General features: G+C 32.8%; 6 protein-coding genes across 13 annotated transcripts; all 6 read right to left on the minus strand.

The window, feature by feature from the left end:
- Positions 1-658: 658 nt before the first annotated feature.
- On the minus strand, positions 659-3,694 carry LOC11412430 (ATP-dependent 6-phosphofructokinase 4, chloroplastic). 4 transcript variants are annotated; one of them, XR_003010913.2, is made up of 6 exons: positions 3,412-3,694; positions 2,850-3,195; positions 2,584-2,744; positions 2,163-2,417; positions 2,018-2,069; positions 659-1,848 (listed from the first exon to the last, which is right to left on the minus strand). XR_003010913.2 is itself a non-coding variant. In XM_024780889.2 (5 exons), the coding sequence occupies exons 2-5, from the start codon at positions 3,183-3,185 to the stop codon at positions 2,379-2,381; spliced, it is 276 nt and encodes a 91-aa protein (XP_024636657.1). In that variant the 5' UTR covers positions 3,186-3,195; positions 3,412-3,690; the 3' UTR covers positions 2,017-2,378. The 4 variants fall into 4 exon arrangements, 1 of the variants encoding a protein (XP_024636657.1); XR_003010912.2 differs by having other exon boundaries at positions 2,018-2,417; positions 2,850-3,049; positions 3,159-3,195; positions 3,412-3,691; XR_003010911.2 differs by having other exon boundaries at positions 2,018-2,417; positions 3,412-3,692.
- A 4,815-nt stretch (positions 3,695-8,509) lies between these two features.
- Positions 8,510-13,102, minus strand: LOC11415926 (protein NAR1). Of its 2 annotated transcripts, none has more exons than XM_039833835.1 (12): positions 12,630-12,677; positions 12,435-12,556; positions 12,274-12,344; positions 11,880-12,033; positions 11,608-11,794; positions 10,812-10,938; positions 10,463-10,643; positions 10,319-10,368; positions 10,058-10,229; positions 9,378-9,504; positions 9,200-9,291; positions 8,510-9,101 (listed from the first exon to the last, which is right to left on the minus strand). In XM_039833835.1, the coding sequence occupies exons 2-12, from the start codon at positions 12,552-12,554 to the stop codon at positions 8,946-8,948; spliced, it is 1,437 nt and encodes a 478-aa protein (XP_039689769.1). In that variant the 5' UTR covers positions 12,555-12,556; positions 12,630-12,677; the 3' UTR covers positions 8,510-8,945. The 2 variants fall into 2 exon arrangements, with proteins under 2 accessions (XP_039689769.1, XP_003606579.2); XM_003606531.4 differs by lacking the exon at positions 12,630-12,677 and adding an exon at positions 12,943-13,102 and having other exon boundaries at positions 8,575-9,101.
- A 4,111-nt stretch (positions 13,103-17,213) lies between these two features.
- On the minus strand, positions 17,214-25,142 carry LOC11408743 (E3 UFM1-protein ligase 1 homolog). 2 transcript variants are annotated; one of them, XM_039833065.1, is made up of 20 exons: positions 24,791-25,141; positions 23,908-24,219; positions 23,553-23,819; positions 23,358-23,405; positions 23,139-23,204; positions 22,905-23,008; positions 22,670-22,763; positions 22,538-22,594; positions 21,512-21,953; positions 21,274-21,428; positions 21,083-21,148; positions 20,934-21,002; positions 20,759-20,851; positions 20,347-20,412; positions 20,106-20,152; positions 19,948-20,011; positions 19,093-19,170; positions 18,949-19,011; positions 18,064-18,156; positions 17,214-17,601 (listed from the first exon to the last, which is right to left on the minus strand). In XM_039833065.1, the coding sequence occupies exons 1-20, from the start codon at positions 24,962-24,964 to the stop codon at positions 17,500-17,502; spliced, it is 2,460 nt and encodes an 819-aa protein (XP_039688999.1). In that variant the 5' UTR covers positions 24,965-25,141; the 3' UTR covers positions 17,214-17,499. The 2 variants fall into 2 exon arrangements, 1 of the variants encoding a protein (XP_039688999.1); XR_005645711.1 differs by lacking the exons at positions 17,214-17,601; positions 18,064-18,156; positions 19,948-20,011 and having other exon boundaries at positions 18,944-19,011; positions 24,791-25,142.
- An 895-nt stretch (positions 25,143-26,037) lies between these two features.
- Positions 26,038-30,001, minus strand: LOC11407624 (ankyrin repeat-containing protein At5g02620). 3 transcript variants are annotated; one of them, XM_024782604.2, is made up of 6 exons: positions 29,798-30,001; positions 29,538-29,621; positions 29,336-29,383; positions 28,774-29,194; positions 27,805-28,214; positions 26,038-26,955 (listed from the first exon to the last, which is right to left on the minus strand). In XM_024782604.2, exons 4-6 carry the CDS (start codon positions 29,126-29,128, stop codon positions 26,080-26,082), a joined length of 1,641 nt encoding a protein of 546 aa, XP_024638372.1. In that variant the 5' UTR covers positions 29,129-29,194; positions 29,336-29,383; positions 29,538-29,621; positions 29,798-30,001; the 3' UTR covers positions 26,038-26,079. The 3 variants fall into 3 exon arrangements, with proteins under 3 accessions (XP_024638372.1, XP_003606581.1, XP_024638373.1); XM_003606533.4 differs by having other exon boundaries at positions 28,774-29,197; positions 29,798-30,000; XM_024782605.2 differs by lacking the exon at positions 29,336-29,383 and having other exon boundaries at positions 28,774-29,197.
- A 14,875-nt stretch (positions 30,002-44,876) lies between these two features.
- On the minus strand, positions 44,877-48,930 carry LOC11408745 (nudix hydrolase 9). Its single transcript, XM_003606535.4, has 9 exons — positions 48,771-48,930; positions 48,619-48,693; positions 48,489-48,545; positions 48,302-48,384; positions 47,661-47,719; positions 46,458-46,606; positions 46,116-46,253; positions 45,691-45,849; positions 44,877-45,188 (listed from the first exon to the last, which is right to left on the minus strand). The coding sequence occupies exons 1-9, from the start codon at positions 48,864-48,866 to the stop codon at positions 45,093-45,095; spliced, it is 912 nt and encodes a 303-aa protein (XP_003606583.2). The 5' UTR covers positions 48,867-48,930; the 3' UTR covers positions 44,877-45,092.
- An 18,660-nt stretch (positions 48,931-67,590) lies between these two features.
- On the minus strand, positions 67,591-69,584 carry LOC11410175 (3-ketoacyl-CoA synthase 12). The gene has a single exon (XM_003606538.4). The coding sequence runs from the start codon at positions 69,447-69,449 to the stop codon at positions 68,031-68,033; it is 1,419 nt and encodes a 472-aa protein (XP_003606586.1). The 5' UTR covers positions 69,450-69,584; the 3' UTR covers positions 67,591-68,030.
- Between the last annotated feature and the right edge of the window lie 1,576 nt (positions 69,585-71,160).

Below are 71,160 nucleotides of genomic sequence, written 5' to 3' on the forward strand. Positions count from 1 at the left end.
AAAGCTTAGTATTAGACAAAGTATAAAAGATAACTTCTGACGTCTTGGTAAAAATGGGGAAGCTTGCATTTATAGGGTAACGCTTATGGTAGTGCTGCTGCACCTTACAATTTAACCAACACCTCTCATGACGTGAACTCTACCAATTCAATATCAAAGATATCTTCTACCAAACTCAAAATTTGTACCGTATTAAAAAAATAATGATTAAACCCTCATTGATTGGTTCAATTGGTGTAAAAAGTAACCAGTAAGTAGATTGAGAGGGTAAATAAAATAAAATGAGCAGGCCTGAATGTGGCACAGTAAAAGATAGCTTGTGGAAAAGGGTTAAGTAAGATGTGAGTTATACTTTAAAGGCTAGACACGTTTAATGTATATCAGTGCATGTAATTATGCATAACTTGTAAGGTGAAATTTAATGGACAGATGAAATATTGACAATGTATAAAAAGATCATGATGATCATAAAAGAAACACACATTCAGCTATGTAGTTATATATTTACCATAAATTCTTGTGTTATAGTATATAGGACAGCTTGGTAGTGTGTTAGGTGAAAAAATTTTGAAGGACCTATTTGGACAATATCTCCTATTATATAGAGCGATTAGATAAGGTCTAACAATACAATGCAAAGTTAATTATGAGAATACCATAGCAAAAGAGGTCGAAACCAACATGTTAATGGTAAATGACATTAATCTCGCCAAATTATTTTTTACAGCACATTTTCGACAACTTCGAATAGCAAAACTTATAGCAGCATTCAAACTTCTGCTATAATGATGCCGACAACATAAAACCAAACGGAACACATTTCGAATCATGGAAGTTAGTCCTTTACATTGAAGTTACATGTACTTCTTATTCTGTTTAACTGGAATAATCTCTTGTGATAATAAGGACCTATTATGAGAGAAAACCACCATTACATACGTGATTGTGTCATCCACTCGGAAGAAAAAGGGACAATAAAACCTGTCTGGAATAGATGTACTTCATAATGACTAATCTGTCAAGCAAGCTGAATAACAACATAAGCTACATATATACAGTTAATTCTTTCATTATGCAAAATACTTGGATACTTGGCTGGCATGATATTATGCTGATGACATTCAAAAAAATCTATGCCATCAACAAAATCAAATAGTTTAGGATCGGACAGCAAAAAAACAACACAGTGATGAAACAAATACAACAGAGAAATAAAGCTCATATCTTAAGTTGCAGGAAACGAAAACATTAGCATCAATAAAAGAGCTAATTCTCAGCAACCACATATGCATTTACTAATTACCTGCCCTTTCAACAGTCAGGTATATTCATTGTCTTGCAAATAGAACAACAAACCTCAGATAGGAATGAGTGAGTCACTGATGAACCCTAAACAACACAGTCATGAAACATAAAAGTAACCAAATTCTACCATCAATGTTCATTAAGTACATCAAACACCAGTGGATCCTAAACAAAAAGGAGTCACTGATCTCCAGACAAAACAGTGTGAATTTGCGATAAAATGAGAACAGAATTGAAGAGATGAGGGAGATCAAGATTTGACCTGAAAGACAAACATGACGTCTGCGTTGACATGTTGGATTTCAAGAATATGTTGTAGCTGAACAAATTGGATTTCTTTTGCTTAATCGCGTCGTATCAGTCACATTTCTTACAGATTGAATAAACTCTCTATTAAGTCAGTCTTCAATTCAGTGAACGTCGTAAAGTAATGACACAAAATGAAGCTTTGTTTTATATAACTTTCAATTCCAATAACCGTGTAGAAGCATCGAGTGTGGTTCTGTTGTGTGTAATGTCCTTCAGGAACCTCTCTGTGTTTTCCTGTTAATAAAGATAGGGTCCTGAATATATTGAATTCAAAGAATATGCTTGCTACTGCTCATGAATTTGAAGACTTTGATTTCAATTAGTTTTCGGCATAAAACTTCAATCTTTAAAAAGCTACATGAACAAAATAAAAAAGTAGATTAGAGTAGAGTAGAGTAAGTACCTGAAGATGATTACGATGAATGTTCTGAAACACATTTAGACACATGTAAAGCCTATGTGAAAGTCAAAATATCATCTCAGAATCCACAACAAAATAAAACAAATGGTCCTTGTCTATAGATGAGAGTAAGAGTAAAAATTGATACATCACTCAACAATAGATCCCATATAAGAGTGTGAGAGCTGCTGATCCAAGATGACATTGGCTGTGTTCATCGGTTCTGATTCAACGATCAAGTAAAATAATTTTAGGTAAAATTGTAAAACGATTTTGTAGGCCATCGCGTCCACCAGATCTGCGTCATTTTGCAGCTATTATTGACAACTGCAGGTTACCATAACAGAACCAAATTCGTCCCTAATTACTGACAAAAGATCCCAGCTGCCCTCCTCGTTTGGTCCTGTTGCATTCATGTTCAGTTTGTATCAGCCCATAGGTGGATAATCCAAACACATTGTAAATGATCAATTTGGTCCAGTTCAATTTTCTGTCCTTAACCGACAAAATCATGAATAGTTGTAATGTTATCTATTAGAACCAACAAATATCATAAGCAATCAACTCACATATAAGGTATATAAGTTTGTCTTCTGTTGACACGACGACTTGTATAGTTGGTGTCCGATGTAACCAGCCATTGCTCCATGAACAACACTTACAGTAAGAAGTGTGTAGTACACACCGCCAGAAGCATTACTTGGAACAACTCGGATGATGTAGGTTGGATCTGTAACACATAAAAGAGAAGGAAATATTCTATAAATTATTGATTCTCCTTTGAATGTTCTTGCACGCATGCGTTTTTTTCCTTCAAATTTTAATTCTTACAAACCTATATATTTGAAAGTTATGGCCAGCTCCTTCACTTTTGTGAAATGATCCTGTAAGATCAGAAATGCTTAAAGTAAGTGGCAAAAATATCATTAAATTCAACTATGCAACAATGATATAGCTCGTTCTATAAAAAAATCAAATTTGCCATTTTGCTCGTTCGTTCATTTCCTCCATATTTCAACTTTGTTCAAGCATTGACTTCACATTCAAGAAGAAAACAGTATCGTCAGCAAAATCATTTAATCATTTAAAAGAAGTGAGGGTAGACATAGAATTCTAAAGAATCCTGATAGTGAAATAAACATACCTGCAAACCCAAAGTCCACATTTCCATCAACAAAAATCTGTAAATTGTAAAATAAAGAAACAAATCAGTTGTAAAAACCAAATTTGTGGATAAATAAAAAAACTCAGATCCTTTTCTCAGGAAGTTCACCCACTAAACCCCAAATTGATTGAGATTTTTAGGGATTCAAGTAAAGAGCATGAGATTTGAAAGTTTATAGAAAAAAGGAAGAAGAAGGAGAAATGAAAAGAAAAAGGAAAAAAAGAGGAAAAACCAGATTTTGTTTGGTGTTGCTGCCTTGATGTGTGCTTATTATATTACTGGAGCCGTGTGTAGAATATAGTATCATCATGGATCATGAGATGAGGAGGACGGTGGTAACTGGTGATGGAGAAGGACGAGGGTGATGGTGGTGCGGTGGGCTGTTGGCGGTTTTGGAGAGGAAGAAGGGTTTGAGAGTAGAGAGAAGACAGAGAAGGAGTGAGAGAGTGAGGAGTAAAAGGAGGTTTGGTATGTGTAATTGTGCTTTGACTTTGAAATATTGGTCAAAATATTTGGTCTGTACTTTCAGATTACTTGTTTGAAAATCTTATCAAAGATGGCATCGGGCAGTGCAACATGGTTGACAAAATGAAAGGGCAATACAGTAATTTACACCATGAACCACCTAGGGTTTTCCCGCCCAAGGACTTGCAATACAAAATTTAGGGCTAATAAAATAAAATGCAGCATGGTACTTCATTAATATTTTTACTAGACTTTCGACCCATGCTAATATAAAATGCAGCATGATATTTCATTAATAATATTATTATTATATTACTAGACTTTTCGACTATAATAGAAATTAATAAGTTATATTATATATTTTCATTGGTGTTAAAAAAGCCATAAAAAAAATTACCTATGTTGTTTGACACCTCTTATTTAACACTCCATCTGAATATTAAAAGCTGAGGAAGGTGGATATTCTAAAAGTCTGAAAATAAGCAGGTTTTGTTTTGATTTTCAATGCGGAAGTCGTTCCATCATTTCTAAAAGAATGCATTTAATGTGGCATGAGAATAGGAAGAGACGCAACAATAGGCAGCCAAAATTTGAATTTTAAATTGCATATTTGAAGAGAGAATTTTTGTTCAAAAGAATAGGAGCGATTTAGAAGTGATCTAATTATCTGAAAGCAATTTGTTTTGTTCAAAAAAAAATAGGAGGGATTTGTTTTGTTCAAAAAATTAGGGCAAACATTAGCATCCGGGTTAACTTTAATAAATAAAAGATATGAGATTGTTTTGTTCAAAAAATAGGAGGGATTTTTTTTTTTTTTTTTATGTTTATCTGTTTAGTTGCAAACGATTTTAAAAAAAAAATAGGAGATTACTGCAATTTGATATTCTAAACAGGGGTAATACAGTAAAAGTAAACACTGAATTTAGGTTAAAATTAGGGCAAACATTAGCATCCGTGTTAACTTTAATAAATAAAAGATATTTTAAACAGGGCTAATACAGTAAAAGCAAGCACTGAATTTAGGTTAAAATAAGGGCAAACATTAGAATCCGGGTTAACTTTAATAAATAATAAAAGATATGAGATTGTTTTGTTCAAAAAAATAGGAGGAATTTGTTTTTATTTTTATTTTTATGTTTATCAGTTTAGTAGGAAACAATTTTTTTAAAAAAATAGGAGATTTCTGCAATTTAATATTTTGAACAGGGGTAATACAGTAAAAGCAAACACTGAATTTAAGTTAAAATTAGGGCAAACATTAGCATCCGGGTTAACTTTAATAAATAAAAAATATAAGTTGTTTTACAATACAAATGCATGATTAATGATTATTTGTATCATTTATCATTTACTCCCTTTTTCCTTTCTTTTAACCTTTTTTTCTCATTAATAAGAGATAATTTTGTAAAACACTTTATCTAGTTACATCTTTAAAACATCCGTTTACATCCAAAATCTTAATAATATTTATTAATATTACGGAAATACCCTTTCCCCATATGTAAACTCATGGGACGTAAACTAGATTCATGTATGTAATTTTTCACAATTTGCAAAATGTCTAAGCAAATTGATTTAACGTATGTAAAGTTTATGAGATTAAAAAACTGTACCACGTGAACTCAATTTGAGAAATACTCAAATGAATACATTGAAAACAATTTAATTGTTGGCAAGTGGATAATATCAAAATTAACAACATTTTATTTTATTTTTTTGTCAAAAATTAACAACATTTCTTAATATGTGTAATAATATATCAAAATGACTTATAATAAAATTCGGAGGAAATACTTTTCTTAACTTAAAAGGAATTTTTGAAATAATGATATTAAAAAGAGCAGTTAGTTATTATTCATTGCGTAAAAAAAAAAGTTTGCTATTCATTTAGCAAAATCACACTTTCTTTAATTTATATATTCAAGTTTGTTATTCGGACTCCCTCCTCTCCATCAATCTTATCTCTAGTAATACCTCGCAGTTTCACATCTATGATGTTCTTATTCAGGATATTAAGGACCTATTAGCTATCCGAAGTTTCTTTATCTATCATATTCTTAGAGAAGAAAACCAATGTGCAAATTTCTTGGTTAAACTCAGGACCTGCTTCCCCTCTTCAGGACGGACGCTATGGGATCCCTCTTCATGGAGTGCAGATCTGCTCCATTTATGCAGCTGTCCATTTACCTGGTTCTCTTCACTGATGGATGACACGTGGCAACTAAAAATCAGATGGCTAGGATTAAACACATCAATTGATGAAAGTCATAGAGAATCAATTCCATCCCTGACCTCCAATCACAGCAACTACTCCTCTTCTCCATTCTCCATCGCTGACCCCAACCATATCCAACTATTTCTCTTCTCTCCACCTGTGATTCTCTCTATTCCTTCTCCGTTTCGTCTCGTCGGAATATGTTCAAATTAATGGCAAGGTTCTTCTTTTTATTCATATTGTTCTTGTCCATCATCATTATTATTTGCGATTTCCTCTTTCAATATAATTGATTTGAACAGCCATGATTTGGGTGTGGTCGGAGTGGGGAGGGAGGTAGTCGTGAGATAGGTGGCGGCGGAGGAGTAAAAGAGATGAAAAATTCGTGGAGAAGATGAAGGAGCAGTGGAATGTTGATTTTATTATTTTTAATCTCAACCGTTGATTTTTGATTCGCCACGTGTCACGCATTGGTGAATCGAACCGGAAAAATGGAGCATATAAGCACTGGAGCAGATCTGAACTCCTCTTCATGAGGCTCTTAGCTTCAGTTTATTTTTTCTTTCTTTCTTTTTGTTTTTTGCTTTTTGTTATTTGATTAGCTTTGTAAAAAAAAAAAAGAATAAGTATGCAATAAATTATGAGGTGGACAAAATAGTTTTTATTTTTTTTTTATTTTTTTTACAATGACATAATAGTTTAGATGAAAATTAGAAGTAGGAGTTATTTCGTGACTACAAATCTTGAGTCATGAATATCCAATAATATATCAATTTTTTGACAAACTATATTAGTTTTACTAATATATCCAATTAATATATCAATATATAGTGATGAACATACCTACTCTTTGTTTTAAATTAAACGTCAATTTAACATTTTTATAAAGGAAGAATTGTAGTTAATGTTTTATATAAAAAAGAAATTAAGAGTTACACCTTTCGATTACTATTATAAGGAAATATCTACATTTTAGATTTATTCAGTTAATAATTTTTTTTAATGACAAAGATATATATAAATAAATAAATAAACAATACTGTACAAGATACACCAAAAGAGCCGCCAAAGGACGCTCTCGAAAACCACCTAGGAGCAAACCCCTGGGACAAACCCCCAAGAGACGCACCAAAACAAGAAAGGAAAAACAACACTAAGGAAACAAAAAAGAAAAACAACCACCACCCGGCACAGACGGCTACCGGAACAGAAACAGAGGAACAAAGAAGCACACCCGAAACCGGCCAGTAGGGAGGAGACAGAAGCCCCACCCAAACCCCCAAGCGAACCATGGGAAACCGCCGCCAAAACCCTACCGATGTCAACACAGGACGTGCTGCACCTCCCATTCATGATAAGTGCAGAAACTAGCACAACACTTAGCCATGAACCAATTCCAAACTAAGAGTTTCACTCTATCCACCACGGGCTCCTCACAGAGAGCACCACCAGAGAAAATAAGGTCGTTCCGAGACGTCCAAATGGTTTTTATTATAGACCACGTTCGATTAATAATTATTTTTATTTTCATCAACCTTCCACGCCCAATCAAAGTAACTAACTCTGGGGGATTGGTATTCTATCTATCTTTAATTATTAAGTCTTTTTTTTTTTTTTTCATTCTAAATTTACGTATAATATACTCGTTTCATTCATAATTATTAGACAACTTACAAAAGAATTGTTTGGAAGAACTTTAGTTCAATTACTCATGAAAACAACTATTGGTTCTGAACTCCGGATAACTCTAACAAAACTGTTAGTATTCATTTTTTTTTATTAGGGAATACTGTTAGTATTCATATTATATTATTTGTTGACGGAATAATAATTTGATTTCATCCATAGTTAGATAGATAATCATACTAACACTGTAACACATGCTCCAATAGCGACATATATTAATATTCCACACACATAGCAAATATTTATTGAAAAAAACAATTTTCAACTTTTTGATAAATAATTTCCAACCATTATGATTAACAGTGACACTCTTTTAAGAATTGTTGTTTTTCTTCTTATAATGATAGGAGTTTCTCTATAAAATGGAGATACTTTTATGAAACAAATTTGTGTCGAAAAATCATGCTTTCGTTGATTGATGCATTTAATGTTAATATGTAAGTTAAGTTAAAGATTTTAAAGTATCTTAAAGGGATTCGTCAATATACCAATTTGCATCTAGTTGACGTAAATTGACGGAGACAAGTCAAACCAAACTGATGGGAGCAAATCAAACCTAAAACTTTAGGTTTAAATCATCATCCTCATCATTTTCATCTTCTTCATGTTAGTCCCAAACCAAACTGATGGGAGCAAATCAAACCTAAAACTTTAGGTTTAAATCATCATCCTCATCATTTTCATCTTCTTCATGTTAGTCCCAGACACAAGATCCAAAGAGTACCATTTGAGTTATGTAGCAATTATCAGTCCTTTTTCATAATCAAGTTTATCAACTTGAACTTTATTCATCTGTTGTGATTCGATTTAGCCAACAATCTAAATTGATCAAATTCTAATAGACTCATGAATGGACGAACTCTAGCCCATAAATGCAATTTATGTCAAAATAACTTTTTCTCTTTTAAAAGCATTTTTTTTTTTTTTAAGATTTACCTTCTTGCACACACAACATAGATGTTCATAGGCTATGGACTGATGATCCAGTTAAATTTGAAAATTGTTGCATTCAAATGAGAAGTGTTATACCATCACATAATCATATAACATAAGATGATAATATAGAATAACATAAAAAAAAAAAAAAACTAAATTATAAAATCAGTTACATGTACCACTTGCCTAACACAAAAGCTATGAAATGTGATAAATATATTTTAACCAAAATAAATCTCTTGATTTGCCTTCGGGGCCCGAGAAAGATGCAACTCAGTGGCCATTAACATATAAGAAATATGTGACACTGAGGCACACGATAAACAATATGAAAAGCGATTTTTCTGTTTCCGACCAGTGTACTTGGTGTATGGCGGAACAACATTCCTCTTCTCCCACGCTCCTTCATCCTTTTTATCCATTCCGTTCCCTTTCCACTCTTATTATATTTCTGTTTCAACTCCTCACCAATTATGTAACTCAGAAGTGATGCTTTTCTGAACAGGATGATATTGTGTATGCATGTAACTCCTAGCTTTCTCAGAACCGGGCTGCCCGAGCCACTTGTCATATAAACCTTTAATAATGGGATTGTCGAATGGTTCTTCTATTGCCAAAACCTATCATATACGGAAACATAATCATTTCTGGTTCAAGATTATAAACCTCTGAAAAGAGAAAAAACTTGACAAACTAGGTCATCTACAATAATACTCACATTTTCCATGTAAACTGATTCTAATAACTGACTCAGTTCTTTAGCGGATTGACCTGAAATTGGTTTGATTTGACCTGCCCCATTTAAGCAACCTGCTTCGAGGAACATTGTGAAAAAGATAAAACACTAAAAAAACAATAAAATTAATGCAACTCCAGAGAATTGAGAAATATAGTACCTGAAGGGCATGCCATGATTTCCAGGAAATGATAATCAGATTTCCCTACTTTTAATTTTGGTATATTTTTTTGCAAGTTCGAGAAACCATAACAGAGAGCAAATTTCAACACTGTTTCTCCATCAACCTGCACAGACAATGATTTAGAAACAGGTTTTCAACACTCTCAAATCTCAATAATAAATAATAAGAACTAACCCCAGTGTAAAAACCTGATTTTGGAATCAAAATCCTAAATAAAATACAAAACTAATAGAGCAATCTAAACGACAATATGTCATGACAAAGTTGAAATATTTAGTAGAACATATACCCTTAAATTTATCTTCATTACAACAAGCACAAATTGTAAGTGAGGGCCTGAGGGGAATAATCATGGACTAGTACTCGTGTCAGAATAATAAATCAAAAGAAATACAGGGATGAACTTTAAAACATATTGCCCCTGCAAACTTTTCTGAAAATTTAAGTCATTATGAAATGGTTTTTTATAGGTTGATAAAATCTTTAGAGTTATAATAGACCCCTTACTAAGGTGGATAGCAACCTTAATAACATACATGGTTCTTCAAATGGCCCTTCAGTTTGTTATTATGCATAGCATAAATACCATATCTTTATATAATTTCAAATGTCCTAGGATCTTGCAAGAATATATATTTAAGTTTGTAAGAACTTGCCTCCAAGGTAACTTCTTGATAATCTGAATTTTTAATGTTTCTAAAGTTCAAAGGACCGTCAATATGTCTTCCAAAAAGTGTTTTAGCAGCATATCGGAATATTGTTTCTGCGTAACCTCCAGAACTTCCACGGACGCCATAGAGGTGTCCTTCTTCGTTAATATTAGATAGTCTGCAAGCACCTCAGTGCATGAGAACATAATTGTTTGACTATGACAATTACAATAACTTAAGCAAAGGAAGCAATTGTAAGTTTCTTACAGTTTATCCAGAGGAGCCTCTTCTAAGCTTTTAAAATCAACTTCTTTTGACTGAAAGATTGAACCAAAACATGACTTAATACACATCATCAAGTAAAAGTACAAATCTCCAATAAAAATGAAGGTAAGCATAAAAATTTCTGACCTGAATCAATTCCAAAATCTCTCCAGTTGTTAATACGGAATCTACCTCCAAAACCCTGTTAACTTCACCTTCACGCCCTTCATCAAAATGGGACTCTAATTGGAAAACAAAGTCGTCCCTAGAAGCTTCAAGCTTTTTATCATAACAAGGCATCACAGTAACATGGTATACTTCTTCTGGCCTGTTGAAACAATTACTCAAGCTATCACTCTTGGAATTGCAGTATGCCAAATCTAACACAAGTTGTAAGGTATCATCAAAACATTAGGTGACACCCACAACTTCAGTGTAAATGCATGTGATTTGCGTTCCCCCCCTATCAAATTATTATTTAGAATTAAATCCAAACCTGAGTTCCATATCTTGGCATAGATAGCGCTTTATGATAGTTCCAATTGTTTGTTGGGGACTCTTCACTGATGAAATGTAAGGTAGAAGAACGGATCCATGACTCTTTTCAGCATAGCAAATCAAACCTGCATATAGATTTTCACGCCAATAACCAAGAGGTTAGTTTATCTCCTTATATACTCAGGACTCATCACTAAAGCCTATATTTCTGTGTATTTAAAAGAAAGTGAAATGCTAACGAGTGCCCCCAAGGCACTCTTTAAGGGAAATGTTAAGTTTTTATAAAAGTCTATGTATTCAATGCATTGGAAATTGAAATGTTTGACTTCTTTAAATAATAATTTCTTAATTTGGAATGCTCAAAGAGTGCCCCGGGGGCGCTCGTTAGCAAGACCCTAAAAGTAATTATGTTCCTTCATCCCATATTTACTCAAAAATGAAATTGCACAGATAAGTCACATCACAATAGAAACAAGGAGCCAGGTCTGTGAAAAGCATAGATCACAGTAAGTACAACATCGTGAATTCCAGTTTGATTTCCTAGTTCTAAATTCAGAATAATATATGTATATCACCCAATAGATCTTTGTACCTTCACCCAAGTTCAAGCACATGTCAAATATAACCCTTAGACATGTATTTGCTGGTAAGCTAATACCTTATGCAAAAAAAAATACACTACAGTGTTTTGTTCGTACATTTTGTATATTGGCGACTCATAATGCATGTGTCAAGTCATGTTTGGCCTTCAAAAACACAATTTTTCGAAAATATGATAAGTTGAATTTCCATACCTGGGCATGCTGATGAAATCATTGGCAGGCTTGACTTACTCCTCTCATCATCTACGAATTGATTTTTTCTATACCTCGAGACGAATTCCACACAAGATTCGACTAGGGTCAAGTCTCTACTGCAACTTGTATCAAATACAGCCCTCACACCCAAGGATTTGAAAAATCTTGTCAGCTTTTTGAAAACCTGAAATTCTTAGAAGTTTGAAATGAAGAAGCATATAAGAAAAAGTGTAAAAGAAATTTATGAGCGAGCAAGAGCAAAGTGTAACCTGAAGAGGAGAAATGCGAAAATGGGCTGCAATAGAAGCCCTTGACTGTGGAGAAACAGACACAATCACTGTCTTTCCTTCATTGATATTGGACAAAAACTCATCCAAACCTTGGTTATTCAGCAATACCGTCTCCGCTGATGTCACACATCCACTGCATTACAAAACAAACTTAGAAACTACGGTTTTTACATTATCAACTACATCATAGACTATTTTTTTTTTTTTAAAACTCAGTATCCGACTGAAGACAACCGTCCACTAGCAGGGGCCTAATTGATGCTAGAACAAAGCTCTACATGGATTGGCCCCACCCAAACATACTTAGTTATTAATGGAAAAAAGTAACTAACTTGACGGAAGCATAACAAAATAAAAGTGGAGGGGGAGTAACCTGCATGCCAAGCAATCCTTGAGCGAAATTTTAACAGGTTTGGACTTCACTTGTCTGTCAGCGACTTTGACCTTCAAATAACAAACAAGTTTCGTTGGGATTCACAAGCATGAAGTAAAATAAATTGATTTTGTTAAGTAACTACATATAAATAGTAATACCTCGACTTTATCGGGTTTCTTCAACCTTCTTTCCTTGAGGGAGACTGTGCATGCTTGTGAAGGCACAATGAAATCATTGACATCTCCAATTCGAAGCGCTGGAGAGAATTTCTCAGACATCTCTGAAAAGTGGTAAACAATTTCTTTACGTAATTTAACAATTAACAACACTGAAATTTTTGTCAATGTTAATACCTTGTGGTCATTTTATCAAATGGACATTCAACTTTAACAATAAAGATCAAAATTCAACAATAGAATTAGAAATCAACATTCACCTACCAGAGAAAGAAATTGGTAAACACTGAAATTAGTTTTCCAAAAATTGAAATTAGTTTTTTTGCATATAAGGAATTAAGTTTGATAATAGAAGCACCTAGTATATAGTTTTCTATGTTTTTGGTAATTAATTTTCCGTTAAAACTAGACTTAGTCAGGATGATGAAGAGTCACTAAACAAATAAGGATACATAAATTAGTTTTGCAATTTCGAAATGCAAATTATCACCTTGAACAAGTAACAAAGACAGTTCGAGGGCGGAGAGATTGAGTAACCAACGATGACAGTGATGAAATGCGACGGCGACTCTAACTGTCTCGAACCAGAGAAGGCGATGAGGGAGAGTGAGGGAACGTATTTCCCTTTTATTTATTTGCTCTCTGTTTTATTTTTAGTATTTTTTTTTTATCATAATCAATCAATTGTTTTATAAAAGAAGGTTTTTCCTCATTTATTTTCAAAGCCCGTTGAGCCAGGCTGAAGCGTGAGGGGGTGTGTTGGTAATTCCGCCTTCATTGCGGTCCGTCCCTAGTCGCCTAAATTGCGACCTTTGGTTAGCCTTCATTGCAACCTCCAACACCTTCATTGTGTTGGCTTTAAGGGGGTGAATTTAATCTCACATCGGATAGATATGACTCTTGAGAAGAGTTTATAAAGAGGAGGCATTCCTCACCTTACAAGCCGGTTTTGTAAGGATGAGTTAGGCCCCAAATTTCAACACTTCCAATAAATTTATGCTTCGTTGAATTGTTTAGGTATACTGTGTTTTTGACAATAATCTATTCCTGCTTTTTTGTTTGTATCTTCTCCATGCTATACACAGAAGTGGAAAGACATCAAAAAAGATTGGAATGCATTGCAACAAAATCCTTTTATCGTGTAGCTAAAAAAGTGAAACCAAATAAGACAAACCCTCTTGCTATTAATAATTACAACTTCTATGTCTCGATGTATAGCCTTTTCTTTATAAATTTAAAATGTTGTCATTTTTCTAACTAAAGTCAAAGTCTATCATCTAGCCTTTTATCCATAGGGTGGCGATAAAGGTGCATAGAACATTGCACCTTGATGTAGCCTTTAGATATAAGATGACAATGAAGTCATTGTTTTCTTATCTAGCTAACAAAATATTTTTGGGTTAATATGTTTTTATCCCCTGTAATTTGGGCGAGTTTCGATTTTCCCCCCTGTAAAAAAAAAAGTTTAGATTCCAACCCTGTAAAATAAGATTATTTGATTTTAGCCCCTGACCCATGTGACTGTGCATAATTGCTGACGTGGCGGGCTGAGTGGCATGCTGACTGTGCATATTTGATTATGTGGCGTGCTGACTGTATAATTTTTTTTTTTATTTATTTAAAAAAATATATAAAAATTAAAAAAAAATCAGGATTTTCTTTATTACGAAAAATATTTTCTGAAATATTTATTTTTCGAAAATTCCAAAATTTATAATTTACAAAAAAAAATATTTCAAAATTTTTTAAAATTATTTTCGAAAATTTGGAATATATATTTTTTGAAGTTTAAAACAGATTTTTTTTCGAAAAATAAGTTTTTAAAATTTTCTCAACAAAAAAAAAATCTGGATACAAATTTATTTAAAAATTTAGGAAAATTTAGATTTTTATTACGATGTGGTACAGATTTGAGAATATTTTTTAATATTTAAAAATTGAGGATAAAAAAAATCTGGAATTTTTTTTAATATTTAAATTTATTCTTATCTATTTGTTATATGTGTTATTTGTATTGAAATTTGTGGGCATTTTTGAAAAGAAACAGCCAACCCAAAAGCTGAAAGGGGTTGTTTTCTTTATATATATTTCCAAAAATATTATATATAAAAAATTCATACACTTACTATATTTTGAAACTTTCAAAAAATTAAAAAAAAATCCAAATTAAATTAAAATTTTAAAAATATTCGAAAAAAATAATATAAGCTAATTTTTGAATGTTTTGGTAAAAAAATTAATATTTTTATTTTTTGAAAAAAAATCCATTTTTTTTTTCGTTTTTTAAAAAAATTGTTTTTTTTTTCTTGATTTTAAATTTTTGAAAATTAATTTTCAGTTTTTTTTTATCTTTTTAAAAATAATTTATTAAACCATTACACACATGTCAAATTTAAAAAAAAATAAAAATAAAAATAATTACACAGTGGCGTGCCACATCAGCGTCTGAATGGGGTCAGGGGTGTTTTGTGGAGAATCTTCATATTACAAGGGTGTTTTGTGGAGAATCTTTATATTATAGGGTTGGAATCTAAACTTTTTTTTTTTACAAGGGGGAAAACCGGAACTCGCCCAAATTACAGGGGGTAAAGACATATTATCTCAATATTTTTTATTGTTGCTTAAGAATGCAACATAATATTTGGATAAACATTGAGATTTTTTTATAAAAGAAACTATGATACAAATGACATTTGTTGATTGCATTGATACCATCAATGGACAGAATTATCACACGACCTTGCATTTTGGTGCCAAGAGGGGCATTTTGGTAAAAAAATAACAATGACAAACCTAGGATTTTTCTAGGGTTTGCTTGCAACTTTTATTTGCATTTGTATATAAGATATTTTTTTTATTTTTTTATTTTATAAATTAATATTTTATTTGACATTAATATTTCAACAAACTTCGTTTATTTTCTAATACTTATCAGCAAACTTCATATATTTTTTAATACTTATGTAGCGTAGCATAAATATCTTAACAAATTACTCATTATTATATTTTAAAAAAGTTTCTAATCATCAATAGTATGTATCAATCAATAGTCTATCTTTTATTCTTTATTATTTATGAAAGTTAGTGACCAGCAAAAATTCAATTTTTTTTTTTCATGTAATCATTTGACAACTTAAAACATATTTTATCCTTTTGAGTATTTTGTAACAAAAAATCTGCTGCAAAGTAGAGATAAAATAATTGTCAAAAGATTAAATTGTTTTTTTCTTCAAAAAAGATTGAACAGTTGTAACAAAAAATTCTTTTATATAATTGTGTTAAACAAACTAATTTTTTTAATGATTTTATTACGACAAACAAACACGAAATAAATTATATATATTTTTTATAAAATATAAAAAAAAATCTCTAAATAATTGAATATCAAAATCATTTTGATTCTAATCCGTAACAAATAGGTTCTATGAGTCCGTTTCTTATAACTTTTTAAGAAGATCACTTTAAAGAGTGTTGTATATGTTTGTTATAGTTTTTTTTTTTTAAACTAGAACTAGAATCTACAAAAAAAAAAAAATCTAAAAACGGTTTCAAATGAAAAGATATTAAAAGTAGCTTTTCAAAAATATATTTTTTTAGAGGGGGGAGAAAATAAGTATCAAAAGATGAAGGTAATTTTATAACAAAAAATTCATTATATATTGTTGTAACCAAACAAATTAAATTATTTTTCAAAGAAATGATTTTTTTTTACGATAAATAAACACAAAATTGATTATGTTTGTTCATAAAGTATCTAAAAAGTAATCTCTATTGACAAAAATACCTTTTTAATCTATAAAAAGCAAGCCATATATTTAATTTACATTTTCTGAAAATAAGTTTATGATGTTCATATACTTTTATCTCACACTAGATCTATTTGATGCAATAGAACTACTTATGAGTTTTTTGTTAGGTAATCCAAAGAAAAATGATAATTACAATATGATTTATTTACAGGTACTTAAATATATGTGAACATTAATAAACTCCCTAAAAATATGCGACATGTGTCCTTTCTTCAAACGCAAGTAACAGGCAAAATTGCTATTTTGAATCTTAAGTCATCGAGTGGGACATTTCAAATTCAAAGGTCTTTTGTTGGTTCTTCAAAAAAAAACTTCGAAATCTAGCTAATGAATTGAATGATGCTACAAAGGAAAATTCTAGCTTCTGATGTTCTTCGAACTTAAGTTTTCTACCAAATTAAGTTTGCGTTAACATTTTCCCAACCCTTGCGAACCCCTCTCCAAAAGTTTGATTTAAGGTTCTTTGTGCGAATTCTAGGGAAAACATCTTGATCACATTTGTACGTGGCATTGTGGTGACACAAATTCAAACCTGCTTTCATCATCATAGACATTCATATTTCTTGCAGAACCAAGCCCTTCATTAGACTTTGGAGTACAAATAGAATCCCTGGCAGCCAATGCATAAGTTTATGGTGATTAGGCGTGTCTCCCCATATGAAAAATCTCTGCATTAGCGGCCAATATCATGACAAATAGAAAAGAGGAGATAGAAAGTTTGCACGGTGTACGGGGAGAGCTTGAACCACTGATTTAGCGAGAGTTAATCTACCTGCTTGGGATGAATTAGAACCTTCGACCACACATGTTTTATATTTCAACACAACTTTTAAAAAAGACCAATTGCGCAAACGTAACAAATTAAAGGACATGAAAAAAAAAACTTAAGTATTAAAAACTTTCTCTACTTTAAAAGCCAGTAAACAATTAAAGAGATAAAAAAGTGGAAACGTGCCACAATACAGAGTATTTGTGGGAGCAAGTGTCCCTAACATTACTCATTTTATAAACTCAACATTCTGTTGGCAAAAATTCAAGTTTCTAAAAAATCCTGACAATTTTGGTTAAAAGACAAATTTAATGGAGCAAAAAATAAAAATAAAAATAAAAACTATTTTTTTTGCAGTGTACTGTATAGGTTATTCAAGTTGTATTATACTAAACTAACATAAAATTTGTCCATGCTAGCAAAATACAACAGAGCATCATTCAGGTGGTAGATTTGACTTGAAAAATATTTAGGACTGCGAGGTAGTCAAAACCAAGCTTTTGAGAGCCGGCATTTTGCTCTCCAGAAGCTCTCTTGTACTCAGAACTCTGTCGGATGCACAACTGTCTTCCTGCACAACGGAAAAAGAGGAATAGTTTACAATCTATACCTACCCAATTATTTGAAATAATCTTCTAATTATTGAATTGAGCGGATCAAAACATTCAAGAATATATCACACCCCATTAACCTCATATCATATATGAGGTTACTTTTTTTTTTTTTCAATTTCTTTTTAAAAAGCTAATGCAAAAGAGTTCACATGAAATTGGAGTTTTTTTTATCTATCTATTCAATGAAGACAATGGAAAAACTGCTCGAGAAATATTATATGAATGCATTTGCCAATTGATGTACGAAATTGTAGAAAAGAATCCCAGTCTTTTTTGATAGTTGCACATTCAGAACTTAACAGAAAACAATTTAAAACATAGCTTGCGTTACTTTGATATTTTAGGGAGTGATCAAAATTCTGTTGGATCAAAATTAATGACATGTACATATGAATAATGCATGAATAGAAATTACTCACATCATCAGGAGCAGCTGATAATAGTGCCAAAAGAGTCACAGTAGCAGTTTGATAATCAGCTAAAGTCTTGCATGCTGACTCGTCTAGTTTATCCTGACAAAAAAAATGCGAAACCAAAATACGAAAAAAGTTAACAAAAATGTTTTTGTACAATATTTTATGGAAATAAGACTTGGGTTTCGTTAACCCCTTTAGATGCCCAAAGATATTCAGCTTTTGATAAAAATATATTATTGCAAGTTTTCATTCCTAATTCATTGTTCTTGCTGGAATCCCAGAGAATTACATTTTCTTGGTTTTCATGTCACATTAATGTTAGTGCATAAATGGGTCTAAAATATTCATATTGCATGTGATGTATAGCAGTATAGGTGTTACAATTATCTAAGTTAAGAAAGACGGTAGTGTTTACCACTAAAACATAAAAATGTATTTGAATTTGAAAATGTGAAAACTTAGATGGTTAAATGCAACATAGAAGAGTTGTGAATACTAGCTTTGGATTATACAACCATTCAAGTGTAATATGGGAAACATTGAGCTCAGATGAAGGATCTATGCTCTATCTGTGTGAGATATTTTGAACACCAAACATAAGAAGTCTAGAGGGGATACTCCAACCACATCATATCTTAGTCAAATATCAACAGCAGATCATATTTCAATTACAATGGAAATACATTTGGCATCACTGTTTATTTCGTGCTTCAACTTAATATTTTACTACTTACTGTCAACAGGAAAAATTAATGGACAATGGATACCCTATGCATTTGGTGACCATGTCAGTAGTAATACTTGGTTTGGTTCGTGCAATTACTATTGTTTCAGTTATTTTTTTATCATGATGCATAACTGAACCATCGGACAAAGAGAACAACATACCTGCAAGTGAGAAATAGCAACGGAAATGGCCCTTCCAGGAGCTTGGAGAGCTTTATGGTGAACCTATTATTACAAATATCACTTTTTAAAATGGGGATAAGAGTTTTCTTTGGTTTGATGGGGGTGGAGTAGCACTCAAGTTACCTGGACATAGAGTAAAGACACAACTTTTGGTAGAAGTGATACAGGGTCAGTCTCAGCGGAAACTTGAGATGTCAATTCCTGATAATAACAATGATAGAAGACAAAAAGTTTAAGATCATCCAAATTGCAGAGTAACATTGCAAAAACAACCAAAAGTTCCGTGTGGAGTTGGCTTGCTGCTAATATTCAGGAGAATTACAATTTAAGAATTCTTGACAAATATCTGATATTAGAACTAAATGCAACTGAAAAGAATACCAAATAAATGTTTAAATATGTTTAACGGTATAGCAAACACTAGCTTGATTATTTTACCATAAACTCCCGCTTAGTAGTTTCCCGTGTTAGATTGTTCTTGTAACTAACTGGTCAGATTGTTAACTAATAGCTAACCAATCAGAACGTGTAATTAATAACTAACCGATCAGATTGTCCTTATAACTCATTTAAGTTAGTATAGAAGTGGGGAAAAGGTTATAGACGAGCAGCAAGATTAGAGGAATACTAGAAAAGTCATTGGCTGGGGAAAAGGGCTGACAGTGTGTCTGGTATCAAGCCAGTTGTTTATTTGTATTGTTGCGGTATAGTCTTTTGTGTCTATTTTATTAGCATTGCTTTTTCGCAGAACAGATTCGGTGAAAGGAGCTGAGCTCCATCACTATTTCAGTTGAGTGGAATTGGTTCTATCTTACAATTTTTGTAAAAGAACAAATTCAGTCACATTTCTTCCTGTTATTTATAGTTTTACCAAACAGATAGTCTCATTGCCAGAACCAGCATCATCTAACAATGTCTGTGTGAATCTAGCCTCAAATACGTTCTTGTAAATTTTAACAGAAATTCAAGCATAAATACCTTACGATATGAATGTAAAATTGTTCTTTCTAGTTTCTTGTCAAGCTTTTTCAAAGGCAACCCACTGGAAAAATTAATCACATGAGGTTTCACGTCAGGGCTATGTCAAAAGCAATGCTATCAAGTTATACTAACAAAAAAAAAACACACATTATTACCTCTCTTCCGTCACGCTTCTGAATGCAGACATGAATGTTTCCACACTCTATAAAATATTGAATATTCAAATATTAGTTTACAACATTCAAGAATCAAACGGAAAAATTAAGTTTCGAGCTATAACAAAAGATTTCAACTCAACCAGTTGCAATGGTGAATTGAGTAAACCTATACAATAAGCCTTAACCATAATCTGAGCAACCCTTAACAAAGAATTGTTTCAGAAATAAAAATGCTAACCTTTCCTTCCAATGCTTCTACAACAGCAAGAGCCTTATTTGCAAGAGCTCCGGGAAAACTCTTGGACTGCAAAAAAAAAAAAAGTATTTTAAGTCATTTTATGTGCTCCTCACAAAAGAAGATAGACTGCAAATATGAGACTGGTCTATGGTTTGATACACTAAAAACATAAGAACATAAAGCATAACTTTCCAAATAATGCACTATTCTTACTGTTGGAAACATAATGTATAATTATTGTTCCACATTCTAAGTAGCATTAAATTTCGTTGCATCACAGGCTTCATTCAGATTCATTGTATCTCACTAAATTATGTTAGTTTTAATTACATTTCTGTAAATTGTAATTATTTTGATTATAAATATCATTCTGCTGAGTATTCTCGTTTCATATTTTCCTCTCAAGTCTTACAATTGCAGCTCTTTCTCCAGGACCAAACGAAATAGACTCGGACTTTGGAGATTCCTGCACGTCAACTCCGTTCTTTAATTTGTTGTGCTCATCCTGCAAAGGTTGAATCCATATCGTTTTTAGACCTTTACTAAACCTCAAGAAACATCAACAGAAAACTCGCTGTATATAATACCAAGTCATGAAGAAGCATATCAACCATAGGAGCTGCTACTGTCCTTAGTAAATGCCTATGCAAAACAACCTGGGCATCAAATACACATTAATTTACTCATGTTTCATTAATGAAAATAACATCTTCAAATTTCAATTAACTTGACTTACAGAAGTTGATTGATCATCTTCAAACAATTCTAAGGCTTTTTCATACAGCTGCATGTTTAAGAAAGACTGCCAAAAAAACAAATCAACATAAGGACAAGTTAAGATAAGTATCTTTTAAGGAAAGAATAAAAGTTATAAACATGGACACAACGGATGTAGAAAATACAAAAGATACTACATAGCAGTCAAACCTCATCAAGTTTCTTTTGTAAACTATCAAGCAATTGTTTCATTCTTTCTGCATTGTCTTTAAACAATGCCTTCTTTTTCTCCATCCAAGTACTGATTATTGTAGGCCTTAATTTGTTAGCCAAAGGCCTAAGAATCGTTTCGGAATCATCAATACCTGTCAATTTATAGCACATAGTTCAAGAAACTATATAAAATGCATATGCAGGAAGAATAGACCCAAAGTCATTCATAGCAGACCTTGTTCTTCAAAATCAGGAATCAATGCTGTAATCTTCTCCATGATCCATTCTTCTGAGGGATTACTGAGATTATCCTCTTTCATTTTAAGTGATTCTTTCCTAGAACCTGGCTTTGAATCTGATGTTTGTGAAGATGTATCCTTACCCCTTCTCTGGCCTTTCTTAGATTTTGTGGAAGTATGTTCTTGGTTATCAGGACCACTTTCAGATGGATTTGCTAATGTATTTCCAGTGGCTTTCCCCCTTTTCTTCTTTGGCCCTTTATCAGCATGCTTGTTTGAACCACTATCACTCGCCATATCACTGGACTCACTCAACCTGCTTGAATCATACCCTGCTTTTACTTCATTTGCAATTGGTAAATCACCAGGTTTTGCAGTGCCTAAAGACCTTGAAACAGTTAATGTCTCTAACTCTTTCACCATGCGATCACAAATGTCCTGGTAAAAGGGGGACAGAGAACCATACATGCATTAGGAAACCAATGGTAAAAAGAATAGTTGCAGGTAGACATTTTTTACTCAACGGTAACTTAATTCTTGGCAGTTGGATCTTAAGTAATAAAGAAAAGAAGATAAAGAAACCAAAAGCTGGAGTAGTGAGGAAATAAATAATAGGAAAGGAAGCTGAACCCCAGCAGGGTGCATGCATATTAATCAAGGATCTAATACAACAGTTCTGCACATTACATGACACTGCAGTCAATTTCTATCATCACTTTTCTTTTGAGTTGTCAATGCAGCTATGGAATGCTTAGTTGATGACCATGGCAGTAATTTGATGTACTATTGATTCAGCACTTCTGAATCTATTATGAGCAAAACTCATAATATAAATAGCATAATTTTTTTGTTCCCGATGACTATACTAGTGGATAAATCATGTTTATTAACTGAATCTTCTTAACAAATATTCAAACCAAGCCTTAGTAGCACCGTTTGCACCACAAAATCAGTAATATGGCTTGTAGAATTAATTTATTTATCTTGAGGTCTATATGGCTACAATAAATTCGACAACAAACCTTCATAAAGCTGCTGCTCAGCACATAAAAGTCCCCAAATATGTGTGCTTTGTTAGACTGCAAAAAATGGGAAGTTTATCAATACGTGAATCAACAGTGCGAAGCATTAATGAATGAGGTGATTAGTTTCACCTTAAGTGCCAACTGTACAGATTGACAGAGGGACAACATTTTAGATGCATCTTGAGGTGTAAAAGATGAGGGCAATAAGGAAAGAGAATCACTCCTGCAACATTATTAAATTATATCAGCAAGGATATGATGCATTGAAAAACATCCAAAATATAACTAACAACAACTTTTGTAAATAATGTCAAGAGATCCCTTGCACAGCATTAGGGGGTGGAGGTTATGCTAATGCCCTTACCAGCTTCCACGTTCTAGAGCATCCTCAGTAGCAGCATCTAGCATCTCAATCATTGATGGGTGAACAAATGTTGTAACAAGAGGTTTGCCTTCAGGATATCTGGACTAAATTGGATTGTGCAAACTTAGGCTTCATTATGAAAACTAGTACAAAATATTTATGTCACAAATATCTACATATGATCCAAATGGGTATCATTTAGAAATAGAATCAACATAAGAACAACTTAGTTACCTGCAAGAATTGAATGGGCTGGGGAATTCCTAGTTTTAGCAGAACGTCATAGTTGATAAAAGAATTCTAAAGCACACAAACGCAGCAGTTTAGATGCATGTCCTTTCAAACTTATAATGGCAGTCATCGAGCTCAAAGCAGTTGATCATATGCTAGAACTAGGCGAAATGTGTGGCATCTTAAGTAAAAGTGAAAGACAAGAGAAAAGAGAGTTCATACTTGTGAAAAGAATGAATCCACGGATTCCTTTTGAGCAACGGCAAATACCTATCATGTGACATAAAAATCACAATAAACAACTTCTGATAATTGCTATGAAGTAAACCACTCCAAAGGCATAACTCAAGTATGAAAACCATAAAATTCAGGCATCAATTTAACAATATCAAATCTGTGTCATATCATGTCACTCACAGCTGGTGTCCAATGTACTCCAGCGCGAACGGACCCTAAAATCTCGCCTCCCTTCACAAGCCCATTAAACAAAGACTGGAAGAAAGATCCATCAACAGCCACGCCACTTGCTCCATCCATCTCTTGCAGTAAATTCTGCAACGAGCTCCATAACACTGTCAAATTCGTCGGAACCGTGATACCCCTTGCAGCACCTCGAACCATGGCACTAACACGAGCAACATAAGCAGGAGTATACAACTGCCCGCCTTCAAGCCTTCCTTTCACCTGTTTCCAAAACCATCACATGTCAAATCACAATTTTCATTTATCATTCCAAAAACACATCCAAACCAACACAAAACAAAAAACTCACTATAGTTCCAAGGCGCGGCTCCAAAATAGACGCAATCAAATCCAAACCAACATTCAACTGAGCTGCAAGTTCCGTCAATGCAATCTGACTACACTCTTGAAGCCTCTCATTAATCTCTTCAGCTATTGAGTCCCAGTAAGACTCCGTAATGATTTCCCCTTGATTCAACATCAATTCTTCGTGATCCGTTACAATACTCTGAGCCAACTTCTCAACATAGTACAAGTCAACCCCAGTAACATCAGCAAGATCGATCACAGAAATTCGCCCCAACTTCTTCACCTCAGCAACCATCTCATTTCTCAGTTGATCCTAACAGCACAATCAATCACATATACAAACACTTAATTAAGATCACTTATAACACAGTAATTAAGCAAAAAGCAACAAAATATAATCGATTATCAATCATCAAATCTGCTTAATTCATCCTAATTTCTTCACCTCAGTCACCATTTCATTTCTAAGTTGATCCTAACAACAGACTGTGTTAAGCAGTACAATCAACCGTGTAAACAAACAGTCACCATTTCATTTCTAAGTCGATCCTAACAGTATAATTAACAGTGTAAACAAACACCTAATTAAAGTCAATTATAACACAGTAAATTAAGTCACAAATATGAAAATATAAACGATTATCCATTAAGTTCGCCCTAATTTCTTCACCTCAGTCACAATTTCATTTCTCAGTTAATCCTAGCATTAGCAATATTCATGATCGCGTAAACAAAACTTAATTAAAATCAATTATAAAACAACGAATCAACTAAAAAGCAACAAAACAAAATCGATTATGAATAATCAATTATGAAATCGGTTAAAACTTCAAACTACAAAACCTATTAGCGAAAAAAGACAAAAATGAAGCATAGAGCGTTACGAGAGTGATGTATTCTTTGCCAGAAGCAGTGTGAAGAAGCTCAAAATCAATCAATTGAAGTTGTTGCAATTTCTGAACTAATTCAACGACGTTTCGATCGGATAATCGGATACTGGATTTTGCTTGTTGAGCGAACTCAAATTGTCGCTGCAATTCGAGCAATTCGTCGTCCATGTTGAGATCAATCGATCTTCACGAACGCAAAGAAATTTGCAATGTGTTGAGATTTTGAAATACGGTTAAGCGTTTTGATGATCGATGAAAATGAAATGTTGATCTTCCGTTTTGCTTAGCGGTGCGTTTTTCAGACGTTTCTGGACTCTTTGATTGTTTGTTGTGGTACGAAATTGGATATTCTAACAAATGATATTACATTTTCGTAAATTAAGGGATAAAACTGAATTTTAAAATAATTTTACATAATTAAATTGGTCGATTTTAAAGTTAAGAGATTAAACTAACCTTTTAGAAAAAGTTAAAGGATAAAATAGGTATTTAAACCTTTTTTCTTCTTCTTTTGTTTAAAATTTTATGGACTAAGTTGACTTAAAAAACACATTTAAAGAGTAAAATAAGAAAATACATCTTTGAGAACCCAAATAACTAACTAAAAAAAAAATATTAGAGGATGTCTTTGCAAATATTTAACCTATTCAAATATCAAAATGGTTGTTTATCTCATTTAAAAAGAAAACTAAACATGTTTTATGTTTATTTGAGAGAATGAAGATAATTTTATAGAAAAACTATTCAAAAATGATTTTTCATTTCAAAGAGATTTCAATTTTCTTTTCTTCAAATTTCTACTTTTTAAAAATTTAGACAAAAACAATAAAAACGTCTAAAAGTGATAATTTTATTTAAAAAAATAATTTGTTTTCACATCATTATTTATTATGACATGTCGTAAAAAATGAACCTAAAATAGAATTGTGGAAACTAAAAATACAATTAAACTTTTTTTTTACTTGTTATATTTTTCTTTTGCAATCACTCAATTATTTTATATTACTTTCTACCAAAAAAAAATTATATTATAACAATAAAATTTATTTTTATCAATTACTTAGTTATCCCCTAAATCAATCACTTAATTATTTTCTATTACGTTCTAACATAAAAAAAATTGCAACATTCTATTATGTTATTGTTTTCAAATTAAACGAGGTATTTTGAAATACCTCATCTACTTCTGTCTTCAATTGTATATATAATATTTTTATGTGAATAAATTGCACAATGGAAAAGAGTGGAAGTGAAATTTTTTTATTATAATAATTTCTAAATTTCTAAATAGCATACATTTTAGTACGCTCATTGTTTAATATCTCAGAATCAGACATAACAACTGAAACTGAAAAAGACCTTGACCTACTTCCCATTGAAGATTTTCGTATACTTGAAGCTTCAATTCTATGCCTAATAACCCAATAACTCATAGTACCCAATGTAGTAGCCATTATGGTAGTCCCAATAATAGTTACCCCAATTGCAAGCCATCTTTGTTTTTTCCCCACAACTAAAAATGACAAAGCCAAAAATGACACAGATATAAGCACACAAGCTACCCACATTAGTTTGTTAATAATAGCCATCATTTGTTTCTTTGCTTTGCTTTCAACAACAACTATTGATGTTTGAACCACCACAACCGCGAGGGAGATGAAAAGCGCAACCGAATCAAACACGATGAATACTAGAAACGCAGGTTCTGAAGCTATGTTTGCTTCGCCAAGGGATTTTCCTTTACGAACTTTTTTTGGATCATCCACGAATTGGCCTGGGACAGTGAAGATGGCTGCGAAGGCAACCGTTGCTATGAGGACTGCGACGACTGTTGTGGAGTTTATTGCATTGTTGAGTCCTTCTGTGTGCATTTTGTTGAGACGTTTTGCGATTCCTTGAACGCTTCTTCGCGTTTGGCGAGTGTGTTCTAGTTGGTGATGGACTTCATGCTTTATGTCACTGACTGTTTGTTTTAATTCTCTGGTTGCAGCTGTTTTTGGTTGAGATTTTATCGATTTGCTGCTTTGAACACCGTGTTCTGTAAGAATGCTTTTTACTTCAGAATTTCCTGTTTTCTCAGCTGTGTCTAACGCTGTTTCGCCACTTTTGTTTACTGCCATGCCATTTGTTTCACTTTGTCCAAGTATCAACTTGATAATCTGCATATACAAAAGTTAAAAGAGGTTAATTATTTAGCCTCTATCCTGAATAATCCAGCACTTACTCCAAGTAGGTAGATACAATTCAATTATGCATGAGGAATATCATATCATACTTTATACTGTGTTATTACTTATTAGAATTATATTCATGTTCTTCATCCCCAAGAATTATCACAGTTCTTATTCTTGTTTTCAATGCAAAACATGCACATAGAATATATATAGTATAGCTATCAAGTACAAACACGTAGGGAATTAGGCGTGTCTTCGTGTTTGACACGTGTCTGTCTGCACCCGTACGACATCTATCAGTATCAATGTCCTATGTTTTTTTTACATAAACAGTGTTGACATGTTTGTGTTTGTGTTGTATCAGGTGTTTGTGTCGAAGTCAGTGCTTCGTAGGATAATAGTGAGGAAAATCTAAGTCTTACATTAAAAAGAGATAAAGTCTGAACAAAGTTTACAAAGGACACTCGTCACCTTATAAACCGATTTGGCAGGATTGAGTTAAGCACAACCCAACTTCTAAGATAGTATAGAACCTATCCATCGGGCCATCCAACACATTATCCACGTACCAAGCCAAATTATGGTATATGTGTAAGGGGTGTATAGGGAACCAAGTCACACTTTGAACATAGATAAACAAGGGCAACTCTCACATCTCATAAACCGGGTTTGTAGGATTGAGTTAAGCCCATCTAAAATTTTAAGTGATAACAAGTTTACCAACAAAGATGGTGGTCTAAATGAAAAAACCACTTTTTGTAAACAATACCTTATATATGAAGTAATTGTTTGAGTAAATATTAGCAGAATTATGGCAGCCATAGTCAAATTTACCTGAGTTCTTCCCTTCCTGGTTGCTATATGCAGCGCTGTATTACCCTTATTATCAACCATGTTTATTGTTGATGGATCTGCTTTTATCAACTCCTCTACCACCACAAGACTCTGTCCCTTCACCGCCATGTGAAGCGCCGTCTGTCCCTTTTTATCAGTCCTTGTAACAACACCAGGCTCCTTCTCAAGAATCGCTTTCACAACCTCCAAGTGTCCATTTCTTGCAGCAGAATGCAAAGCTGTTTTACCATTACTTCTAGCAATTGTAGCCAAGCTACTACCTGCTTCTAATAGATATTTCACTATCTCAGTATGTCCTTGTGTTGCAGCTGTGTGTAAGGCGGTGGTGTTGGATGGATCCACAGTCATTGACAATTCAGAATGAGCTTCCATTAGGATCTTTACAATATCTACAACAAAGAAACTGTTAGAACAGAAACCCTGGTTCAAAATAAAATAGATACGAAGATGCAAACAAAAACAAACAAGATATGATTAGAGTTCGGATAATTGTGCCTTGCAACACATTTCTATTATTCAAGTTTAGGATTACAAATTGCAACTTGTGTTTAATTACTACGGTTCACTTTACAAGGCAAGAGCAACCTATCCACTTATCAGTAAATTACGAGGCATATCCAATAACAACAGAACTGAGATTTCATTTGAAAATCACACACATAAAAAAAAAAAAAGCACAAAATGAGCAACTTGGTGTCATAAAAATCTACTCAAGGTTTTCTTTTAAAAAACTCTTTGACTGCAATTTGGATTGCAACATCAAGATTTTCGATGTCTTCGCAATCATAATTGAGGCTGCATCAGCAGCTTTTGACTAAGATTCTCTACAATATCAAAGACCGCAACATGACTTCAACCGCAATTTAAAATATCGAGATTCCACTCATTACTCCTTTCACAAAACACAAAAGAACAAGCAATTGAAAAACTACAGAAAAGCCATAATACCTAAATCCCCTTGTTTAGCAGCAATATGAAGTGCATCAAAACCATTTCTTGCTTTAATTCCAGCATCAGCAAGATCATAATACTGAATCATCTCTCTAACCATATCAACATAACCATACTCAGCAGCAACATAAAGTGCTGTTTCTCCACCTTGATTCTGCTTTGCAAATATTTCGCGCAGTTTACCCTCTTCAGCACCATCAACTGTATCCTTCAAAGAAGCCATGTTCCCTGCTCTTGCTGCTGAATGTAACGGCGTATCGTCGCGCTTCCCCGTCAATTGTTTCGTCATTTTCTTCCTTTGAGCCCTTACTGGTGCAGCCTGAGGCTGCACAGTTTCAGCTTCTGTGTCCATTGAATACAATTCTCCAAACTAATGAACTCCTTTTGTTCTTGTGACTTCAATTATCAGAATCAGAATCTTCTGTTTTTTCATTCCAACAAAAACAAAAACACAAAATCAACATCAACATCTTTCATTACAAATAATTGTCATCTCCTTGAAACAAATCAAACAAGATAATCATCAAAATCAAAAATCAAAAAATAAAAAAAATATTACATATTAGTTCTCCTTTTGATAATTCTGTCTTTCTCCAAAATCATTGCTCTGATAAAAAAAAAAAAAAAACTGGATTAAAATTATTGCATTTTCTTCATCTTTAAGTTAAGAAAAAAAAATCAAAGATGGATTCAAAACCTTTAAGCATTCATCATAATAATTCAGTGAAAAAATAAATAAAAGGTAGAAAGAAGAATCTCACCTTACTTGTGTGTTCCACTAAAAAAGCATTGAGATTTAAGGATAGCTTTTAGGGAACTAATATATGATGTTGGTGTAGGACAACCTGTAACAAAAAAAAAAAAACTTTAATATTAATATATTAACATATACTATATAGTGCAAAAAGAAAGTGATATAAGAAAGAAAACCAATATAGTAAAAATATTTAGAAGGAAGAAAATGACAAGAAGAAAAAGAACAAAAGAGGTTAGTGATAAAGAGTTAAGACACTAAACTCACATGTAAATAACAACTTTATGTATGTTATGTGAATCTAAATCAGAATCTGAACTATAGTATGGTAAGTACAATTATACAACATAGTTTCAATGCTCAGATATACATCATGCACCAGCAGGAAACAAAAGGTAGTGATGATGAAATCAGAAAGTGTTACAAAAAAGTATTTTACAGAATGAAAGAGAAAATGAACAGAACAAAAGAAGAAACAAGTGTTGTGAAATAGTGGACCAACCCAATGCAATGGATTAATTATGAAAAAACAAGATGAGAGGGTCCTACTTAGGACATGAAAACTGAATTAACAGAACCACACGCGGTGGTAAGAGAGTGGTTTTGGTTTAAGGAACAGTTTTCATAAGTTGACTCTTCCTCTATCGTTGGTTTTGGTCCACGTTATCCACACTTTTTTTTTATCACCTCATGTTGATATTTCATTTGCTAATATAATTATTTTTCACTTTGAGTAAAAAAATTCTAGTTATTGTACCAAAAAAAAATAAAGAAAAAGAAATTTTAGTTAAGATATTTTTTTAATGAAGAAAAGGAGACTAAGCCCAAAATAAAACAAATATATCAGAAAAAGAAAGGAAAATATAAAAACTAAAAGTCCTTTAGAAAAGGAGAAACAAACTTTATATCTATTATCTGTCTATTATACAAAGTTTTTTTTTTTCATTTTGAAAACTGACCTATATACAAAGTGTTTTTTTTTTGAGGTACCTATATACAAAGTTGATGTTAAGTTTTGGTGTAATATTATTTCAATTTCATCTTTTACTTCAATTATTTTATTAACTATAATTTTATCATTTTCTAAAAATCATATAAATTTTATAAAGTTGTTATAATATTTAATACAGAATTGTTAATGTTCTCAAAAAAATAAATACAGAATTTTTAATAAAACTAATTTTGTAAAGTTGTTACACTCATTATTTTTTTTCTTAATATGCGTGAACAACATTAAATAACTTTTTTTTGACAAGAACATTAAATAACTTAGTATTTTGGATTAGTAAAAAAAGGAAAATGTTACATGAACCTCCTTTATTCCTACACCCTATTGTACACCCTATATATTAGGGATATTTTTGTAAGTTCATCTCACAACCACACTTTATCTTCTATTTATGTGGGGTCCAGGTTGCCACGTGTCAGAATTTTGTGTGGGTGTAAAGGATGTGTTGCCACATGGGGTGGTACATGTATCATCACTCTAAAAAAAAACTTAGTATTTTGGAATAAGTGGTAATACATAGTCTTTTTTTAATGTATTTTTAAAATGCATGGTAGTTGTAGTAGATAAGTAAAATTACGCACACGTAGTATGTTCTTTTAAGTTTAGCCCCTTTAATTTTTTTTCTTCTCTTTTATATGTTACATATTGTTTGCACCATTAACCTTAAAATTATATGATTCTCTTGCATTGTTGGTATATATGTGATATTTTATGTCTGTATGAACTACAACTAGAGATGAACCAGATTAGGTGTTCATCAGGCCTGACACTAACGATGAATTACTCGTTGATTTGGGTTTGTGAATTCGAACCATTGCTTTATGAATGGAGACATTTCTATGAAAAAAATAGGTACTTCTGTCGTAAGATTTGTAGATTTAGAAATTTATATTTAAAGTAAAAAAAGTGACAGGACAAAAGAAATAGATGAATTTGACACAATTATGTGAGTTTTCTTAAAATTAAAATGTCACACATGAATTTTATTAACAAAATTTGTTAAAAAGGAAACAATGCAAACTTAAAGGAGCAACTTAGAAAAAATGTCAAACTTAAAGAACCTCATACATGATTTTGCCTAAATGATAAAAAAAAATAAAAATAAGAAAGAGATAAACATGTATGATATCACATGTAACATCTACATTTTGATGTTCATATAACACAACTCTTTGAATCAAAACTAGTATACGTTGTTTATTAACAAAATTACTTAGATGTTATTTAACTTTAAAATTTCAAGCATCTTTTTATCTTTTTTCCACGTCGAATTAGTTTTTCATATTCTTTGAAAACATGTACACCATCGATCCAACGGAATAATTCTTGGGTGGACATAAAGATTTGGTCCCTCTATTTGGTCACACACACCAAAAAATGGACATGTTATAATCATTTGAAAATGAATGATTATTTAATTATTATTTTTTCTATATTTTCCTTTTTATGTGTGTATGATCAAATAGAGGGTCTAAATCTTTGTGTTCACCCAAGAGTTACCCAACGTTATTTTCGGTCTGCTTATGTTACCAACTTTTGTCTCCATATAAAGAATGTTTCACTATTCAACACAAAAATTAGGTTCTTTTTGATAATAACAAGATCACAATCTTAGATAAAACTAAAAAGAAAGCGTGTTAATTTTGTTGAAATAAATATTGTAAGGGTGATTATTATGCAATCTATAGATAGTTTTTTTTTTTTTTTTGTGAATTGAAGATGTAATTGACCTTTTAAATGATTAAGTAAGACTTTTGGTAAAATACATAAATAAATTTAAGGTACTGCTAATCGGTGCCTCCGAGGCAGCGATTAAGGAATAATAAATTGATGGATTTCACTTATTTTACCTTAATTAATATGAGAAATAATAGACCAACTATTTTTTTTTTTTTGAAAGAAGACCAACTATTAAAATTAACAAAAGATGTATTCAATACTCACCTAAAGACACAACTATTATATACATAGTTTCCATTTGAGAGTTGACCAATATCCCTGTGAATTAGATTAAACATTATATTCTGTAATTTCTTCGTTTAAATTTTCTACAAAGCAGTATTTTTTTCCGTGAATTTTTTTTGCACCATCTTCTTCTTTTTTTTGCATCCCGTGAATTTTCCTCAAAGCATATTATAAAGCCCAAAATAAATTCACAGGAATATTATGTTTCTAATAACTCACAAGGATTTTTTGTCAAAAAAATAGTAGTTTACAGAATTAATTGAATGAATTAAAAAAGTCAAATTTACTTATATTTAGAAATAGAGGAAGTAATTCATAGTGATATTATATGTCTTTGAGAGAGTATTGAATACAACTTTTATTAATTTTAATTAGTTGACTTATTATTTCTCATATTAATTGAGGTGAAATAAGTGGAACCTATTAATTTATTGCTCCTTAACCGGTACCCGGGAGCATTGGATAGCATTACCCATAAATTTATTAGTAAATGGAACTGCAAAAAAGTTAAAATAGAAAATGTACTTTCCTAACCATGGTTTTTATTTTATTTTTATAAACGTCTAAAATTTTCACCATTTGTAAATAAGTGAATCACTTACTTGCTCTATAACAGGACAAATCTATCATAAATTTCATTAAATACTTTGTTTGAAAATTGGGTCAATAATGGCCCTCACAATTTGTCCTTTTTAAATTAAAAGTGCTTCCTTCAAAAAAGATTAAGGGCTCAAAAACACATGATCGAATTTGTTTTGTGCATGTGCTGCAGTCGAATTTTAGTCACTGCAACAACGTTGATATTAATATGTTCCATTTGGGAACCTAACCCGACAAACTCTGAAATTATCATGTGAGTTTATCCATGCCATGAGTGTAGATAGATTTCACCAATTGTTTATAACTAGAAATTTGTTTTTTATGATCAATAATTGATATAGCTGATTGATTCTTCATTTGTTTGAAGTTTCTTACGAATTTCAGTCAAAAAAAGGTTTCTTAAAAATTTCCATTTAGAATCTTTTTTTCATTATGAACTAATATAATTTGTAGGTTTTATGAATATTTTTTTTAAGGAAGTTCTATGAATTTTTTTTTTAAATACCAAGGATATAGACCAAGTTCAAAAGTAAACACATATTTTTGCTAGCTCTTCCTTCTTCTTCTACTTGTGTATTCTTATGTGTGTCTTCTTGCACTTCTCCTTCTTGACCTCTTCTTCTGTGTCCCTTGTAGGTCTGTTGTATTGTACGTCTTTTTGTGCGTCTTCATCTTCAACACCGACTTTAGACAAAAGTTTTGGAAATGTGTTAGGGTTGTAATGTTCGGCTTTTTTAATATTAATTGTTATAGTACTGATTTTCAGTTTTATTTTACTAGTTCTAATGTTTGTTATGGAAATACCTAGCTTTTATTTTGAAAATGTGTTAATATTTCCTATCTATTGAAAGTTCATATTTGATTATGCGTGTAGACGAAATATATAGTTGTAAGTTATTTGTGTGAGCTAAAAATCGAACAGATAATAATTACACCTTAAAAACCTATCAGTATAAGTATATAATCTTTGGCTCTGTATGATGTGTACAAATAGCATCACAATGAGTCCATTTAACACTGGGATTAATTCAGCTGTTTGACACCCCAAGATAAGTAGGCATGGCAACCAATGCTTTAAAAACCTAATTAATTGTCAACAAAGATTGTCTCAGTTGAAAAAAAGTTGACTCAAATGCAAAGTTGTGGGTTCAATTTTCGCGGTTGATGTGAGAATCTCTTTGGTGGCTAATTTGTAAGTACTTCTGTAAACACTTAATATTGAAGTCTGTCTTGATCTTGATGAGCTCTCAGAGTTCAACTTACCTAAACTTTTTATTATAAAAAAATAGCACCATTCAAACAATCGAATTTGTTAGATCACGATTTAACAATTTTAATTTCTTGATTTAAGACGGAATTAAAGTTGCACCATTCAAACAATCGAATGTAGACAATGTTAGTTTACAGTTCAACCGATTGAAACGTCCAATTGAATTATTTTTTAAAATGTCACTGACAATCCAAACTAAGATAAATCATATACTACATTATTTTAACAAACCTTTGAATAAGATATTATTTTGTGGCTCTACAAAATGGAACCAAACCAATCAGCAAACAAATCATGTGATAATCAAATAGTACTCACATGGACATGACATGGTGTGCAAGCAAGCAGAAGCAGCCATTCCAAAACCGCAAATAAACTGTTTTTCAACAGCATCTGACCAAGGGCAACAGCAAGACAAAATAGATAGATAAATGAAAATCAGTAACATTCATTCCAACAAATTCATGCACGTGGGACTTAGTTTGCGCGTGAACATCATAAAAAAAAAAAATTGATACTAAGTCTACTTGTTTGGTCGTTGGAGATATGTCATCAGCCATGAACAACGTTGCTGTCACTCTCAAGTCATAGTGGCAAGAAGCACATATACTTATTAGTATAATTAATGCAAAGACCATATTGGCCGGTTGACATTGAAATTAAAATTGACTTGCTAGGCATATCAATTTTATGGTTTTAGTTGTTGATCATTGACTGTAACAATAATAAAGAAGTTTCTGATCACATTAACATATCGGTTTAATGCCACTATATATGGCCATGATTACTATTTGATTATACACTTTCAACTATAGGACTTCAATACCACAAACTTTGGAGTTTTCTAAACTCTAATAGTCAACAACCATAAGTATCAGCACCTTTCGCGTTTTCTTCTTCACTCCTAACTACTACTAATTTGAGGTGCAGGTTATGGTGGGAAGGCTTGTTAATTTTCCCATGATAGATGGGAGAAGCCGCTTTGAGTATGAGGTGGGTATCTCAATTAGTTTGACCTAAAAATGAGCTTGAAGTCATGAGCTAAAACCCGGATAAATAGGGTTAAACATGAGGGGTCACTCAACTCACAAACCACCACCTTAACCTGTCTAAAAACTCGACCCTCCAAAAATCCGATGCCAAAATCCATAGACAGAGAAAAGACGGAACAGTAGCGCAAAGCGAACCAGCTCGAACACAAATAAATCAAAACAAGGGTAGGTTGATTTTTTTTTTTTTTTAGATACAGTATTGTGAATTATTAATCTACTAAAATTTCGTGGTTACTTAATTATGAGCAACGCTATATCCCACGAAGGGATTTCCACGAAAGCCACGAACTATAATATTCTTCTCTATCAGTTTCTATTTATTTTATAACAAAAAAAATAAAATCTAGGAGTTTGACGCAAAACATGGGTGGGTGGTGTGTAATTCTTAGGATTCGTTGATTAGTTTTCGTAGTAACAAGCATTAACCCTTAATTATTTACTAACACTATTAAATTTATTTCTACAAAACTAATAATTAAATTTAGATCGATAAAACTCATTTGTTATTGGTTTAGACTAGATAAGGGCAGGGCACCTGAAAAAACGCAATCATATTCTTAGGCTTTTTTATTTTATTTTATGGATTAGGCATTTTCTTTTATAAAATAGGTATGTGGAAAAATTCAATCATATTTATAAGATACTATATCTTTTCGAGAGAAATGTTGAAATCGTAATGTACATATGCTGGGCATTTTATCACAAGTATATTTGGCACAAAATAAAATTGTCTAAGTTGTAGCGACAAGTGTATAAATAAGCACAAAGTTTGGTTCAAAAGGTACCCATTCTTCAATCATTGCCATAAAATATTTTAATAATATATCAATGGTGGATTAGAGCTTTTCCCATCATGGGAAAATTAAAGAGTTCTCCCACCATAAATGCCACCCTAATTTGAAGGTATCACCACCGTTCCTTCTAATTACCATTTTGAATAATTCATGGATATGATAAGATATCCATTGCACTTGCACATAATTGTCTATGATTTTGAATAGACTGACCATGATTTTTTAAATTTTAAACTATATATGATATCAAAATTTTGGCATGTTTTAAGAGACGATATATGTTTCTTCCAACTTTGGGCATGTAGTAGACAACGTTAAAACTCTTATGGGGAGAGGGAGGGAGAGAGAGGGAGAGGGAGGGAGAGAGAGAGTTTGAAACACCTTCGGATCTTGAAAGATTAGTCTTCGCAATTGCGCGCGAAGAATACTTAATTTGTACAAAAAAACTGTGTTCAAATATACATAATAGTATACTATACATTCAGCGTGTCAAAAAAATTGGAAAAAAAATGTACACATGCAAACAAAAAAATTGAAAAAAATAATAATTTACACAATCAGTGTGTCATATCATCACTTTTATAGAGTCAATATCATTAGAGTCTAAAATCAAATAATCTTCTAATGGTAAAGGAAATTTCAAATTAATTTATAGAGATAAATCAAAACTCGCTCAAATAACACGAAAAAAAAAAAAAACATTATTTAACCTTTACGTTAATGATTTGTATCACCTTATTATATTAACTAACCATCCCACCCTATGAGTGTAATAAGAGTCACAAATTTGAAGTGCATAAACAATCTATTTATATATTTTTTTAAATAATAAACAATCTAAATTATTGTTAAGTATGTGTCTGAAAATAACATAACTCCGAAAAATAATGCCAAGAATCTGGTTTGGTCCTTATCATCCACATACAATTCATACAGCATAGTCTAGTCACGCAGTAAGTCAGTAACTGTGTTCATACCTTGTTAGAGATAAAATTTACCCATTAGGCAGACATAATTACAAAATATTAGGTGAGAATAAGAGCATTATGTAAAATAATTTAAACGGGGAAGCCTATCAAAGAATTAAATTTAATTCAATTTGATGAATGTTTTTGGCTTTAAAGAGGCCATCGCCTTCCTAGCCTAGCCTTACGGTCACGGGTAAGATTGCACCAGATGGAAAGCTTCTTGTATGTATACAAATTATCTTGAATCAATAATACTTCATTCGATCTTATTTATAAGAAACAATTGATTATTTAAATTTATTGAATAATCGATGTATCATAGACTGTATACATCAATTATTAAATGAATTTTAAAAAATCAATTGCTTTTTATTAATAGGATCGGTATAATTATTAGGGATATAATTTGGCATGGCTATGAAGCAAAATTTTCCACCCCTTGAGTATGTTGCGGCTTTCGTTCTTAAATATAAGAAAACTATCAATGTATTAGATTTAAATTTTAATCAAATATATTTGTGCTATTGTCTCGAGAATTAGTTTCACTCGAGAATTAGTTTCAACAAGCTCTTCAAAAACAAAACATAATTTCTACTATTTGTCCAATCTCTTCCCAAAAACAAGAGATTCAATGATTTCATTCATCCAAGGTGTTTACAAATGTTTCCCAATCTAAGAGAACCTCTTACCAAAGACCTTCAACCCTAAAGTTAAATCTTTTGATTTCTCAAGTTTCTCTCTGTTGAAGCTCCCACTCAAAACATGAAGAATGACGCTTTATATTGAGTCTAGATCTCGAAGCATTGTGCCACGATTTGTACCAATCGTGCCACAATTTCTCTCCTTCGTGCCACAATATTTTTCAGCAATAACCTCCAAACTCAAGAACAAAAATTGTGCCACGAACGCCAAAACACATGCCTGATTTCTCTCAAACTTGAACATAAATTTTGGGACAAATTTCAACACCTTATAAACCAATTTTGTAAGATTGAATTAAATCTAACCTAAATTCTAACAAGTCTCAAATGTATTTATTTTTCTTTTTTGAGGGTTAGTCTCATCAGTATTATTCAACTCATTTTTACATAATATATCTTATGATAAATAATCACTTTACATTCATATATTATGATCATAATCAATTTATTCAAAATCAATTTTTATCACTTTATAATTAAACACACACCAAACTTAAAAATTGAATCAATCAACATTGCTACAATTTTGAATGATCAGCCATAAGATCATAAGTTAATAGATGGTTACACATGAAAAAAGTTAGGGTTTGTGTTAGATTATGTGGTTCTAATTCTCCACTTTTACAAGTCATTGAATCAATTACTTATGAGGTAAGTTACTCTTGGATTTAATGTGCCTACAATCTTTGACCAAGAGAAACCATGCTTTTCTTCAAGCATCCATGTCATGCTTGCTGCATGTTCCACACCTCATGCTTTGTTACTTACTTCTCTTTAATTCTCAATTGCATCGATCCTGTGCTTCCGCATTGCGCTAATACCTTAACAAGTGGTATCAGAGCTCTTAGTTGGGAATTTCAAAATGTCTCATAAATTTGACATTGAGAAGTTTGATGGCAAGATTAGCTTTTCTATTTGGCGAGTCCAAATGAGGGCCGTTCTTACTCAGAACGGATTAAAGAAAGCTTTACATGGAAAGACGAAGAAATCGACTTCCATGACCGATGAGCAGTGGGACGAGTTGGATGAAAAGGCGCTTTCATCAATCCAACTTTGCTTGTCCAAAGAGGTTCTCCGTGAAGTAGTCAATGAAATGACCGCTGCAGGATTATGGCTGAAGTTAGAAACTCTATACATGACCAAGAACCTTGCAAACAAGCTTCATCTCAAAGAACGCATATATACCATTAGAATGGTTGAAGGTACTCCTATTCAATCTCATCTTGATGAATTTAACTCTATCATTTTGGATCTGGAAAATATTGATGTTAAAATTGATGATGAGGATAAAGTTGTTTTGTTGGTTGTCTCTTTACCTTCTACCTACAAACATTTCAAAGAAATCATGTTGTATGGAAATAATGATACCTTATCCTTTGAAGATGTTAAATCTAATTTATTGTTCAAAGAAAAATTTGATCTTGAAGTTCATTCTGTGGACAAGGGTGAGGGCTTAAGTGTTAGAGGTAGAACTCAAGAAAAAGGGAGTACCAGTCACAAAAAATCCAGATCCAAATCCAGAGGACGCAAATCCAACAAAACCTGTCGCTATTGCAAGAAATCTGGCCATGAGATTTCTGATTGTTTTATCTTGAAGAAAAAGCAAGAAAAACAAGAAAAAGGGAAATCTCCACAATCCCCTGAAGCTGCCAATATTGAAGCTGATTCTGGCGATGACATTACTTTATTTGTTGTATCCTCTAATAAGAGGAGTAAAACAGAATGGATTCTTGATACTGGATGTACTTTTCATATGTGTCCTTATAAGGATTTATTTACCACTTTTGAACGTGTTGATTATGGTGTTGTCTTGATGGGTAATGATGCCCAATGCAAGGTTGCAGGTATAGGTACAGTCCAGTTCAAGACTAATGATGGTGTCGTCAGGACTTTGACTAACGTCCGCTATATACCTGATTTGAAGCGGAATTTAATCTCTCTTGGCACTCTCGAGTCTCTTGGGTGCAAGTACTCAGCTGAAGGTGGAGTTCTAAAGGTATCGAAAGGATCTCTTGTTTTACTGAAAGCTAACCGAATTGGTAGTTTATATGTCCTGCAAGGGACTGTTGTGACAGGGTCAGCAGTTGTATCATCTTCTATACCTGAAAATGATGTCACCAAATTATGGCACATGCGCCTAGGCCATATGAGTGAAAAAGGCATGCATCTTCTGAGCAAGCAAGGTCGTCTTGGTAAACAATGCATCGATAAGTTGGAGTTTTGTAAACATTGTGTTTTTGGGAAACAGAAAAAGGTTAGTTTCTCTACTGCAACTCACCGTACCAAAGGTATTCTTGATTATATTCATTCTGACCTTTGGGGGCCTTCAAAAGTTACTTCCTATGGAGGACGCCGCTATATGATGACTATTATTGATGATTTTTCTCGTAAGGTTTGAGTTTATTTTTTGCGGCATAAAAATGAGACTTTTCCCACATTCAAGAAGTGGAAAATTCTTGTTGAAACTCAGACAGGGAAAAATGTGAAAAAGCTCAGAACAGATAATGGATTAGAGTTCTGCAGTGGTGACTTTAACGAGTTCTGCTCAAATCATGGTATTGCTAGACACAAAACCATTATGAGGAATCCCCAGCAAAACGGTGTTGCATAACGAATGAACAGAACTCTACTTGAGAGAGCTTGATGTATGCTCTCAAATGTTGGGTTATGGCATCGACGTGATCTTTGAGCCGAGGCAGCATCTACTGCATGTTACTTGGTCAACCGTTCTCCACATTCAGCACTTGACTTCAAAGTTCCAGAAGAGATTTGGTCAGGTAATCCTGTTGATTATTCTAATTTAAGAATTTTTGGATGTCCTGCATATGCACATGTCAATGATGGCAAATTAGCTCCAAGAGCTGTTGAGTGCATATTTCTTGGTTATGCATCTGAGTCTAAGGGGTATCGTTTGTGGTGCTCTGATCCAAAATCACAAAAATTAATTCTTAGTAGAGATGTGACTTTTAATGAGGATTCATTATTATCTTCTGGAAAACAGTCTTTTGTGTCTTCTTCTACTAGTACAGGTAATCTGCAAAGTACTAGCGAGAAGGTGGAGTTTGTATTAAAGCCCGCATCTCCTAATGTTGATGTCCCATCTACTTCAACAAATGAATCCAACATTGATGATCATTCTATTGATGATGACGATGATGATAGTACCACTTCTCCTATTCAGCAACAAGGAGATGATTACTCTATTTCCCGAGACAGAGTTAGAAGACAAATCAGAAAGCCAGCCAGATACACTGATAATGACAATTTAGTTGCTTATGCACTGTCTATTGCACAAGAGGTAAATGATGGTGTTGAACCTATCAGCTATACTGAAGCTGTTTCTTGTGTTGAATCTTCTCAGTGGCTAGTGGCTATGAATGAAGAAATTGAGAGTCTTCAAAAAAATGGTACTTGGGCTTTGACAGAGCTTCCTAATGGCAAACGACCATTAAGGTGTAAATGGATCTATAAGAAGAAAGACGACATTCCTGGGGTTGAAGATCCAAGATGCAAAGCACGACTAGTCGTTAAAGGCTTTAATCGAAAGGAAGGTATTGACTTTAATGAGATATTCTCACCTGTTGTTCGTCATACTTCCATTCGTGTTTTACTTGCATTTGTTGCTTTGTTTGATTTGGAGTTAGAGCAACTTGATGTTAAGACAGCTTTCCTACATGGAGAGCTGGAAGAAGAAATTTACATGGAACAACCTGAGGGATTTATTTCTCCTGGAAAGGAGCATCTTGTCTGTCGTTTGAAGAAATCTTTATATGGCCTTAAGCAAGCTCCGAGGCAGTGGTACAAAAGGTTTGACTCTTTCATGATTGGGCAAAATTATTGCAGAAGTCAATATGACGACTGCATTTATTTTCAAAATTTTCAAAATGGATCTTTCATATACTTGTTACTTTATGTTGATGATATGTTAATTGCATCACGTGACAAGTCTTTAATCAAGAAATTGAAAACTCAACTCAGTAATGAGTTTGATATGAAAGAATTAGGTGCAACAAAGAAAATTCTTGGTATGGAGATTCGTAGAGACCGTCAAGCTGGTAAACTATTCTTATCTCAACAAAAGTATATTGAGAGAGTGCTTGATAGGTTTAATATGAATAATTGTAAACCTGTTTCTACTCCACTTGCTGCGCATTTCAAGTTGTCTTCAGAATTTTGCCCAAATACAAAGGAAGAGATGGAGCATATGTCATATGTTCCTTATGCTAGTGCAGTTGGTAGTCTTATGTATGCCATGGTATGCACTAGACCAGATCTAGCATATGCTGTTAGCATAGTAAGCCGGTATATGCATAATCCTGGCAAGAGTCACTGGAGTGCTGTAAAATGGATTTTTCGGTATCTAAAAGGTACTTCCGGTATTGGCTTGGTTTTTGACAGAAAAATGGCTACAACCAATGATGTTGCAGGTTATGTTGACTCGGATTATGGTGGTGATCTTGATGGCAGAAGATCTCTTTCTGGTTACATCTTTACTCTATGTAATAGTGCTATCAGCTGGAAAGCTACACTTCAATCTATTGCTGCATTGTCTACAACTGAAGCAGAATATATTTCAGCAACAGAGGGTGTTAAAGAAGCTATTTGGCTTCGAGGTTTGGTCAATGAACTTGGTCTTACACAGGGTGTTCTTACTGTATTTTGTGACAGCCAAAGTGCTATTCATTTGACCAAGAATAATCGTTATCACGACAAGACCAAACATATTGATGTAAGACGTCACTTTATCCGAGATATTGTTGTTGCTGGTGAAATTGCAGTTGAAAAGATTCACACTTCTAAGAATCCAGAAGATATGCTTACCAAGCCACTTCCAAATACCAAGTTTCAGCATTGCCTGGACTTGGTTGGTCTCTACAGCACTTGAACGCCCTTCGGGGCTTTATTTGGCGATGAGCACTTGTCGAATTCGAACCAAGGTGGAGATTGTTAGATTATGTGGTTCTAATTCTCCACTTTTACAAGTCATTGAATCAATTACTTATGAGGTAAGTTACTCTTGGATTTAATGTGCCTACAATCTTTGACCAAGAGAAACCATGCTTTTCTTCAAGCATCCATGTCATGCTTGCTGCATGTTCCACACCTCATGCTTTGTTACTTACTTCTCTTTAATTCTCAATTGCATCGATCTTGTGCTTCCGCATTGCGCTGATACCTTAACAGTTTGAAACTTTAAAAGAAACCTTCAAAATGAAAAAAAGTTGCAACCAACCCAAAAATGGTAAATACATACAAAAACAAGCAGTGTTTAGCTGTTTACTCCTACTCTTTCAATCTCAACAAAGAATTAGCAGCAGTGGAAATTCTGCATCTAGATATAACTACATATATAGTACTTTTGATAACTTTTGCAATAAGTATTTATGAAGAAAATAAATTAAAAGAATCTTATATGACTGAATTTTTTAAATATTTTCTTGTTTGTATAAACTGAAACTATTATTCTATTGGAAAACGTTGATTAAACTTCTTCATGAAGACTTTATATCTTTTTCAAAGTAAATAACCATAATTATATTGAAATCACACTTCCACAGACTAAACTAATCCAAATTAAACAATCCATTAGCTTAAAGGTGGGGCAAAAAGAAAAAGAAAAACTTACCACCTTTGACAAAGGTCGTGTCTTAAAGTGTATTAAATGCATTAAAAAAATGTTACTAGTATTTTTCTACGTCTAATCATTCATAGACTTTATCACAAGCTCTTATTCTTGCAAAAAGTCTAATTTCCTGAACCAATGAAAAACTATATTTATTCAAAATTATCATTGTTGAACTAGATGACGATGACAAAATATTTGCAAATCCCTTCAAACAAAATAAAATATTTGCAAATATCATGAAATCGTGATTTGGTACTAGATGCAATGAATAAAGATTGATAGACATTCTTAATGTGTACACCCGTTTGTAACACTCTGAAAAATTTCAGTTAATCAAATATATGATCTGTATGACCGCATTTTTTCAGTTGCATGACCACTGTTTAGAAACTGAAAAATGTGGTCACGAAACTAAATGCGTGTGACCATTTTTTTCCACTTAGTTAGGCAAATAAATTCTGGAAAAATAATGGTCACGCAACTAAAAAAATATGGTCACACATACCATATATTTGATTAAATGAAATTTTTCAGAGTGGTACAAAAGAATATACACATTAAAGATGTCTACCTATCATTGCTCAGATGCAATTCAACCAGCACAGTAACTTTCAATACGATCCAATGAATTAGATTTAGTTTGGCCTTTGGGAGCCTTTAGTTAAGACCATCTAATCTTGCAAATATTGATCTCATTGTTGACAACAAAAAAAGATCAAATTGCATCCAAAGGATAATTTATGGTCGGACTTTACTCACCTTTCAATTAAACTCTGAATTACTATCGTCCTTTTCCAATAGGAACCAGAGAATTAAAAAAAAAAAAAAGTACTAATATCAAATCTAGACAGTATTCCTATGGTTAGAACCTGGAAAAAATTAAATACTAGAAAACATCATCGAATAGACCAAATTTTTAGTCAAATTATAGACCAAGTAATCATAGCATTGATTCCTTTGACAAATCGATATAAGAATGTCTGATATGGGAGGGAGAATAGTTTCGAGGGAGTTGGAAGATTTTGACAAATTTTCTAAATATTTTTTTATTTTTTATTTTCAAACAGTATGAGAAATTTTTCTTCATTTCCCTCCTTGCACCTCCCTCCAAGTCCAAAGTTCGTTCCTCTTCAAATTAGAGAAACACTTTTTCGTCACAAGATTTTGAACATAAGATTTGAAGAAACTCAAAAATGAAAAAAGGTAAAGAGAGAAAAGAATTAAATAATATGTATTTTTTTTAGATAATTAAATGACATGTATTTCTATGTGTATCCAAATCTTGTGTCCACTAAAGTATTTTCATCCAAATTAATATGCAAAACAAGAATACCAATTAGAAAGGGCTCTGCTCTAGAAAATGTTAACGAATAAGTGCAAATTATTGATCAATTGAATAGCAGCAATATCTATGAAAAAGAAGGTAGGAAAGATTTCAGTCTGGTTAAATTCTGTCCCATTGGATAGGTTCAATCACCTCAGCAATGTTGGCATCAAACTTAATTACACCGGAAAGAGACTCACTTAATAATTAATATAACACCATGCGTGAAAACTGAGATCATTACAAACTTCTATCAAGTAATCTTCCTGGTGTCAACCATCAATTTATAGAGAGCAAATCCACCTCGATGACAGCCAGGCATCCTAGAGGCCATATTTTCTAGTTCAATCTGAAAAATACAAAATTAATGAGCAAAGGTTTAAAAGCAGAAGGTAGGTAGTTGCCAATAGAGGCATTAAAATGATCAATTTGAGTAACAATTCAGTGCTAGATGAGTCCAACCAGATCTCACTATGACCAAGAGAAAAAATAACACTGAGCATTCAGTGCTAGATAAGTAGCCAATCTTGATCATCACCTCATCATGATATGGCACACCCAACTAGGGGTCTCCTCTAACCATAATCATATTATTAGTACTCTCTGTCATATGGAAAGTTAAAAAAAAAAAAAAAAAAAAGAAGTACCATATCATGATGAAGTGATGATCAAGAATAGTTACTTATCTAGCGCTACCAAAATAAATTGCCATGTTCATATTTGCCTCTCATAAATGCCACTACGAAAATAATGCAAATGATCGAACGAAAACAGCCAAAAGATAAAATTAATCACATCTTTATCGCAAGTGGATTTCATGCTAGTTCATTAAAAATAAGCTGTAGATTTACCATTGGAACAGTATAGAGCTTGGTTGATTCATAGCCATCTAGTGCACTAGAATAAAATTGTTGAACTTCCTTTGAGTCAAGATTGCATTTGATAAAGAAAAACGCAGTTGGTCTCACATTCAAATCCCTACGAGATATACCAATAAAAGCCGGAATGCTCTGCATGACAAACGAAGAAAATTAGATATACATTCTTTGAACCCACCCAACTTAAAAATAAAATTCGATGGCAGACTAGTAACATAAACAGAAAATTTATCAGCAATTAATGGACTCGAAGAAGAGGTATATAACAAAAATCAAAACAGAAAACTGTCATTTCTAACAGATCCGACACAACTAGGTGACTCAGAAATTCAGACATAAATGGAAAAACCTTGTATATGGGTATCACTCAGCAATATTAAAGTAAAAATGACACTTACAAGTGAAGAAGCTGGCACTCCAATTTCTTCAACTACTTCACGAACTATGCTGTCAAACATCTCCTGTGAAACCTTGATGTTGATTGACTCTGTTAACTCTTTTGCATATTGGCGGGACGTTATACCAACTTCTTGAGGCTGTCAATCATTTTAAAAAAGAGTTCAATGCATAGCCAAGTCTATATGGAAGTTTTAAGACTGAATATATACATAAACAGGAAAAACAAGTCAAAGACTAATTTTAGAACTAAATTGCCCATTTCATGTTAGAATAATTCAACAATTGCAGTACTAGATAGTAGCAGTAAAAAGACTCAGAACACTCGTTGCACTATTGAATACCTCAGGATGGCCTCCGGGGAAAACAAAATATCCAGGAAATTCACCAACGTTATTACTTCGCTGTAATACAAGTATCTTGCTGTCAATTGTCTCCACCACTGCACCATTTCCCAGTGGACTGGAGGTATGCTGACAAAGAACGGAATCATCTGAAGAAACATAAAGATACAGTCAAAAGATTAAGACAGGTAAATTAATATTATAATAATAATAATAATAATAATAAGGGTTTTTCTATCATGTGCAAATTTGCACATGATAAGAAATTTAAAGTAGTAACTTTGACTTGAAACTTGTGTTTTTTATATAAAATATGTAACTTTTAATAAATAATTGTAATAATAATAATAATAATATCAATTAAAATGAAAAGAACAGAAGAAGGCCAGTGAGGCAGAAGAAATATATAGACTTTTCTATATTGTTCTGTATGATTCCATCAGGTATTGTTCTGAAGGGATCAAATAATCAATGCATTTATCCCTGAACTAAGTTAACATGTTTGAACAATAAATGATGAAGTCATTCCTACTTGAATTAGCTTATCACAAACCGCTATAAACTCATAAAAATAAGCTGTAAGCTCGTGAGAAAGTGACTGTTACCAAACAGGTCCTTTTTAGTCAAATGGGCTTATAAGACATAAACTATAAGCTCAAAAACAGACCTTACCAAACAGACTTATATGGAAAAGTCTAATTAAAACAAGACACAAAGGTTATAGATAGAACCTAAACAGTTATGACTTGGATGAATGATGTAGTTTCTACAATCAGATATCTGTGAAAGCAATACGAGTTTAGGCCAAGATGACTGACAGGGAGGTTACATAAATGTTATTCGGTCATCACAGTAATGATTATCGATTTGGACAACATTACTCTGATGAGATGCCCGACTTGACACTAAGATCACCAATCAATATCCAGTTGGCTAATGATTTCAAGATCCAGCTAAGCCTCTTATACTTTAGGGACAGAGAAGAGGGAGATAGATATCCCACTGCTGCTTCAAGATTTTCATTAACAGGACCCTCCACTTATTACCTTCATGATCATTTACTATGGGAAATCATTTCACGCAACTCCAGTTTTGGATAAGTTGCCACACTACCCTAAGTTCAGGTGGTAACAGTATAAGATCAATGAGTAACCACAACACTAGTACTTGCATTAAAAAGGAAGCAAAAGTTAAATGTATTACCTTCTGATGAAACAAGGAACCTTTCCCACAAAGGACTTAAATTTGTCCCCACAAAGGTCCTGGAGCAAGTTTATCCAATAATTATTAATTATAAAATTGAGGGACTGTAGAACAGGTAAGTAAAAATAGTAATAAGATTAAACTATGCTTCAAGACAGAATAGAAAAGAACCTTCTCTTGGTTTTAAACAAACACTAGAGATAATAACTATGTGGCATAAATTCCTTCAAAAAAGAAAAAAAACTATGTGGCATAAATGACATTTTGCTGCATATAACTTCTAGAATCGGTCGGTTATATCATTGCCCTATATTACTAAAAAAATATTGTAATATGTCATACAAGTCTTTTCAGCAAAGGACGACCTTTAAGTTCAAGATCTAATATGAAAGTACAAAATGTTTCCAACAAATTTATGACTTTCAATTCTTATTAATCTATCATTATCAATGACGAATGCACATTAGAAGTCATGAACACGAACATTGAAAGGAATCTAGATTAAGATTGCCAAAGCATCCATATAAAAATTGAAACCATAAATTATCATCTAAAATTTGAGAATCAATGTAATCCTATCAATATCACTAACCAAGATAAATAAGAATGAAACAATTACAAGAGGGGCACTAAGAAGCAACCTGTAATCTGTCAAACCTAGGTGGAGGCATACATGTGGTTCACTGCCAGATTCACCTCCAGTGTGCAAAACATGCCCTCCATACTGTGTTATTTTCAACAGAAAAATAGACACACTATTAGGGATAGTCCTTGGTAAAGTATCTAGTCAAAGCGCCAAATTTCAATCTTGTGAGAATAAAGACATACCCTGAATTTGTTTCCATTGAACAACGATTTGTTATTCAAACTCCTCTGATCCCATATCTGTACAACAGAAATAATCATCAAAGTAACTAAAAATGTAGAAATGGATTATGAATCAATGCGAAGAGCCTACCTCGGGGATGGTGTTCTCTAAGGTGATATCAGAGTGAGGGATCCGATCGTAGGCGTCAGAAAATGCGACAGAAACCTTAAAAAGCGAGAGATGAATTTGATAGATTATTATTACGGGAAAAGCGAGTTATAAGAGTTGGAAGTTGATTGAACCTGTGAAGGAGAGAGACCAGAAGGAAACGATGCAAGAAGCTTGAAGGAGGAAGGTTCTGTATTACTCGAATCACCAGCTTCTTTCTTCTTCTCCATCGTTAAGTTGATGATTTTTTTTCTAGTTTGAATCTAAGTAATTTTTTAAATCTAAGTATATATATTTTTTTAATAAAATCACTAAAATCAAATATTTTTAAATCTCAATGCACTACATGCACAAACTTTATACACCATTTAAGATTTTTAATAAGTGTTCACTTGTACTACTATTTAGTATTTTCTTATATTTAATTTTTTTTCTAATCAAAATTGATAAAATTGGAATAAATAATTATTAATTTAAGTTATAAGTTATTTGAATTAGTTTATCATTATATGGTTTGTTTTCTATTATGTCTCTATGCGTTAACAATCTCATATTTAATTCCTTTCTTTCTAAACCTAGGACCGCCGTACTCTTTTCATCCTCACACAAATTCTAAATCCACCGCCGCCATCATGTAGATCAACTGGATGGTGGTGCGGAGAGGGTCTTTGTCCTCTGCACCACCGTATCTTTCCGACGTGCGGTTCTCTCTCTGTCGTCGTAATGTTGGTTTGTGTTTTTGGTTTTTTTTTTGTTTCGTTTGGTTGAGACGTTGGTGGGTTTTGTGGCGTGTTGCTGGATGCTTGTCAGTGGTTGTTTGGTTTTCGTGGGTCTGAGACTATTTGATTTGTTTTCTCTCTTGGTTGTGGTGGAGGTTATGTTTGCTCGCAACATAGGTGGTGATGGATCAGTCACGATGGTGTGCTGGATCATATCTCGGTTCGCTTATGAACTGTTATGGTTTCAATGGATCTTTGGTTGTGTTGGTTCGTGGTGCTTTATGGCGGTTTTCATGGTGGTGCTGATTTTGGGTCTTTTGTGGCGGAGCTCGTGATGGTTTTTGGTGGTGGTGCTTGTGGTGGTTTTGGGTGGTGCTGTGCGTGGTTGGCTGATGTTGCTTTTAGGTGAGGGTTAATGGTGGTTTTGTGGTGGTCAATGGTAGTTTTGGTGACGATGGTGGTAATGGTGTTGATTTTTGTGGTGGTTTTTTGTGGTGGTTAGTGATGGTTATGTTTTTTCCTTGTTGTATGATGGTACAAGGATTTTTGGCTGGCTTTTGCGGTTCTTTGTGAGGTGTGTTTTGGATGAAGGTGCTTGAGAGAGCTAATTGTGGTGTTTGGGGGTTTTATTCCCGACTCTTTTTCAAAGGTTGTTAGTTGTTGTGTAGGTTTTTAAGTTGGTGTTCAGGGTTTGTGTGCGAGCACCGGAATGTGGGTGGTGGAAGTTGTTTTTGTGGCAGTTTCAGCAATGTTTGAGGATTTTGGTACAACTTTTGTTTATGTTGTTTCGTTGATCGTGGTGTTAGCTTTGTTTTAGTGTTTCTATTTATAGTTTTTGGAGATAATCCTTTGTTAGGAGGTGTTTTCTATAGGTTTTATGGATTTTTTCTTTGAATCACGGGTGTATGGATTTTTCATTAGCGGCTTCTCATCTATCCTTTGTATGTTACTATTTTAAGACTCTTAGCCTAACACTCCTTGTGCTGGTTAAGATTTTAATAAATACCATTTTAGCTTTTTTTTTAAAAAAAAAAACTCACATTTAATGAAAAAGGTAAGATTGCTTTTTAATATATATATATATATATATATATATATATATATATATATATATATATAAAAGAGTAAAGAAGTTCAATGATGAAAGTGTTAAAAACTCGGATTTGCTTGTGTAATAAATGAACCAGTGAAAGCATTTGTTACCTCTTGAAGTGCAGAAAAGACTTCGATTACATTACAACAACATAGCAATGCCTCTACGCGTCCATACGAACATGTACATATCTCATCTGGTTCCCGATGCTAGCAAAAAAATCAGAGGTTCAGAGAGAACTGGGGTTTGTAATTTTTAGTTTAGGGTTTGTTTTTAAATGTACACGAATTCTGCACAAGTGAGTTCTATTTATATGCTCACTTATGCGCACGATAGTCTATGATGTACTGCATTCCACTTAAAACGCACCGTACATTACGATGTACTTCATTTTGTAATTTAATTAATAAATCCTATTTATTCATTAATTACAGATATGTCCCTACTTATTAATTTATACATAAGTATCATTTATTTATTTTTGTTTTTCTCTTATTTATCTGTTCTATGTGTGTCCCCTATAGGTTCCCGTCATGTTAGTAATAATATTAAATCATATATTAATATTATAAACAATGATAAGCATCTAGCAATACGACGTTGTTACCCAAGTGACGAGAATGTCATATGATCTGACGAAACATTTTCCACGGTAATGTTCATGTGTATAATCACCCCTTTGCATTTATGACTATATTGAAGACAAGACATAAATTGTGTCATCTTTGTATATCTCAGTATTTATATTTCTTGATCCCGAAATATCCTGAGTAACGAATAAGTCAAATATCCCATATTTACTTAATTCGGCATGGTCATTCAATTTTATAGTCATATTTCGTCAAGAGGTCTAAATATATATTTCTTGTTATACAAGAGGGTCAAATCACATTTAGGACACTCATGTCGCTCAACATGATTCGTCAAATAACCATTAACCAACTTTATAGTTATCCTGTTACAGATAACATTTGAATGTCAATAAAACACTTGAGTTCACATCTAGGGATCATAGTGGTTTGAGGTCTAAGAGTGGTATACAATATTACCTCTATGAGAATATCTTATGATACCTTCATAAGATACTATGTAGTATTCTTGTAGTGGGTCAATCAAGTATAAATTATTTCTAATATTTATACCTATGTATAGACTTAATATTTCATATATATAACCCGTGAGACACGATCATCAGTCTGCATACATAATAATCTCTATGTTTTATTATTATCCCAATTTAGAATAAATCTCGACTGCATATATCTTTAAGAATAATATTCTTTATATGAATGTAATCTTACGATTAAGTCTCACTTAATGTCTCATTACTTGAACTATATATTCTAGGGACTTTATTAATTTTATAGAAAATATAACAAAGAATGCCTTATTTTAATTAACAATAAAAGTCATGATACAATCATCAGTTTAACATAAAACTATTCACCTATAGCGCTTACACCAACACGGCATTTTAGTATTATCTCTACAAGTTTATCTTTCTCACCATCTTTTCTTTCTCTTCGTTCTCTCACATACTATATTAGGAACTCGCCATCGCAATCGTGGCTCTCCTTGTTGTCGTTGTTGTTGTGACTCTCACTTCCACATTTGTCTCTCCCTCTGTCTCTTTTTCCCTCTTTCTTTATCTCTATCTATATCTCCTCTCTCCCTCTCTCTCTCTCTCTCTCTCACAGAGGTTGGGGTGACCAGAGAAGAAAGGAGGAATGGTGGTGATGGTTGTTGAGTTGGTCAGAGAAGAAGATAAGGTGGTGGTGGTATGACCAGAGAAGAAAAGGAGGCAAGGTGGTCGGAGAAGATGAGGTGGGGTGGTGAGGATGGAAAAATTTGAGTAGATCCGGTGGTGGGGGTGAACGACGGTGGTGAGGAGAAGGATGAGTGATGATGGTGTTTGATTCGGTGGGTACGGTGGCCAATGAGGGTGAAGGAAAAAGGGGAAAAGATGAGAGAAGAGAGGATAAAGACAAAAGAGAGATATAAGAGAGGGTAAAAGACAAAGTTGTTGAGTGTTTGTGTCAACAACATATTTAGAAATTTCAACTTGAGAGGGCAAGATCATTTATACACAAACTCAAGATAAAATGATGATATCGTTATCTTTGACAAAAAATTGAAAATTATAAAATTTATAGTACTATATATTTGAAAATTGAAGACACCTTAGCACCTAAGAAATATAATATTTGTGAGTAACTTTATATTTTAAAAGTGTTGGATATAAATACAACATTAGATAAAAACAATATGCTATCTAGTTTCTATCAATATTTTAGAAAGACCACCAATTTAATCTAAATTAGATTTTTTTTTTACGCTATCTAAACTAGAAAATTGTTCATTTGTATAATTTTTAAGTTGATCATCGAACCTCATAAGCTCCACAGAAGAAAAATCTGATAGACAAAATCTAGCCAAATAAATCAATTTCTCAATGTCAATGAATCATTTTTGATTACATCTTCTAATGATATTTTAGAAACAATGTAAAGACATAAAAGAGAATAAAAAGTTAGTCCTGATTAAACAGACCATATTATTTTTTGCTTTTGTATTGTATGGAGAAATCAAATTTACTTATTTTTATTTCATTTGATGCACCTAGAAGCCACCTTATTTTTCATTTGAAACACCATTCCCCCAATTATTTTATTAAAAAGCAACGACTTATTTTAAAAGTTTAAAATACTTTAGTTCTCATATGGCAAAGGTCATTATGGTAGCAATGCTTTAATTTAACAAATATAATATATTAGTTTCTATAAATTTCCATTAGTGACGCTATGTGGGGGCAAGATAATATTTGAAGTGGTGGCAAAACATTAAAATGGCTAGTTGTTAGTTAACAAGCAATTAAAGGAGTGGGTTCAGCTGCCCTCAATTTGCATGTTGTAGATCCGTCATGGGTTTGTGTGTTGGGTTATGTGACCACGTGTCATAAATACGTGTGGAATTAAAGTAGTGTATATCAATTAAGGGTGTGCATATACGAGGAATCAACTAGAAAATAAAATTGAACAAGTACAATTTTTTTTTTGTTCAAAAAATTGAACAAGTACAATCAACACCCAAGACAATGAATGCTGAGAACCTAGATGACAAATATAGTAGTCATGCCTTCTCAATACACCGACACATTTTTGTAGAAACATAGATGACCAATATAGTAAAGTGATTGTTCTTTTACAACAAAATTAAACCTATATTTGAATTGGTTTGATAAATATTGCAATAATAGGGCACTCCTCTTGTCGATGGTAAAAGGATAAATATTGCAATCATCAATAGCCCACGCCTCCTGTCGATGCTAAAAGGGAGTAACACATGACATGATCACATTGTATTATGCACATTGGCCGTGAAATGCTGCAACATATACATAGAAGCAAGCAACCTCGAGTGTACAATGTCAAATGAATCCTTGTGCCAAAAAAAGAGGTAGTATAAAGTGAATGTAGTTGTTAAAAACCTTGAAGAGCAAACTATTATACAAATTGACGTCGGTTCGAGACTTGTCAAGGTTCATCACTATAGAAATACAAGATGGTTTTGCGAACTATTGCTACTAGCCAAACAACAAGGCCTACAATATTTATTTGGGAACTTCTACGGTACACTCACAAAGTGAGATGTACCGGTACTCTCGCTTCATACTTTTACAAATTAACGATCATTTTTCATGTAAGAAATAATTATTTTTCAATATTTATATTTTATAGAACATCATTTCGTAAGAAAAAACATCATTTCATTGTTTATAAAAATCATAGTAATTTTTTTATATAATATCGTAAAAAATAATCAATGTTCTCCATCATGAGTAATAAAAATTCAAAAAAAAAAAATAATTTTATTTTGTTGACACTTTTGATGAATAAGATTTAGTTATTATAATTATAAGTGATAAAAAAAAACAATATTTTTCTTCAAAAACAACTCATTTAACGATTAATTTAAAGAGTGAGTGTACCGATACACTCAAATATATTGGGTGTACCATAGAATTTTCCTATTTGGCATGGCTCAGATATTTGCACATGTAGTGCGCTTTAGTTTTCCCTCACCAAGGGTTTGTGTGTCGTCACCTTATGTTCGGGTGACAACTTTCTATTTTGTGGCGTTATCTTTTTTCTTTTCTTTTTTTGAGGGAAGAATATGCCAAATACATGTAGATACATCATCAATCACATGGGGGCTAGGATTAGATAGGACTGCCTGAGCTAACTCGTGAGCTACCCTATTTGCTTGCCTCCGGCTGAACTCAACATGAGAGTTCTGAAATCTATCAACTAGCAGCTGTTTACAAGTAGTGATAATACATCCAAACTCGCTACTATCTTCTAGACTAGAATTGACACAATCAACAACCTTTTTACAATCAAGAACAAAATCTACATTATCAAATTGTTGATTAGAGAGCCAATCCAAAGCCGTGTGTAGCCCAACAGCTTCCCCCACATCTATATCACAAATAGGGGCAAACCATTCTGTTCTTGCAAGTACAAAAGCACCATCATCATCCCTAAGACACATGCCCAACCCAACCTTGTTAAGAGAAGTAGAAAAGGATGCATCAATGTTGCATTTATACCTGCCAGGTGCCGGTTTCTTCCAAACATCTTCCTCTTGTCTCAAAGACCGAACCTGTGGAGTTATGGTTTGGTTACTGCTGCTTGATCTAATTCTTTGGGCTGTTTGCCATTCTTCAAGTACATGAGTTGCACGTTGAAGCACCTGCAAATTTGTCTCAAGTTGTTGCTGCCAAAGTTTCATGTTTCTACATTTCCAAAGGCTCCACATAATTGTTGCCATCAGCTCACATTTCCCTGAAGATAGATTTTGTAAAAGGGTGAAAATGAGAGCACTAATATTATAGTCTTGATGGATCACCCTGTCAATTGTGTCCCATAAATTCGCATTCCGCTAAACTTGAACAACTTTAGGACACTCAATAAGGATATGAATACTATCTTCATAATTATGATTACAATGAACACAATTAAGTGGGCAAGAGACTCCTCTACTATTTAAGCGAGCACGTGTTGGAAAACAACCACGACACACACGCCAAAGAAATTTTTTGATTTTAGGAGGCACTATTAGTTTCCAAATAATGTTCCACCGACCATTGACATGCATATGCGAGTTGTCTGCAATTTCAGTAACACAAATTCTATAAGCACTCTTGACAGAATACGTACCACTCTTCTCCCCTTTCCAAATCATTTTGTCCTCCAATACAAGTGGCTGCAATGGTGTATTGAGAATGAGCTCCGCAGTTTGCGCATCAAACAAACTGTGAATAAGAGGCGCCTTCCACATTTTAACATCTTGCTCGATAAAGTCACATAATTTCACCTGCATCAAAGGCTCAAAAATAGGATTAGTTGTGGATAAAAACAAACCATCCTTGAGCCAAGGGGCTCCCAAGAAAGGTATGTTGACCCCTGAACCGATCCGCCATCGTGCACCCTGTTTCACCACAATTTTTGCACTAAAAATGCTTCGCCAAACATAGCTTGGGTTATGCCCAATTTTGGACCCAATAAAATCAGAATTAGGAAAGTATCTAGCCTTAAATAATCGACAAACAAGGTTGCTAGACTCTGTTTGGAACCTCCATCCCTGTTTCCCTAACATAGCCACATTAAAAGAGGTCAAATCCTTAAAGCCCATGCCTCCAAAAATTTTATGAACAGACAATCTTTCCAAGGACATCCAATGTAATCCATGACGCATATTACCGCCATGGCCCCATCAGAAAGCATTAATCAATTTTTCTATTGCATCAACAAGCTTATTTGGAAGTAAAAAAATGCTCATAATATAAGATGGGATTGATTGTAATACCGATTTGATCATTACCTCTCGACCAACTTTGGACAAACACTTACTACTCCAACTGTTAATTTTGTGCCAAATACGGTCCTTGATAAAACCAAAAGTCGCCTCTTTACTTCTGCCCACCATAGACGGAAGGCCAAGATATTTGCCTGTGCCCATCACCGCTCGGACACCTAATATATTAGTAATAGTTTCCTTCAAAGGCAATGGAACAACAGTACTGAAGAAAACCTCATACTTTGGAAGACTAATGGTCTGCCCCGAAGCAAGTTCATAAGTATGGAGAATATTCTTCATCACTTGTGCCTCATTATCATCAACCTTGAAAAACAAAAAGCAATCATCTGCAAACAATAGGTGAGAAATAGTAGGTGCATTAGTACAAATAGACACGCCATGGAGGTCTCCACTTCGTTCTGCTTTCCGAATAAGAGCGGATAAGCCTTCATCACACAAAATAAATAAATAAGGCGACAACGGGTCACCCTGTCTCAAACCTCTACCCAGTATAATTAATCGTACCTACCAACTCATTGTTAACGATGACAGAGTAATCAACAGTTTCAACACACATCATAATCTGTTGTACCCATTTACTGTCAAAACCCATTTTAAGCATCACTTCCTTGAGATAAAGCCAATCAATTCTATCATACGCCTTACTAATGTCTAATTTTAGTGCAACATTTTTATCTCTAACTCTCTTACCAACTTTCATATGATGGACCACCTCAATAGCAATCATGGCGTTATCAAGAATAGAGCGCTCTGGTACAAAAGCTGACTGACTCTCAGAGATACATTTGTGCAAGATTTTTTTGAGTCGGTTAGCAAGTACTTTTGCCACTAATTTGTACAGCACATTACATAAAGCAATCGGCCTTCAATCCTTCATGGTTCTTTGCTCATTACCTTTAGGGATTAATGCAATGTTTGTTGAGTTTAGTGACGGTGGAAAATGATTATGATTGAGCCACGCACAACATTCCTGAAAAATGTCAGAATTACAGACATACCATAATTGTTGAAAAAATCCCGGATTAAAACCATCCGGACCAGGACACTTATCTGGATGCATTGAAAACATAGCGTCCTTAAATTCTTCAGCCTGAAAGGGAGCGGTTAGCATAATATTATCATCACCAGACACAACTTTTTCTATTATATTAACAACCGGTGCACGAGTACTATTGCTCTCTAAAAATAAAGTCTCAAAATATTCTTTTGCAACCTGACTCATGCCTTGTTCATCAGCAATTCGTACCCCTTCATCATTATCCAAAAAATTAATGCGGTTTACCTTCTTTCTTGACGTGGCTGAAGCATGAAAAAATTTGGTATTCAAGTCACCATCACGATACCAGTGTGTCTTTGCTCGCTGTCGCCAATACTTATCCTCTTGAATCATCAAATGTGTCATGCGTTTGCGCAAGTTTGTCAACAAACTAGGATCAGCCGCAGCCCCTTGACTCTGACAACGGTTCAAGTCACGACGACAATTGTCAATTTCTTGCTTTAGACCATTGTTATGCGCTTTGCTCCAAGAATTGAGATCATTCGCACAAACTTCAAGCTTCTCCACCACCTGCATACCTGTACTAGATAACCAGCTATCAGAGACAATATCATGAATTCCTGGTTCCACACACCATGCATTTTCAAATTTAATTTTTTTTCTAGGAACCCAAATACGGCGAGTTTCCTCCTGTTTTAAAAGAAGAGGATAATGATCTGATGCCGGAGCCACTAAATTTTCAACCGTAACATTAGGAAACATCCAAAACCAATCAGCATTAGCAAGACCTCTATCTAACTTGACCTCAACAGCTCTAGGCGTGCCTAAACTCTTAAACCAAGTATACAGATAACCTTTCATATAGACTTCAGTTAGACCCGCATCAGACACTGCTTGCCTAAACCCATTAATTAACCACCTAGGCCGCAAAGCGCCACCCCTTTTTTCACGGACATCAAGTATATCATTAAAATCTCCTAAGATACACCAAGGAAGAGAGGTATTATTCGCAAGATTTCTCAAAAAATCCCACGAAGCACGCCTTCTTCTACCCTCGGGAAAGCCATAATAACCTGTAAATTGCCATTTCCCTTTGTTTAAATCATTAACTTCTACATTGATGTGGTTATCAGAATAATTAAGAAAAACAATTATCAAAACCAAGCAAGTAACGAAAAGCATCTGTTTTATTAGAGTGTACCAACGTCTCACATAAGAAGAGGGCGTCCGGCTTATAATAGCGAACTAAATACTTTAATTTTGGAACTACGCTCAGGTTCGCTAAACCTCGACAGTTCCATGCTATGATACTCATTGCTCTCGGCGGGCCTGATGTTCAGATCCTGCCGTTATTACATCATTTTCATATAATCTATTCACAAGTCTAATGTGTGTAACCTTCTTTAAAACGCCATAGCTTATTGCTTGCCGTTATTGGTGCTATAGACATGAAACAATAGTTGAATTTCTCATCGTCTAGTTTTACTACGCTTTAACTAAGTCTGATATCTGCAACACCCACATATTAGTAAACTCGAAAAAAAATTGTTGACCCTTGTTCGACGGCATTATTGCTCATCTAACCTTGTTCTTTAGTAGGTGTAAACATGTTCATTTATTATGACAGCTTGTTCATCGTTTTAGTAACACAACTTTATTTGAAAGACCACGTTTTCTCTCATTATCTCGAGTAATGAAGATGTGTGCATATGCTCTACCTGTATTATATGAATCATAACAAATATCATGTATTAGAGAGGTCTATTTTGTTATAGGTTCTAAGTAAAATCCACACGAGATAGTACCCCATTAATTAATGGGTTAATTAAGTTTTTGGTCCTTATAAATATCTGCAGTTTTGTTTTTAGTTCCTAAAAAAAATAAATCACACTTTTTAATCCATACAAAAATTTCCGTTAGTATTTTTAGTCCTTGTTAAATTAAAATTTGTTTAATTATGCTTAAAATTTTAAATTTTTTAATGATTTTTTACATACTTGTTTAAAACATTATAAAAGACAAAAAATTAGGTCAAAATTTTATTTTTATGTCCAAATTTTCATTAACTTTATCTTGAATTTTTGGCGTTTTAAAAAAATTATATTTAATGCATTACATGTTAAAAAATTTTAATTTTTTATAAAAGAGATTATTATAATGTTCTTAACATGTCTGTTAAAAATCATTTAAAAAAATAAAAGTTTAAGTATAATTAAACAAATTTCAATTTAACAGGGACCAACACATACTTTTAGTCTTTATAAAATTAAAATTTGCTTAATTGTACTTAAACTTTTAAATTTGTAACATATTTTTCACATACTTACTTAGAATATTATACAAAGTTCCTCCGCAAAAAAGTAACTTAAAATTTTATTATTAGGTCCAAATTTTCATTAATATAATGTTGAAAATTTGGCTTTTAGAAAAATTCATATTTAATTCATTACATGTTAAAAAACTAATTTTTTTTTTACAAAAGAGTGTCTTACGATGTTATGAAGATGTATGTAAAAAATCTTTCAAAAATTTAGAAGTTTAAGCATAATTAAACAAATTTTAATTTAACAGGGACTAAAAACACTAACAAAATTTTTTGTAGGGACTAAAAAGTGTGATATATTTTTATAGGGACTAAAAACAAAACTGCAGATATTTATAGGGACCAAAAATTTAATTAACCCTTAATTAATTCACACCTACTTTTCCAGAGGTTGTCAAAATCGGGACTTTACTTCAGGTCGAAAGGGAATAACGAAATCGGAACTCGTAAAATCGCAATCAAAATTGAAGGATTTTATTCAAGGACTTTTGTAGAATCGATATAGGAAATTGTAAAATTGCAATCAAAATCGAATGATTTTACCAAAAAATAATAATACTAAATATATGTTATAAATGATATAGGGTCATAAATGACTTATAGTTTATAAGAAATCGTAAAATTGCAATTAAAATCGATGGATTTGACCTATTTTAGAATTCTACAATGGATTTGAGTCGTTGAATGTGAAGAAAGTTACAAAATACTGGATTTTAGAATTTAAGTCGGGGTTTTAACAACAATGAGCCCCAGATTAATTTTTTTTTGGATGTCCCAAACTAGAAGATGCTACAAATATTTATATATTTTTTAACAAAAACAAACTCAACTCATTTCATTAATAACAACAGTCGTATTATTACTACAGAATGGAGTTTTTATATCAGGTGGCAACCGATGTAAGATGACATGACGTGGTAAGTCTACATCCTTTCACATTGGGTTTGGACTGTTGTGAAATCTTGTTTTCTACATCAGGTCACTGTCCCACTATTGTAATAGACGCACTTTAAAATATGACAATAAGGTTTTCACATCAGTTATAAGACAGAGAGTGAAGTTAAATATCCATGCACCCAACAAGCATGCCAAACCTAGAAAGAAAAATTGATCAAAGTACAATAAACACCCAACGCAATGAATGCTGAGAACCAAGATGACATACATAGTAGTCATGCCTTCTCACTACCACGGCACATTTTTGAAGAAACATATATGACCAAGATAGTAAATTGATTGTTCTTTTACAACAAAATTAAACCCTATTGTTTGAATTGGTTGATAGATATTGCAATAATCAATAGCACACTCTTCTTGTCTATGGTAAAAAGATAAATATTGCAATCATCAATAGCCCACGCCTCTTGTCGATGCTAAAAGGAGTAACATCATGACATTGTATATGCACATTTGCCGTAAAATGATGCAACACATCCATTTGACCAAAAATGAAACCGAATTCTTAAATACACATATAAGCAAGCAACCTCCACTGTATACAATGTCAAATGAATTGTGCCAAAACAAAGGAGGTAGTATCAAGTGAATGTAGTTGTTAAAAACTTTGAAGAGCAAACCATTATACAAATTAGGTCAGTTCGAGACTTGTTAGAAATACAAGTTGGTTTTGCTAACGACTACCTTAAGTGTATTGGTTAGAAAATCCATTCAAATAAAATATTATTTTGGAAATACAAGTTTTTATTTTTGTCTTAAAAATAAGTACATCGCTTTTTGATGCAAACATACTTTTCATAGCACTTTAATCAATGTCTCAAAGACACTCATTAACATTTTTCATCTCATATTGGTCTTTCTCATAGAGAAAAGATTGAGGACTGCCAAAATGGATTATGCAAAAAAAAAAAAGCATGTTTAATTGTCGATTGCAAATGGAGTGGGAAGGAAAAGTCAAGCAGTATAGCTCCATTGTGCAATGACCAACGACAGACCCTTGTTCGATCTAGATACATTAATTATTTAATGAATCTAAAAAAAATAAAAACCATTATTTATATATGAGACTGAAAGAAGTATAATCTCACTCCTTACCGGTTGTTCCAACATGTGTTGGATTGCCCAATCCATATTGTTAACAAAAATTAACATTGTTATAATTAAAAAGCGAAGGGAAGAAACTCATTTTATTATGTTGTACAACTATAGATTTAGTCGAGGTATCGACATATAGTCCTTAACTGTCATTCTCTTTTGTCAAATGATTAAGCGGATAAATAAACATAGTACCTCGTATATGAGTTCCCAAACTACTCTAGTGGAATATCAAGTAGAACACCTTTTTTAGCTAAGAAATAATGAATCTAAAATAAAGATAAAGGAAGAAAGGTAAATTGATAAAATTGCATAAATAGTTAGAATTTGATTGATTGTGTGCTATGCACCGTACAAATGAGTATTTATATGCAAAACTCTTCTTATTAGCCAAACGACAAGACCTACAATGTTTATTCTGACTCAACTATTTGTGAAGGTAGTGCGCTTTAGTTTTCCCTCACTGAGGGGGTATGTGGCACCTCAAGTTCGGGTGACAACTTTCCATTTTGCGATGTGATCCGTTGATAAAGTCCAATATGCACAACATCTGTTAAAGATGTTCATTTATTTTGACAGCTTGTTCATCGTTTTAGTAGCACAACTTTATTTGAGAGACCACGTTTCCTCTCATTATCTCGAGTCACGAAGACCTGCATTGATGCATATCTCTACCCGTATTATGAATCATAAAAAAAAATCTTATATTGGAGATGTTATTTCTTTATATTTTTGTTAGTCATAGGTTCTAGACTTCTAGTTGAAATCCACACGAGATTGGACCCTTGTAATTAATTCACGCCTACTTTTCCAGCCACAAATTAGTTTATTTTTTTTTTATTTTTTTGTTGATGCCCCAAATTATACTATTAACTTTTATATTAATTTAATACATACACTTTTCATTTGCGATTACACCCTTAAATAAATTTGACTATAAAAATGTTATTTTGTTATGTAATTCAAAAACAGAAAAATTTAACTTATATTTGTTATTTGTTGGTATCATTGAATAAGATAAGTATAATTTGTTATAATATGAAAGCGAATATACAATAATTTTTAAAATTTAAGATACGTTAACAAAATTTTATACTAAAACTTTTTTTTTTGACAAAAATAAATTATATTCATTCATTCAAATTGACAGAGTACATCGATATAATGCAAATTCGCTAAAAACAAAAAGGATGAATTTGTGAACAGGCTCACAACATCCATGTTAATAGCATAAAACGGCAAGGTACAAAGGCCTACACATATGACTATATTTAAATATCCGGAATAGCCATGTCTCCGAATCTGCAACGTGGATGACGCCAAAGTCATTGATTGGATCTGCACTGGATCGAAGCTGATCTGACAATCTGAACCGATCAAATACCTGAGAGAAACAAGAAAGACAAACAACGTCGCACAAAGACGACGAACAAACCAACGTCGCACGAAGACGACGAAATCACAAAATAAAAAACGTAACAGATGTGAAAATCACTTATTTCAATAAAAGGGAAATAGAAAAACGAGTTAGAGGGGTGATTTAGGGTCAAAAATTGACCCTAAATCACCCCTCCAACGAAAATTTATATGCATGTAAAATACTTAAAAAAATAAACATTGATTACTCTTCATTGAATCATATAAGTTAATCCAAAACTGAATCATACACTTGTGCATTAATTTTTCCTATAAATATCCGATAATATATTTTTTAAAAATTAAAATAATTAATTTCGAAACTTCGTAGATATGTACCTGCAAATATCCATACAATATCGATATTTGATACAGATACGTCTCCGTGTTTGGAGTATATGAGCTTTATAGGAAGGGACTCTATAAAATTATGAATGAATAAAATTTAAAATACAGATGTTCTATACATTCAACTAACATCTTAAAAGGATATACATTCAAATTTTGCAGCACAATGTCAATAACTCATTGCTGACCCATACCCAACTCTTGTTTTTTGATGCAACACACCCACTATCTTCAGGTGGTTCTAATTATCTGACTTTAAAATTAAATTTAAGAATAAAACCTATTCGGGTAAAATGTGGTAAATTGTTTTTTACTTAGTATTAAAATAGTTTTCACTATTTTTTGAAGGAAAAATAGTTTTCACTTCCTCAAACTACAAAAATATGATTCATTAAAAAAGAAAAATCTAATTTTTGTTTTAACGTTCACTTTTACAAAACCACTTTGTCCACCATTCCCGCCATCCCCATCCACTTTCCGACTATTTTCAACCACCACTCTTGCCGTCTCTAACCGCCATTATTCCGACAATTGTCAACTGATGCGACAATCATTGCCACCCCAACAATTACCCGCTGGCCCCTCATGCAACCACCACTTTTATTAAAATTGTTATTAAGTAAACAAAGAAATTTTTTTATAACATTAAAATCATTTTTTAATTTAATATAATTTTTTAATATTATGTGTTTCAACGCTTACAAGTACGTGGGTGTCAAAATTGATATTTTTATTGTGTTTATAAATTTAAATCTTTATTATTTTGTCATTTTTCATTAATATTATGTGTCAAAGTTTTTTTTATTTTTTTATTTTTTATACTTTTCTTAATTCGTAGTGAAACTACGTAAATTTGAGTATCTTAACTAAAAATAATTGACACTCAAAACATAAATGAAACTTAAAACTTAGGTTTTGAAAATTTAAAACACATAATTAAAATTATTGGAGCCTAAACTATAATGATATTGAAGTTGTACTCTCATGTATCATATTATATGTCTCATGACAATCAAGTAATTTGGATGAAATGTTTAACAACCAAAAGACATATTGTTTGAGAGGAGTCAAATTCGATTGATTTGACTATATTATTTTACGATCGAACCCTTAAATATTAGTTCCATTCCAGAGCGACATGATTAATACCAAAAAAGAACTGTACCTTCTAGTTTTTTTTTTTTTTTTAGTTTAATAGCCTAGTGACTAGATCACATACTATTTAAAGTATGGAGAAGTGAAGAATCCGGGATTCGACCCCAGTCCCTACAAATATTGTTCATAGTAGCTAACAACTGAACTACATTTATGGAACATACCTTCTGATCTTTATTTCTACAACAACTAAACATTCGGCGAATAAATCAGAGTGACAATGAGAAGAGAGTTGGAGAGAAGCATTCAACATTGTATTTGATTTGATTTCCATAAGTCACCCGATTGGATGGGTCTTTAATTAGCATCACATTTTGTTCTTTGGCCAAATTGGGTTCCCTTTGTCTGCATTTATTAGCGTTGGGTGGCTTCTACAAATGCTGAATTGATTATTCACAACCCCACTATTATTGCTCTTGCTCACTTTAATACTAATAATTTTATACTAGTATTATGTTATCTTCTAACCTCTTTTCTCTACTATGTCACACAGCTGTACAAACCCTATCTAAACTTATAAAAATGTCGAAATCATTAAATCAAATGTTTGATATATCATAATCAAAGATTGAAACCCGACTCTTTCACTTTTCTATGTAAGTTTCAGATGGTTATTACAATTTCTTCGGTGTAAAAACAAAATGAAATGGTAACGAGTGTTCAGGTAGGGTTAGCAAGACCTAAATATTAGGGCTCACACAGCCGTTTTCATCATTATTAGTACTATTTGAAACTGTTACTAATGCTTATAGCTTTAAATTATGTTGCTGTATATTAGATCTGTATCACCTGTTGCAAACTCAGCGGCGATTAATTAAAAGAGAAAGACTTATCCTAAAACGGTGCACAAAAATTATAGTAGTAAATGAGAAGTTGCAATTACACTTGCTGTCTTCTGCTTTGCAAATACGGATATTTATTTTTCTATTTTATTGAGAAGGACCACACATATGTTCATTGTTATGTATATCCAACTTTTGATTTAACACTTCAACTTTATATTTAAGAGACCGAAAAAGTCTAGTTTGCCTCAGCTACATTTTTGTTTTTAATCCTTTATGACGAAAGAAATTTTTTTCAATCTGGATTTAACGATAATTAGGCATATAAACATTAGGTCGAAGGAAATGCTAACAAGTATCCTTAATAATATAACAAAATATTTAAGCACTATAAATTAGAGGGCCGACTCGAGCTTGATGCTCTTGCTAATGGACGGTCATAATTGCATACGGTAATGGTTGTCTAAAAAATTCAGGTTTTTTTTATATCATATAATAAGTGGGTCATTGCTCTTTTGGCCCCATATTTGCTCATTATCTTGAAAAACAATCTTCAAAAGTTATCAATCGAAATTTTTAAAAAACAAAAAAATGTCGTTCGAGAGTAATCTCTCCAAAAACAATATTTGAAAGTTATCACTCGAAGTCTCTAATAAGTGCTCGGTTTGAATCTGCTTACTATATAACAAAATATTTAAGGCCGCATAAATTAGAGATCCGACTCCATAAAGCTTGATGCTCTTACTAATGGACGGCAATGATTGCATACGGTAGTGGTTGACTAAAAAATTCAAATGGATCACTAACCTAAACTATAATATATAAGGGGTTGTAACACTTTTGACAAAAAAAAAACTGATACAAAAAGTCCACAGACCATTTTATGGGGTTTTGTAACCATTGTAAAATGGTTACGAAACCCTAGCATAATATACTTTTTTTTTAATATTAATTCAATATATATATTTTTTTTTTAGGGATATTAGTTCAATATTGTTATCCACTTCAAGGTGGCAAGACTTTTTTCTAAAGTTATATTCGTACGAGAGTATATTAATTTGTATATAAATATATCTCTGTTATGCAAAGTACTATTGGTCTTTTATTGAGAACAGAAAGCTTTGGAACTCTGGGACGGGAAACCGAACATATTGAATCATAAGTGTGCAATTTTTTACAAGTAGAACCCTCCACCTGCAAAACCTTCTATTTAAAGATATCTTTGGAAAAATTAAAATTTTATACAATTTAAATGATGCTATTCAATTCCTTCCAAGCAATATCCACGCTACTAAGTAGTACACCATCCGGTCACAATTATAAGTAAAAATTTATATTTTAGATTCATTCATTTAATGATGCACATGATCTTTATTATAGACCATATACATCATTAAATGAATGGACCTAAAATATAATTTTTTGCTCATATTAGTGACCGGAGGGTGTAAGTATCATTGTCGAAATTGTTGAGCCAAACGCTATAATTTTAAACTCTGACTCTTTTATTTACGTGTGTGAGTTTTTAATGACTATTGTCCTTTGTTTAAAAAAAAATTACATGGTCAATCGTGAATTTACTTCCTGGGATTTTTGCAAACCTAACGGTACTAGTAGTAGAGAAGGAAAAGAGAGTGGTATAGTGGCTTAAAGTTTTGACAGTGAATAATAAATTTTCCATTGGCCCTTCACTTAGTTTAGCAAGCATTCATTGCTATTCAACATTAAAAAATGACATATTTTCAGCCCCATCATAAATTTATACCAGTTTTTACGAAGTAAAGGAAAATACCAGACAATTTATTTTTAGTCAGAAATGTTCTTTTCACACTAGTACAAACCAGTTTTGAACGATGAATGCTTGATTTCCTTCAATTATTTAAATTCAAATTAATTTATTTAAACTCTTTAATATGAAGTTGCTCTAATTTAAAATATAATAATCAACAATTGATTGATCCAAACAGTAAAATATTTGAGCATTTTAAGTAAGTGATTAGAGACGAGAATTAATCATTGCTAAACGACAGTAACAAAAAAAGTGAGAGCAACGAACAAAAGATAGATTTTTCATTAAAAACCGTTGTTCAAAACATAGAAACAAAAATAATATGAGTGGTTGATGTAGATAATTAATGTAAGAGTTGTAAACCTTGTAGGACCGAGCTTCATTCATACTCATAAAAAAATGATGAGCCAATTGCTAAAGAATATATATGTATATAAAATTGATTTGTACAAGTTAAGTAAAGAAACCAACAATGTTCCCACACTATTGAAACAAATTTTATAGATGAACGAAAAGTAGACAAACTCCTTATTTGGAAATGAACCGATGATGAAGGGAATGAATTCTCTCAACAAAATTTTTATCATGTGTTGTCAATCTCAACATTAAATATTAACATGTGAGACGAGTTTTTAATTAAAGAGTAAGAGTCAAAATATCAACAGTGATATTGATAACACATGACAAAAAAAGAATTTGAGAGAATCTATTCCCTTGATCAGGGTTTCAATCATAATAACAACGAGTGTATATTAATACAGAATAAAGAAAATAATGCACAATAACCTTAACTTAATTTTGGTATTTCATTCCACAATGATTGAATGAAATTAATTACCTTCACTTGAGAAATTCAGGAAGATCATAGTTGTTAGGATCCTCAACTTCATTGACCCAACTATACTTCTCCATGAAAGGATTGACCAAAGACTTTGGTGGATAATTATCAATACAATCTTCCCAAACATTTGCATCTCCAACATCTTTCATCACTTCCCATAAGCAACTATTGCATTTAAATCCAGCACCAAAGCTTATCATAAATACTCTATCACCTTTCTTGAGCCTCTTTTTTGCTTCCATGTACCCTAACACATACCACAAGCTACTAGCAGAAGTGTTACCGAAACGATGTAGTGTCATCCTTGCAGGCTCAAGATCATATTCACTTAAATCTAAACTCATTCCAATTCCATCAATCACTGCTTTTCCTCCTGTGTGGAGGCAAAAATGATCAACTCCAGTTTTGAAATTCAATGGTGATTTAGTACTTTTTGTTGCTCCACCACTATAAGACTTAGAAGAACTAGTAGCTATTTTAAGTTTGTTGAAAAGTAACACAAGAAGAAACCTAAGCAATTCCCTTGTTGGCAAAATTTTAGGTGAAATTACCCTTAAATTGTCAACAAAAACTTTTGTTGCTGCTTTTGGGAGAGTTTTCCCTAAATGAAAACCAAGCCTACCCTGCTCATCTTCCTTTTGAATGCAACAATTGTAAGAGTCTTCTCTTGCGCCGTGGTGCGTTCGTACTAAACACTTCAATTTCAGTATGCTTCTGTTTTTTAAGGATCTTTTATTTGTCAAAAGAATCGAGCAACCGCCGGAACGGAAAAGACAGTTGGCTAGGATCATTGATCTATCATTGCCAGTATACCAATTTGGACTAAGAGACTCTGATGTGACCAAAAGTGCTAACTTATTTCTCTGTGATTTGAAAATGTTTTTAACAATATCTAATGATATAAGACTTGCACTACAACCCATTCCGGTGAGATTGTACACTTTTACGTCGTGTCTCATTTTGTAACGGTTAATGATTCGCGAAGATAAAGAAGGAAGAATGGCGAGCATTGAGATGTTGACGACAAGAATGTCGATTTCGGAAGGGGAAATCGCTGATCTAGCTAGGAGTTTCGCAATGCTGTCGTTGAAAAACTCTTCCATCTCAGAGATCCCGTCGTTCAGTGTTGGTGATGATTCGCGGCCTTCAAAGACATTTCTTGGTGCGTAAGTTTGTTCGCCAATTCCGGAACTTACAACGGCTTTGAGGAGAAATTTGTACTCATCTAGACCCAAATTTTTTGTTCTTCTGATTATTTTGCCACAAAACTCTGTCCCTAGCATTCTATCTTGTGTTGGCTTGTAACATTGGTAATCTAATATGTAGCACTCTTGGTCCCTCTTTTGATCGTATAGTTTCCATATTAGGAAACATATGTACAATGCTGGAACTACATAAAGTAGAGAGAGGAACTCCATTTGAGAGAGAGTGGGGTTATAGAATTTTGGTGGAGAGAGTTTTGAAGGATGGGAAAGTATTCAAGCTAGAGGAAGTGTTTTATAAGGGGGGAGAAAAGTTGAGTGTGTGGGTGGAACAGTTTTTGGGCATTTAAATGTGTTCATAAGTGTGTTTTTGTTTTTTGAAGTAATGTGTTTATAAGAGTTAATATGTCAATAACTCAACTCACATAAAAATATTTTAATGTTTTGGAAAACCTTTAGGTGCGGCACACCTAGATCATATGCAGTAGCTGCTGCACAAGTAAAACTGTTGGATCTGGATAGAAGATTCAATTCAGCCTTTAAACTCTCAACCAAGGTAGTTAAAATCGAGATTTAATGCAAATCATAGAAGGAATTTAAAATCTTAAATCGTGCAATCGCAACACTAATCGTAAGATTATACAAAAATCATAAATTTCAATTATATTCATATATATCCATATAAAATAGCGTAAGACAAAAAAAATGGTAGGATTAAGGACAAACATATTTAAATTGGAATTTTAACTATCATGATGATTGAAGGCAAACATAATTGCAAAATCCTAGGATTTTACTTTGAAGTCATTGCTACAAATCACACATTGAATAAGATAAATCTTTGGATAAGTTTGAGTAGAAGACATCTTTCACTTTCCAAATCAATTTTGTGTGTGTCAACTTCCCTTAGTAGGCCAAGCACTCGCTGGTAATGAAAGTTCATTGCCTAATTAATTGCTTGACCAACAAAATTATTGTCCAAAATTGAAACCTAAATTGAAAGAGTTCAATTGACGGTGACACCTAAGGGAAGACAATAATTCTTCCATGTTACACAACCAATTAAAAAATAATAAAAGAATGAATCGTTTGGGATAAATCAGTTTTATTTCTGTAACTAATTTTATCCATGCTTTACTAATTATTCCAACTCCTGGTTACTAGTGTCCATTTATCACAGGAACCTGAAGGTTAAAACAGAAAATAAATAAATAAATAAAAACAATAAAAATGAAATATAAACTATTTTTGTTTTACTACCAATGTAAAATTTAAACTAAAGTTAACCAAGTATTTTGATCCTCTAAAATATCTTCTTCTACATAAATGCTTCTTGTTTCTTCTTTCCATGGTTTATGGTGCTTGTTTGGGAGGTGGGTCAAGGAATTTTCCAACTTGTGGCTATTGTCACTTATAAGCTTGTTTCTGCCTCCATACATACTTTCCTAGCTCACATGCCTGAATCACATGCTCAATCCTATTTTGCAAGATTCTACATTGCTCTACATCCTGACCTGCTGCCAGATAGAATTCACACCACCTTGGATTTTACTACTTGTTCTTCCTTGGTATGTTTTCCACCCTGAGCCTTAACTAGTCCATAGTCCTAGGATTCAGTAGGGTTAGTGTTTCACTAAATGTGTTAGATCTCAAAACTCTTTGGAAGGACATGGCGGACAACTGTTCATCATGCTCCTCCACCCTTAAGAAGTCTTGGAAATTTTGGAGGGTCTAGTCGGAAGTTGCTTTATATCAAACAAATTTGAAACTTGCAACACTTTCACTATGTTAATTGCAAACTGAGCCATGAACTTGGTTGTTGAATCTTCAAAGCTGACAATGGATATTGGGGGTAACCCCACAATCTATTTGTGAGCTACATCCTTCTTTTTTCCTACAAACATTTTGCAGCATAGAGCATTGTTTC

The sequence above is a fragment of the Medicago truncatula genome, chromosome 4, assembly GCF_003473485.1.
Source record: "Medicago truncatula cultivar Jemalong A17 chromosome 4, MtrunA17r5.0-ANR, whole genome shotgun sequence".
Classification (NCBI taxonomy): domain Eukaryota; kingdom Viridiplantae; phylum Streptophyta; class Magnoliopsida; order Fabales; family Fabaceae; genus Medicago; species Medicago truncatula.

Excerpts from the sequence above, each read along its gene's own strand:
- LOC11410175 (XM_003606538.4), bottom strand. The coding sequence starts at position 69,449 with ATGGAGTTCCTCTCTCTACTTTATGTAGTTCCAGCATTGTACATATGT.
- LOC11412430 (XM_024780889.2), bottom strand. The coding sequence starts at position 3,185 with ATGGAAATGTGGACTTTGGGTTTGCAG. Across the intron at positions 2,899-3,158 it reads TGTGGACTTTGGGTTTGCAG|GATCATTTCACAAAAGTGAA; the intron begins GTATGTTTATTT and ends CTGATCTTACAG. Across the intron at positions 2,418-2,583 it reads CAAACTTATATACCTTATAT|GACCAAACGAGGAGGGCAGC; the intron begins GTGAGTTGATTG and ends TGAATGCAACAG.
- LOC11415926 (XM_039833835.1), bottom strand. The coding sequence starts at position 12,554 with ATGTCTGAGAAATTCTCTCCAGCGCTTCGAATTGGAGATGTCAATGAT. Across the intron at positions 10,939-11,607 it reads GATTTCATCAGCATGCCCAG|GTTTGATTTGCTATGCTGAA; the intron begins GTATGGAAATTC and ends ATCTATATGCAG. Across the intron at positions 9,102-9,199 it reads AATCAGTTTACATGGAAAAT|GTTTTGGCAATAGAAGAACC; the intron begins GTGAGTATTATT and ends CGTATATGATAG.
- LOC11407624 (XM_024782605.2), bottom strand. The coding sequence starts at position 29,128 with ATGGACACAGAAGCTGAAACTGTGCAGCCTCAGGCTGCACCAGTAAGG. Across the intron at positions 28,215-28,773 it reads TGCTAAACAAGGGGATTTAG|ATATTGTAAAGATCCTAATG; the intron begins GTATTATGGCTT and ends TCTTTGTTGTAG. Across the intron at positions 26,956-27,804 it reads CCAGGAAGGGAAGAACTCAG|ATTATCAAGTTGATACTTGG; the intron begins GTAAATTTGACT and ends TTGTATATGCAG.
- LOC11408745 (XM_003606535.4), bottom strand. The coding sequence starts at position 48,866 with ATGGAGAAGAAGAAAGAAGCTGGTGATTCGAGTAATACAGAACCTTCC. Across the intron at positions 48,385-48,488 it reads TCAATGGAAACAAATTCAGG|TATGGAGGGCATGTTTTGCA; the intron begins GTATGTCTTTAT and ends AAAATAACACAG. Across the intron at positions 46,607-47,660 it reads GTTCCTTGTTTCATCAGAAG|ATGATTCCGTTCTTTGTCAG; the intron begins GTAATACATTTA and ends ATGTTTCTTCAG.
- LOC11408743 (XM_039833065.1), bottom strand. The coding sequence starts at position 24,964 with ATGGACGACGAATTGCTCGAATTGCAGCGACAATTTGAGTTCGCTCAA. Across the intron at positions 23,205-23,357 it reads TGGATTCATTCTTTTCACAA|AATTCTTTTATCAACTATGA; the intron begins GTATGAACTCTC and ends TGTGTGCTTTAG. Across the intron at positions 20,012-20,105 it reads AGAAGCGTGACGGAAGAGAG|TGGGTTGCCTTTGAAAAAGC; the intron begins GTAATAATGTGT and ends TAATTTTTCCAG.